General features: G+C 39.3%; 2 protein-coding genes and 1 non-coding gene across 4 annotated transcripts; 1 reads left to right on the top strand and 2 right to left on the bottom strand.

Annotated features, from left to right (window-relative positions):
* Positions 1-6,841: 6,841 nt before the first annotated feature.
* Positions 6,842-27,119, bottom strand: LOC144367985 (uncharacterized). Its single transcript, XM_078025819.1, has 2 exons — positions 26,980-27,119; positions 6,842-9,981 (listed from the first exon to the last, which is right to left on the bottom strand). Exons 1-2 carry the CDS (start codon positions 27,005-27,007, stop codon positions 9,431-9,433), a joined length of 579 nt encoding a protein of 192 aa, XP_077881945.1. The 5' UTR covers positions 27,008-27,119; the 3' UTR covers positions 6,842-9,430.
* On the top strand, positions 9,848-40,547 carry Ptp4a2 (protein tyrosine phosphatase 4A2). Of its 2 annotated transcripts, none has more exons than XM_078025820.1 (5): positions 9,848-9,981; positions 31,121-31,213; positions 35,317-35,447; positions 36,630-36,704; positions 38,122-40,547. In XM_078025820.1, the coding sequence occupies exons 1-5, from the start codon at positions 9,958-9,960 to the stop codon at positions 38,228-38,230; spliced, it is 432 nt and encodes a 143-aa protein (XP_077881946.1). In that variant the 5' UTR covers positions 9,848-9,957; the 3' UTR covers positions 38,231-40,547. The 2 variants fall into 2 exon arrangements, with proteins under 2 accessions (XP_077881946.1, XP_005317790.1); XM_005317733.4 differs by lacking the exon at positions 9,848-9,981 and adding an exon at positions 27,546-27,679.
* Positions 18,455-18,527, bottom strand: Trnag-ccc (transfer RNA glycine (anticodon CCC)). The gene has a single exon. It is a non-coding gene; the product is annotated as a tRNA-Gly (tRNA).
* Positions 40,548-66,193: the final 25,646 nt, after the last annotated feature.

Raw genomic sequence — 66,193 nt, 5'->3', positions numbered from 1 at the left:
AAGAGGATTTTAGAAAGTACCAAATTCTTGTCTTTCTTTTACTTACTCATGCACTTATGTATTTATTTTTACCCTGGGTCTGTTGAAAAGGATTTGGCTCACAGATTCTAAACTCAATTTAGCTTCAGGCCTTAATCACTGCAGAGCAGAGAATCTTATAATCACAGGGATGGAAAGAATCTTAGAAGTCATCTGGTCCAGAGACCCTCCAACTTTCAGATATTATCAATAGTTAAAAGTTTAAAAAATAAGAAGGGAGACAAAGATACAGTTGCCAGCTTTTAGTCTAGCCAAACAAGAACATCAAAAGCTGCAACTATCTTGTTTCACATTTTATTTATTTATTTATTTTGGTACTGGAGATTGAACCTGAGGACCCTTAACCACTAAGCCACATCCTTAGCCCCCCACTTTTTAATTTTTATATAATTTTTTTAGTTGTACGTGGACACAATGTCTTTATTGCTTCAACCCCAGCCCCCCAGCCTTTTTTATTTTTTATTTGAGACAGGATCTCCCTAAGTGGCTTAGGGCCTCACTAAGTTGCTGAGGCTGGCCTCAAACTTGCCATCCTCCTTCTTCAACCTTTCAAGTCCCTGGGATTAGAGGCGTGGGCCGCACACCTAGCTTGTTTCACATTTTAATATCAAAAGGTAGGAAGGGTACATACTTTCAAAATACAATACTGGGCTGGGGATGTGGCTCAAGTGGTAGTGTGCTTGCCTGGCATGCGTGTGGCCGGGGTTCGATCCTTAGCACCACATACAAACAAAGATGTTGTGTCCGCCGAAACTAAAAAATAAATAAATATTAAAAAAAAAATACAATACTGTTCCTTAAACCATATAAATTTAGCACACATAAATTCACCTCTTAATCATTTATTTAGCATACTTTTCCATGCACTAGCATCAGTCTGAAGGTGGACATTTGAGAACTAGTAAACTCTGGTTTACTGTTCTTACCAGTATTTCTTGGGGATGATGTCTTGGTCTCTGCTTGGATACTTCTGATAACTGGGGTGCTTGTCACTCTTCCTCTTAGGTTGATTCAAGCTGTTATTTATTCTTTTACTTTTTTTAGCACCAGGGATTAAACCCGGGGACACTTAACCACTGGGCCACATCCCTAGCCCTTTTTAGTATTTTCTTTAGAGACAGGGTCTTGCTATGTTGCTAAGTACCTCATTAAGTCGATGAGGCTGGCTTTGAACTCAAGATCCTCCTGCCTCAGTCTCCTGAGTGGTTAGGATTACAAGTGCGGGCCACACCCACTTTTATTTAGTGTGTGTGTGTGTGTGTGTGTGTGTGTTGCCAGGGATGAACCCAGGGCCTTGCACATGCTTGGCAAGCACTCTATCTCTGAGCCACATCCCCAGCTGTTACAACTCTGAGCCCTTCCCTTGTCTACCCTTCTTCAAGTAGTGGGATGTCTCTCCTACACATTTCCTCACCTCTCCACTTTTATGTATTAATCTCAGGTGTTGTAATTCCCAGCTGACACATCATCAATATCAACTTCTTGAGGGGAAGGTCTATGGCTATTTACTGTTGAATCCTGGGACCCATCACATGGCAGAAACTCATCAATAATTGTTGACCAAAGGAATGAATATTCATGCACTGGGCTAATAATATCATGACCATGAAAATAGCGAGCATTTGTTTCATGTGTACTGTATGCTAAGCATTTTATGTGATTTTGATCAGGAATAGGATTTTATGTCAGGGCATTTGGAATAAGATTAAAATTATAATTGATGAGGCATGTTTTAAAAGGAAGTTTCCCTGGGAATTTATCCTATAGAATTCCCTTCAAAATGCTCTAAGATGTATGTGCAAAAATGTCTACTGCAGGGCTGGGGTTGTGGGTCAGTGGTGGAGTGCTTGCCTAGCACATGTGGGGCCCAGGGTTTGATCCTCAGCACACATATAAATAAATAAAATAAAGGTATTGTATTCACCTACAATTTAAAAAAAAATATTTAAAAAAATGTCTATTGCAGTATTGCTTCTAATAGGAAAAGACTGGAAATAACCCAAATAATTTTCAATAGGGAACCTGTTAAGTAAATTATAGTTTGGCCATACCATGTAGGCAGCATTTAAAAAGAACAAGTTATATCTAAACGTACTGATATGAAAAGCTGCCCAAGAAATATCATTAAGGAAAACAACCCTACTTCTGTTAAACATATACATTCACCCCAATATACAGAAAAAAACACGAACATACAGAAGAAAAAAAAATCTGGAGAGACAATATAATCCAAATCATTAATAGTAGTTCTTTCTCTGTATAGATCTGCAAGGGACTTTTACTTTATTAAGTATCCATTTCTAATTAAAAAATAAACTGGATGTGGAGTCGGGTGCAGTGGTGCACGCCTGTAATCCCAGCGCCAACCTCAGCAACCGCAAGGAGCTAAGCAACTCAGTGAGACCCTGTCTCTAAATAAAATACAAAATAGGGCTGGGAATGTGGCTCAGTGGTTGAGTGCCCCTGAGTTCAATTCCTAGTACCCCTCCCCCCTGGGTACTAGGGATGTGGTGGGTAGGGCAAGCTTGTAATCCCAGTGATTTCAGAGGCTGAGGCAGGAGGATAGCAAGTGCAAAGCCAACCCCCACAATTTAGTGAGACCCTGTCTCAAAATAAGTAAATAAAAAGGATGTTGCTCAGTGGTTAAGTGCCCCTGGGTTCAATCCCTGGTACCAATAAACAAACAAATAAATATAAAACCATTCTTCTTATACTTTTTTAAAAATAGTTTTATTAAAGTATAATTTACACACCATTAAATGCATATATCATTTTTCAGTGGTGGTGTGGGGAAGATTTTAAAAATCACGAATAGAAGCTTTCTGACATTGAAGTTAACCTAGTCTCTTGTCTCTCTGTCCACCCCTCTGTTTCCCTCCTCACACTGGTCCCTTCCCAGGACCAGTATCTATAGTGATGTAGAAGACTCTTCTTCCTTACCTGGGCCTTTAAAAGGAGATTTTACCTAGATGACTCCTGAGGTTCTTGCAGATATGAATTCAGGTGAGTTAGTAGTCCTAGTTTTTATCCTATGGAAACTTGTTTTTAGGGAAGAAGGATCTGGTAATCTTATTCTCATTACATGAAAATGGCTTATGAGGCCCAGTTTATTTTTTTCTCTTGTGATGTTTGAATTTTAATAAAAGATGAACTGCCAGTTTGGCTTTAAACCAAGAAGGAAAATGTCCAAGTGTGCATTTTCTACACATATAAACTTGAGGACAGGATAGGGAATATGTTTGGGGGAGGGTAAGGCAATCTTTTCAGCATCCTTGAAAACATAGCAGTAGTCAAATTAGGATCACTGATATGATTGGTAATGGGGTCCAAGAAGTTATCACTAAAGGAACTGGGACCCACTGTTGGGGAGAAAGTCAAGCTTCTGACCATAGCACCGGACAGAATTAAGAAAGCTCTGCACCATGGGGGAAGGAGTCTTCTCAAATTTACAATGTGACCTTGATTGCCCCACTTAACCTGGTGCTTTGAGGTCTCAGTGTGTAGAAACATTATCTGGTCAGAGAGCATATATTAAACATTTATACAGGCCCAGATAATCTAAGTCACTCTGCAAGAGTGTCTATAATGAAGAGTTTACACTCTTAAACCAACATCCAGAACACAAGTAGATTGTAACCACATTCTCATTAGAAGCCAACCCATAGTGGTTGAGGGTGTGGGGCCTGGAAAAATACTCTTGAGGTCTGAGTTCCCCTGGAAAAATATCTGTTGAGTTCAAATCCTCCAGGCTTTATCCTATACTAGTGAGGTGACTTTGGTCATTCGGATTGCTGTTACTGTTTCCCTACAGAATAGGGATAATAGAGTAAGAATAGGGATAATAATATAAAACAGGGATAGTATTACCTCCTGGAATTGAAAATTAGTTAACATAAAGTGATCAGAACATCTCCTGGTACATAGTAAATGCTTAATAAATGTTAGCTGTGAGCATTATTACTTCTTAATCCCTTGTTGTAGGGAGATTTGCTGCCTCAGTTCCAACAGGGCTAGCTTCAGTTATTAATAAATTCTTTGATATTTTCCTCCTGCCAAACAGAGAAATTGAGTTGCAAGGTATCAGGATATGCTGTGAACTAAACCTAAGAAGCTCCACTGTTAGTTCTCGGGACTGCCTTGGGCAGATCCCCGCCCCCTAGGGCCTCAGTTGCCCCATCTGTAAGATGAAACCAGGAGGCTGAGCCGAGTTCCTCAACTTTTCCCTCTTCCAATCCTTGTCAGTTCCTGTAGTCGTTTTTTTCTTCCTTTGGTCAAAATCCAGTTTCACCTTATGGTGGTGGAGATGGGTATCCTTATTGATTGCCAATGGCCCCTGGGAAGTATCTGGAAGGAGGCCACAGCCTTCTAGTCCTCTGGGGCCCACACCCTGCTTCAGCCAAAGTTTTCCAGCTCCAACTGGCAACAGGAGAGGGAACTCTGGCTGGCCGGAGACCCCTACCCTACCCGCAGCGAGCCTAGAGGTCTCCTGGAATTCACAGCTTCTGGGCTCCTGCAAAGTGCGTCCCGCAGGGGAGTCTTGGGGGTCTAGGAGGCAGCTGAGAGCAGGCTGCCGGCGGTCGGCGTGGGACTCCTAGAGGCTTCCTGCGCAAGCTGATTGGCAAGGCAAGAGTAGTGGGTGACGAGAGCTCTCAGCCAGCTGGAACCGTCGCCCTGTCCCCTAAGCCCTGGTCCCTGTAAAAGAGGGCTGTAAAATTCCGGAAGAGAGATTAGAGTCAGGGGATGGGTGGGGCGGTGAATCAGTACATTCCTCCTCCTGCCCCCGCCCCTTCTCCTCCTTGGTTATCACTCTTGAGAGGGTTGGGCCCTCTCACGGCCTTCTCCTGACCGATCCATTGGCAGGGGCCAGGCGAGCTCAATAGTGGTAGGCGGGAACCTCCCATGCTCATCTGAACTTTGTAAAGCCCGGATCATTTATTTTGCAGTTTATGACCCCACTTGGTTTTAGTTGTTACTTCCAACTGAGATGTTTTTTTTTTTTTTGTTTTGTTTTTTTTGCACTGGGGATTAAACCCAGGGAACTTCACCACTGAGCTCCAGCCCCTTTGTCAAAATTTTACTTTGAGGCTGGGCACCATGGTGCATGCCTGTAATCCCAGCGATTTGAGAGGCTGAGGCAGGAGGATTGCAATTCGAAGCCAGCCTTAGCAATGTAGTGAGGCCTTAAACAACTTAGCAACATCCTGTTTCAAAATTAAAAATAAAAAGGGCTGGGGACTTAGCTCAGTGGTAAAGCTCCCTGGATCAATCCCCAGTACAAAATTTTTTGAGACAAGGTTTTGCCAAGTTGCTGAGGCTGGCCTCAAATTTGCTAAATTCCTGCCTCAACCTTCTGAGTCCCTGAAATTACAGACCTGCACCAGCCTCTGGGCCCAACTGAGTCCTTTTCATAAGAGTACTTCATAAGTGTCAGTATATTCCTTAGTAGCTCTGGCTTATTGAGCAGTCCCTTACTATGAGACAGGGTACCCTCTATTGCTTTTCTCTTCCTAATTTTTTTTTTTTTTTTTAGTATTAGAGGCAAGGAATCAGAAGGCCCAATGAGGATAGGTAAATTCCTCAAGGTCACCAAGTGGCAAAGCCAGAAATAACCCCAGCTCTGTTGGTTGCATACATTTCCCACCACACCCTGTCATTTCCTTTACTTAGGTCATTGAAAGGCAAGACTTGTTTGTTAGGGGGTAGGAAAGTAACTTTTATGGACCACCTTCCCCTGTGCCAGCTACTCTAAATATACTTTTTTTGGGGGGGGAGGATACTGGGATTGAACTCAGAGGCACATTACTACTGAATTACCTCCCCATTTGGTTTCTCTAAGTTGTTGAATCTGGTCTCAAACTTGAGATGAGGCTAACCTCCAACTTTTGATTCCCCTGGCTCACCCTCCAGAGTTGCTAGGATTACAGGCTGTACAAATGCCTGGACCACACCCATATTTCTTTTCATTCTCCTCAACACCACCCCCCTGTATTGGGGATTGAACCCTGGGTCTTCTACCATTGAGCCACATTCCCAGCTCCCCTTTTAAGATCAGTCTGTCTATATATCTAGTTATGATTTTATTTATTTATTTTGCAGTGCTGAGGATCAAATTCAGGGCCTCATGCATGCCAGGAAAATGCTCTACTACTGAGTCACATCCCCAGCCCCTATTTCTTTGGACAGGGTCTCACTAATTTGTGAGGCTGGCTTGAACTTGCAATCTTCCTGCTTCAGCTGCTGGAGTATCTGGGATTATGGGCATGTACCAGCATGCCTGGCAATCTCTAATGTCTTTACAGTGTTTGTCAGTTTACAAAGAACTTTCAAGCTCATCATTTCAGAGCTATCATCCCATATGATAGAGGAGGACAGAGTTTTTTTCATGAAGACATCTGTCCACTGTCACAAACCTAATAGTAAGTAGCAGAGTCTACAGCTTTATATTTATTTATTTTTATATATGAGGTCTTGAAGTCCTGGGTTCAAGTGATCCTCCCGCCTCAGCTTCATGAATAGCTGGAAATATAAGTACATGCCACTGAGTGTAGGTTAGAGCCTGTTTTATTTTATTATTATTATTTTATTTTTTGGGTACCGGAGATTGAATTCAGGGTACTTGGCCACTGAGCCACATCCCCAGCCCTATTTTGTATTTTATTTATAGACAGGGTCTCACTGAGTTGCTTAGGGCCTTGCTAAGTTGCTGAGGCTGGCTTTGAACTTGCAATCCTCCTGTCTCAGCCTCCCAAGCTGCTGGGATTACAGGCCTGTAATTTTAAAATGAACTCAACAGAACCAGTGATATCAAAGCTAATTCCATTTATTCATTCTACAGTACTGAGTACCATTCTAATAGTATTAATATTTAGCTAATATTTATTAAACACTTAACACGTGTCCATCACAGTGTTCCATGAATATGTACACTAACTCCTTCAGTTTCCAAAAACACATTTTATGAGATGGTGTTACCTTTTCCATTTTATAAATGGGGAAATTGAGACTCAGAGATATGAAGTACCTTTCCAAGGTTACATAGCAACTACATGGCAATGCAAGAATGCCAGATAAAACAGCATGGAGGCCCATTGTGGGAACTAGGCACCTGGGTTGTGTTTGAACATCAGGGCTTGCATTTCTTTGCCATATCATCATTACTCTTTCTCCAACCCATGTGTGTGGCAGGCCCACACAGCTCCTGCTCTCAAGGAGCTAACACTCTATAAAATCAGCCAAGAATGCTGCCAGTTTTGCCTCACAGGGACACTGGGAGGATTAATAAGCAAATGGCACTTGGAATGCTTCCGCAAAAGTCCTGGATAAACTCAGGGCACTTATGTATGAAATTCACTGCCAAGGGTGGATCATGATTTAATAAGGTGCCTGCAGCCCAGTTCCTGATTTGTTTGAGGTGTAGAGGAAGTAAAGCCAATTACAGCCTTCTTTGGGAAACCATTTGTAGGTCAGAAGCTAGGGCATCTCTCTGCTGGCCTGGGGATAAGGGAAAGTGGTAGTGTCACTGTGGTCAAAGGCCTTTCATTCTTAGAGATGTCTTTCCAACATCCCAGAAAGGTTTCCAGCTTACTCTGAGGAACACTGATAATTGACACAAGTCATGAATTAACATCATGATTATTTAGGCTCCACAGGAAGACAAACCTGGGCTGAATCTTGCTTCTGTTATTTCGTCTCTCTGAGCTTCCATTCCCTTTTAAAATGGCATAATAATATCTTACTCATAGGGTTATTTTGAAGCATAAACTTGATAATATATTTAAAAACACCTTGCTCAGGGCTTGGAATAGAGTGAATGCTTAATAAATGGCCATTATCATAGCCATTATTGTTATCCTTATGTTGTTATAGTATTTACTGATATTTTAGGGCTGGGCTAAGAGCCAGATGGAGGGAAGATTCATTCATTTGTTCTACAATCTAGTAGGTTGCCCTAAGTAGATGAGTCTAAGCAGGGGAAAATCATGAAAATAGGCATTCACAATATAGTATTATAAGTGGTATGGCCAGGATTGCATAAGGTGTTTTGAGACTTTAAGAATCACTAAGAAGGAGATGCAGCAAGTTTTGGAGAGAAGGTTGTTCTCCATTTGCAATTTGATTCTAGGAAGTGGAAAAGACTACCTGCTGGAGGCAGGTAGAATGCACGCACTAGCTGAGCCTGTGCTTCTTCACCAGAGATCCTTGTTTCTGATCTGTAGTCCCTCTTGCTCCTCAAGGCCTTTCAACTCCCACACAACCCTACCGGCCAGCCTTGCCCTAGAATACCCCCTCCTGGGCCACCTGCTGGTGGTAAACATTCCAAGTTCTGATGCCGCTGAGTCATAAGGCCCTTCTTTTTAGCGCTAAGCTTTAATGGAAGCCTTCTGGTCAGGAGCAATGCCATAGGTCCACCTCGTGAAGAACTAATGATGACTGACCACTGCTTTTCCCCTTAGGGCAGGATGAACATGTGTGTGGTAGTAAGGTGGGAGAGAAGACAGCCCAAGGGACAACTTCATTTCCTTCTAGAAAGGTGCTAGTTCTGGGCAACTGGGATTTCCAGGGTGGACAGAACTCCCCGGCTCCCAACTCTCCTGGCGGAGCCTCCCCTCTTCCTCCCAAGCCACCCTCCAAGGCCTTTCCTAGCTGCCATCTGGCAGTGGCCCGAACCAGTCTCTCAACTCAATGGTGACCACATTTTCCAAACCAAAACTCAGGACGCATGATTTGGCAAAGAATTTCTGGCCAGCTTCCAAGGCAAAAGGATAAAACCTTTCCACTGGAGAATCTCTAGAATAATCTACGTCATTAAATGGGACATTAGTTAGGTTGGAAACCTTGAAATGCAGGGTCTTTCTTCAATCAGGCACTTTTTCTATATATTATTGTTACGTGAAGAGCCCAATGAAGTGGTTTATTTCCATTTAGTAGTGGAGAATACTTAGGAAATCACTTGGCCAAGCTCTTTCATCCTACAATCTGAGTTTTGGTCAAGGAGAGTTCTTACTTCTGTGCTTATGATCTTGCTGGAGAAGGTGGGGGGTGGGAAGCAGCGCAGAACTATCCTGCGAGAAGATGCGCAAGCCTTTTGAGGCCTCCAGGAAGGGCAGCCAAGAACTCAGCTGCCCCGTTCTCACTTCTGAGTTGGAAATCCCCGAGCACAAGACTCGGTTGCCGCCCCGTCCCATCAACATCTGGCTCCGGGATGAGCGGCCCGGGAGCGGGAATCAGCACTACGACCTTGGGGTCACCCGGCAGTCCTGGGTCCTTGACCCAGCCCAGGTGCGGATGGGCGGGCCGCAGCCTGGGCTGGTGACTCTCTGGGTCACGCTTGCACCCCCTCCCCGGTCACATGGACGCGCCTTCCGTCGCCAGGAGTGCGGAGCGGAACGAATCACGAAGAGGAGGAGCGGGGGAGGCGCTGAGGGCAGTGGGTCAGCGCCCCGTGGGGCAGGTGGGCGGGCCCAACTGCCTGCGAGCCAGCCGCCAGCCAGTCAGTGGCTCGGAGGGCGGGCCGGCGGCCGCGCGCGCCGCGCCCCGCAGCGCCCCCTGAGGGGCGGCGGCGGGAGCTGGTTCCGGCTGCGCGCGCAGCGGTGGTGGCGGCGGCGCGATCGGCCAGGCTGTAACCGTCGTCCGTCCGGGAGCGGCTAGAGCGGCAGCGGCGGTCGGGCACGGCGCGAGGCAACACCACAGGACAGCGGCGGCAGCGGCGGCAGCAGGAGACGCAGCGGCGGCCGCAGCAGCAGCAGCAAGACGGACTCGTGGACACGCTCCGCCGCCGCCGCCGGGCCGGGCCGGGTGTCGCGCGCCGAGGCTGGGGGGGAGTCGTCGCCGCCGCCGCCACCGCTACCGCCGCCGCCGCCGCCGCCGAGGTGACTGAGGAGAGAGGCGCCTCCTCGCTCCCGCCGCCGCCGGACTTCAATGCCCAGTCCCCAGCTCGCCAGCGTGAGTGCGCCCCTCCCGGGCGGCCCCGCGTCGGGGCCTCGGGGAAGGGGAGGGCGGGAGGCGCCGCTGCCATTAGTGCAGGCCCGAGACACGTCCCCGGAAGGAGGGCCGGCCCGGGGGCGGGGAGCGCGGCCGGCAGCGTGGAGCGCCAGGGTGGGTGAGCGAGCGGGATCGTGTGTGTGGAAGAATGTGGGGCGTGTGTGCGCGCGGGGGGGAGCGCGTGTGTTGGGCGAGAGTGTGAGTGTCCTTGTGGGAGCGCCGGGAGGGGAGAGTGGGTGGGGGGAGAAAGTACGGGGTGAGTGAGCGTGGGGGAGAGCGTAGGGAGGCAGTGACGGAGCGAGGGGAGCGTGGGGAGACTGGGGGCAGAGGCGGTGTAGGGGAGAAGGTGAGTAGCAGATGGGGGAGTGTGTAAGGGTGTGCCTGCATTTGTCCACCGTGTGAGCAGGCATCCCGGACGCCCTTCCCCTTGGTCTTTGTGTGAGGTGGTAGTGAACCCTGGTGTCTTGGGTAAGCGAGTTCCCTCCAGGAGCTTCTTGTCCCTGGGTCTTTGCGTTCAAGTAAAGAGGACAAGGTTGGAGGCTTCTCCCAGTGACACTGTTTTTTTTTTTTTCTTCTTAGAAAGAATGTGGCCTTTTATTTCTATAATTTTTTTTTGTCCATGTTTAGTGATATTGACACACATTTCTGGATTTTCAAGGATGTGGTTGCCATCCGGTCTTAGTCTGGGGGCTCAGACGTAACCAACATACTTGACACTTGCCCTAAAGCCTGCACTCTTGCCTGTATTCAGAAGCATAAACTTTTTTTTTTTTGTAAAGTTTGCTAATTTTTTCAGGTGAAAGGAATTTTATTGGTAGGTAAATTGAAACAGTATCTTTCGTGTTGTAACTCCTGTTCTTCTGGAGAAAAGTTCCTAAGAAATGACAATAGTATAACATTGATGAAGAAGAAACATAGGTTAATTTATTGTTTCCTGGAAGTTGTCAAGATACTTAAAGTGACTAGTTCTAGAATTCCTGTAAACATTCAGCAAAATGCTTGTCAATTTGGAGTCACCAGCTCTCAACCGCTACTGGATTAGTACTTGGCACTTACTTGTTGCCATGTTATATGTATTACAGAGTAATTTCCGGCAGGAAGTGAATGAAGTTATGCCTTGTAAAGTGTGCACAAGGAAAGGAAGGACACAGAAGGACATTATCAGGTTTCAGAATCACTTGCTGACATACCACTGGATTGGTGAAGATGCTAAGTTGTTTGCCAAGATTCTGATCTTGACTTTATTTATTTTTTGGGGTTGTGGGTACCTGGCATTGAACTCAGGGGCACTCGACCACTTAGCCACATCCCCAGTCCTATTTTGTATTTTTTTAGAGATAGGGTCTTACTGAGTTGCTTAGGGCCTCGCTTTTTCTGGTGCTGGCTTTGAGCTTCTGTCTCAGCATCCTGAGCTGCTAGGATTACAGGTGGCGAGTGTGCCTGTCTTGATTTTTGAAGTTGCATATTGAATAAACTGATGATTGTGGTGGACTTCCTCCCAATCTGGTGTTGTAGAAATAGGGACCCCCCCCCTTTGCTGGGGATTGAATCCATGGGTGCTTTACCCCGTCCTTTCAAATTTTTTTTTTTTTTTTTTAATTTTGATTTATGGTCTTGCTAAGTTGCTGAGGCTGACTTTGAACTTGAGATCTTCCTGCCTCAGGACTGGGTTTTCAGGATGTACTTCTACCACAACAGGCAAATTTAGAGATTCCTTTTTAAAATATATATTTATTTTTTACTTGTAGTTAGACACAGTACCCCCATTTCATTTATTTATATGTGGTGCTGAGGATTGAACCCAGGCCTCTGCACGTGCCAGGCAAGTACTCCACTGCTGAGCCACAATGCCAGCCCCAAATATAAGGATTCCTAATGAAGAGTTCCTTGATAGGGATTTCATATCTTAATACAATCTTAGAAGATAATATTATTTTTTGAATTTGGGAGTCTTTCAGTATGACAAGCAAAGAGTAAAGTTGTTCTTTTGACAATAGACAGAATTAGAATTAAAACCACTGGTATATAATTAGGTATAAATTTCATTATTGTGTTTTTTTTCTCAGTCACTAGTATTCTCTGCTTTCAGAAATAGTATTGTCACTGTTCAGGGATTAATTAATATTAAGTGCCTACTATGCTACAGGTGTTTTTTTATGTGCTCTGATTTAATTCTCACAACCACAATAAAGGAGTTAGTTAACCTTCATTTGCATTGATTTGACATATTTTGAGTTGCTTCTGTTTGCCAAGCACTAGGAATTTGGTGATGAGGTCCCATGGTGATGAGATAAAGAGAAACAGAATCAAAAGGTTGAGTAATTTGTCCCAGGTCACACAGATAATACATATGGAAGCTGGATTAAAAATTGAGGTATTTTTGATTCAAAAGTCCTGATATTTCTCTGTACCATACTTCCCTCTCAATAGATGGTCTCACTTTGAGATCTCTTATCCACATAGTGACCTAGCAGCTTGTACAGATGAGATCTATAGAAGTTAATGGAGAAGGCTGAATAGCTGGAGGCACAGCAGTGGTTTTGGGAGATGCTGACTTCAGGCTCTTAGAGGCCTAAACTAGGCTTTTATGTGGGAGGCAGATTTGCCTTGAAACTCTTGGGGCCCCAGGTTGTGTGCTTTGAGACAGTTTTTATGAGGCACCTGGGATATGTCTGGGAGAGAGAAGTGTGATTAAAGAAATGCAGCAGCCTTTTATGTTTTTTTTTTTTAATTTTTTATTTTTTTGTGGGGGAGGGGTAGGGGAGGAGTGTATTGGGGCTAACAGTCAACTGGAAGTTGCCACTTTGTTTCTCTGTTGAGATGTGTGTAGTACTTAAATTAGGAGATTGTAAAGATCTTGTGAGAAAATTCATGTGAAAGCACTTTGTTAGTTATAAATTAAATTACAGATGTTAAATATTACCACGAAGACTTTATGAAGGCAAAAATTTAACTGTCACATTTAGAGCTAGAAAAAGCTGGCGTTTTAGAACACCTTTACAAATGAAAAATAGTTTAGAACTGCTGAACCTGGTATTTTCTGACTCAGAACAGGGAGTCAGACCACTCCTTCTGTGATTCAGGCAAGTAATATTTAATATGAATGAACCAAGTTTATAGGCAGAAACGGTTTACAAAATCACTGAACTTTGATGGCAGTAGGGAAGAGTATGTTTGAATGCTTTTGCTTATAACATTTTTAGAAAGTCAGAAAGTCCTCTGTAGTGTATGTATGTACACACACACACACACACACACACACACACACACACAATTTACTTGAAAAAAAGTTGTGAACAAGATGGTCATGTTCTACCACTGAACAATATCCCTGAGCTCCTTTCTTGAACTTTTTCTTCATTTTTCCTTTAAAGGTAGTATTTCCTTATGTTGTAATTATAATTTTGAGACAGAAAGTTGAAATTCAGTAGGGATTTAGTTCGCAGAGTTTGTACTTGTTCCTTTTTGTTGGAATGTGAGTTGGTAATCAATGAATACTCTAGAAAAAGCATTCACAAATAAGATTTAGAGGAACAGTACATAAGTTTTCAGCTGTTGCTCTTGGAAGAGTGAAACTTGTTAAAGTAAAACCTAAGGGTTTTTCTTTTTATTTGTTTGTTTTCCTTTCAGGTTATAGAACTTGTTGAGAAGGATTGGGATATTTAAAAATTTTGAATAACTGGAAATCAGAGTCCATAGTTTTAAAATGGTGTAGTTTAAGTTATGTTTAATGAACAGGGTAGTGGTGGAGATCTAGTGGCCTTGGGATATTTGTAAAGTCCAACATTAAAGTTTAGGGCTTTAGGTTTCAACATTCTCTTTGTGAGAATCTTTTTTTTATAGCAGATCGCATCTTATTTAAAACTCAGTAATTTTGTGAGTAAGGGGTATTCTTTCAGCTTCACATAATTAAGGAAATTGGTTTATAGATTGCTGAATCCTAAGTTTTAAAATCTAGGTTAAAAGGTATTTGTAAGTAGATGATAGTGGGTAAAAATATTTTTTTTTTCCTCTTGAAGCTTAAAGTATTTAAATTGCTGTAGAGAACCATGGATGCCACCTATTACAATTGCTTTGAGGAAATGGTGACTTGAATATGTTAATCTGGAATACTAGAGTCTTTTCTTCATTTTCAGCCTCAGAAATATTATGTATAGAAGTGTTTGGTAGCTTCCTCCAATTATTTGTTTTATTCATTGAAACACATTCTCTAGTTCATTTGACTTCCTAGTTACTCTCTTGGGACTTGATGCCTTATAGGATTGCTTGGTGTAGAGCTGAAGTGGATGTTATATGTAAATCTTTTGTTTCTTGGAGTTATAGAACTCTAGGCTGAACCAGAAAATGTCATCACCCTAACACTTTCATGAAAGAAACTGTATACAATACTCTAGGCTGTCTACTTTCCACAGGTCCCCATGGTGAAGTTATCAGGATGCAGGTGAGAAAATAAGCCTTGGGTATGTCCTAAGTTAGTTTTCCCTGCACTGAAATTGACAGATAATACACATACATAGCACACATGCACTGTGTGTGTGTGCGTGTGCACACGCACACACACTCTTATGCATAATGAGGAGGGATAGGGATTGAACCTAGAGGCTTACCTCTGAGCTATATCCCCAGTCCTTTTTTCTTTTGGTACCAGGGATTGAACCCAGAGACGCTTAACCACTGAGTCCTTTTTTGTATTTTTATTTAGAGACACAGGGGGGTCTCACTGAGTTGTTTAGAGCCTTGCTAAGTTGCTGAGGCTGGCTTTGAACTTGTGATTCTCCTGCCTCAGCTTCTCGAGCCACTGGGATAACAGGTGTGTGCGGACTACCTGGCCCCAGTTCTTTTTGTAATTTTTATTTTGAGATAGAGTCTCACTAAATTGCAGAGGCTGACCTAGAACCTGGAATCCTCCTGCCTCATCCTCTTGAGTCACTGGGATTATAGATGTGCACCACTGTGTCTAGTTGCCTATATTTTTATTCAACTTGAATACATGTATTTTTTGTTTATTTGTACCAGTTTTCTCATTGATAGGTTCTGTTAACAGCATCAACTCCTATTTAAGTGGCCTGAGAACTAAATTTCATTATTTGAATATAAATTTATATTGTATTGTGTTGGCTTTTTAAACTATAGAGAATTTCAAGATGAGGATTTTCTGTGATTCTTTGCTAGTTGAGCCTGGTTTGAAAAAATATTTTGAGCATTAGAACACTCTTTACCTTTAGAGAAGTGGTGTATTTAATTCCTTTCATAGTATTTTTGGGTTGAAATTTCATTCTTCTCAGAAAATGTTAATTCTTTTGGCATAAAATGCACACATGATATATTTGTTTTACCAGATCACAAAAATTACTTTATATTTTTATTTCTGCAGTGGTCAGAAATGTTGGCTCTTAGTTAATGTATCATTTGACATGAATTCAAACTCACTATCAAGTCTGCTTTCTTCCATTGTTTTCGAAAAGTAAGATTTGAGCATCTTCTTTTCCCATTGTTTACTAGAAACATTTGCCAGGTTGAACTACCACTGTATTTGTAAATTTGGTGGGTATACATATTTGATATTTGTTGTTAGTAGCAAAGAAAATTGATAACCTTTTTTGTGTTCCATTACTTGTGAAAAGCCTATGGTGAGGGAAAAGAGTGCCTGGTTTGTACAGAAGGATATGAGTCATCAGTAGGATTTGTCAGCAAATTGAGAAGGATGTGATAGAGAAACAATATAGTGACATTCTTCATTCCAGATGTGTGGTCACAAACAAGCTTCCTTTTGGTTATTAGTTGAAATTTTGCAGATTTGGATCTTTCTGGGTGAAAAGCATGGAAAATATAAGTTCACCTTTGTTTTTCTAACGAGAGTTCCTCAACCAGTAAGATTTAGTTAAACTTATTTATATGTTCTCTAGAAAAAATAATTCAACTATCAGGATTTATTAAGTTGAGAATGTTTTGTTATGCTTTTTGGTAATTATGGGCCTTCTAAAATCAGAAGAATCAATACCATTACAGCAATATTTCCTCTTTTTTTCTTGACTGCTATTCTGCTTTAAAATTTTTAAGAGCTTTTAGTGCATTTGAATTGAGATGAAATTCTTTGCATGGTTAAGGACTCTCCAGAATTATCTAGCCAAATGCCTTACTCCTTTCTCAAGTCATACTATATCATGGTCTTTCACTGTTCCTACCAGTTCTGTAAGAAAAGTTTTGCCTTTTTCTCAGAAGACTTAATCCTATTTCATTCTTTCTATGCTTGCTTTTTCTTTTCAAAGTATGTAGCATTAATATGAGAACTTAAATCCCATCAAATATTTTTCACCCACATTGACTCTTCTAGGAGTTTAATCCTGGGTAGTGTTTGTATGGTATGTACATAGAATTGCAAATGCCTTTTCAAAGGTTGGATCTGCTCCTGGGTTTGGTGGCACAGCGTTTAATTCCAGCTACTGTTCCCAAGGCTGAAGCAGAAGGATTCCAAGTTCAAGGCCAGCCTGGACAGCTTAGTGAGAGCCTGTCTCAAAATAAATGAAAAGGGTTGGCTCAGTAGTAGAGTGTGCCCCTGGGTTCAGTCTCTAGTACCCAAAATAAAAATTTTAAAAAGTATTTTTTTTCTGCATTTTTGTATCGTTCCAAGGTAGTGGTTAATAGTATTTGGAGAAAAGAGGACAAGACAGATTGAATTTTGCATTATTTAATTGGAAAGAAAAGCAAGTTCAGCATGAATCCATGTTGAACTAAGCTAGTGAGAGAATAATAGTAGCCTCTTGACCTGACATGATGGAAATATTTCACCATTTTTACTTTACTGAAATTTATATATAATTGCAACATTTACTTTCTTTGTGTGGTTTTTAGAGGTGGTGAATGTTAGTTAACTGTGTTATGTGAAAATAAAATTTGTGTCATTATCTACAGTCAGTGAATGGAAAACATATTTAAAAGACCACCAACAGCATACACAGAGAGATAGCTGTGAAGTATAATGTGAATCAAGCAAGCTTAGGAGAGGAAGTGAAGTGCAATTTACCCGGTTTTAGGGGAAATTTAGACCAAAATGCTCTAATAAGCAGAAAAACTGGGGCTCAAACAAAAGAATTTATGCTGACAAGATGTATGTTGGAATGTTCTATGCTATATCCTGTACATGAGAGTTTCTGTCTCCCCTGGACAAAATGTATTGTGTCAGTACATCGGACAAAATGGGAAATGAGAGTGTTAAGCTAATCCATAAACTGCTAAATTCTGGAGCATGGTATATTTAAAATAATGCTAACAATGTTATGGAAGTTGTTGCTTTGCATGCTGCTTCTGTGCTCTAGGTTATTTTGAAAGGTAATTTAAATAACCTTTCCCAAGTATCTATTTTGCAATCTCAGGGAACTTGCAGCTGTTACAGTCATTCTAACTGTCCTGATATAGCCCAGAAAACATTTCACAGTGGTGTTGACAGGCTGAATCCAGGTGTCCTTTTGGATTTTTATAACTGAATTTGCTTTATTACAATTGAGGTTACGGGCTGGGGATGTGGCTCAAGTGGTAGCGCGCTCGCCTGGCATGCGTGCGGCCCGGGTTCGATCCTCAGCACCACATACCAACAAAGATGTTGTGTCTGCCGAGAACTAAAAAAAATAAATAAATATTAAAAATTCTCTCTCTCTCTCTCTCTCTCTCTCTCTCTCTCTCTCTCTCTCTCACTCTCTCTTTAAAAAAAAAACAATTGTAGTTACAAATTTTAAATATATTTATTTAGTAATGAAATCAGTTCAGTGAGTAGTTCTTAGTTTAATGTATGTAGAGAGATGTGGAAACATGAAAATGATTAAGACTTAAAATGTTCTCCAGGAGAATTGCTAAGCCTTTTGCGATTAAACATAGAAGGATGGAAGGAAGAGGGAAAACAAATGTTGGAGTTTAGTTTTATGGAAAAGCAACTTTTTTTTTTTTTAATTGGTGGTTCAAAACATTACAAAGCTCATTACATATCATCTTCCTGGAAAAGCAACTTAATTGGAGGTAGTTCTTATTGGTACAAGAAGGTTACTGCATTTGTTTAGAAAAAGAATGTCCTTATCTTTATAATAAAAAGGCTTGGGAGCCTTAAAATGCTCATTAAAGTTGTTTTAAACATAAAGCCCATAGAAAAGAGAGCCTTGATATCTTTGCCTAGAAATGAAAGTATGGATGAATAGAATCTATTTAATGCAATATTAAGACAGTAATTGAAAAGTTAGATTAATGCCCAATATTAGGATTATGAAGTTAGGGTTTTTTAAAAAATATTTTTAGTTGTAGATGGACATAATACCTTTATTTTATTTGCATGTGTGCACCCAGTGCCTCACATGTGCTAGGCAAGTGCTCTGCCACTGAGGTACAACCCCAGCCCCAGATGTTAGGGTTTTTAGTTTTTTTTTTGTTTGTTTGTTTGTTGTTTTGGTAGTAGTACTGGGGATTGAACCCAGGGCCTTGTGCATGGGAGGCAAGCACTCTACCAACTGAGCTATATTCCCAGCCATTTTTAATATTTTTAACCAGTATAATTTTATTTATTTTTTTAAAATTTTTTTTTAGTAGTTGATAGACTTTTATTTATATGTGGTGCTGAGAATTGAACCCAGTGCCTCACACATGCCAGGCAAGTGCGCTACTGCTGAGCCCCAGCCCCAAACAGTATAATTAAAAAAAAAAAAAAAAGTTTTAGAAAACCTGAAAATTGACAATAGTGCCACTTAGCTATTTAAATTTTATTTATGGAAGTAAAAATGACATTTTTGGACAAGAGATTCATCTGGAGAATTGCTAATCTTAGAGGAAAAATGAGGTACAATATTGAAAAGTAAATATTTTCAAGTCATTTAATATAATTTTTATAGTTATTTGTTGAGGTAGAAATAACTTGAAAAGGACAACTGCTAATCATCTGGGTACATACAAATTTGAAAACCACTCCCTTTTCATTTGGGTGGGAACAGGGCCCCACAGGACTTCAGTAAATAACTGTCACTGTTTTCTGAAGCAGGTGTGATTGTTGGTTAATTGCTTTTCTTTCCTTTCTGAGTGGCAGGACATGTATCTTCTGCTGATACTGAATGTTAAAAGATGTTTTCCTGTCATCAAGGTCAAATTTCTTTTTATGGAACTGATTATTGATTTCTGTACTGGAACTTGAGAATCAAGTTCAGTGAGGAAGTAGAAAAGTGGGAATAACCAAGGGAGTAACTATGAAACTTTTTTTTTTAAGCAATAAAAAAGCATTATGCTATTTTTAGCTTATTTACAGATACTTTCAATCCTAAATTTATGTGTATGTATATATATATATATATATATATTATTTAGTTTTTTAGTTTTAGGTGGATACAATATCTTTACATTTATGTGGTGCTGAGGATCAAGCCCAGTGCCTCATGCATGGTAGGCGAGCACTCTACCACTGAGCCACAATCCCAGCCCCTCAATCCTAAATTGTATAAAATTTGATGGATACCTCTTTATCAACTTCCTAGGACTGAAATTGGTGGGGATAGGGAAACAAATATTAATTTGAATCTTCTAAGTTTTCAGAAGCCAGATATATTCATTTTCTTTTGATAAATGGAACAGTAAAGGTGATGTACAGGGTAGTTGTTTTTGTAGGGCACCCATGAGTTAGGAGTAAGTCATGAAAGATGAGAACATTTTCATGTTGAGACTAATTAATCTGAAGATAAGTGCTTAATTAGTAAATGTGAGTTCTCCTTGGTTTCCAAGTCTTAATATACTTTCTCAAATGGTCAAAATGCAGTAGATAGAGTAGTACTTTACTAAAAAAAATTCCTTACTTTTTTTTTTTTTTTTTTTAGTAGTACCAGGGATGCTTATTCTCCCAGCTCTTTTGTTTATTTTTTAAATTTTGAGATGGGAGTCTCACTAAGTTGCTTGAAGCTAGCTTTGATCTGAAGATCCTCCTGCCTCAGCCTCCCAAATTGCTGGGATTATAGACATGAGCTTGAGTTTAGCAAGAATTTCCTTCTTTGGTTGAGATTTTATGGTCTAATGTTTGACAAGTCTCTGAGTATTAGGATAAACTTCTCTGAACTTTTATAATTACTGAGTTACTTGACATTTTCTCACAAACTCCATGTCTAATTTGTGGACAAATCCTTTTGGATTTACCTCAAGAGTGTATCTTGAAATACATCCTCTTATTGCTACTACTTTAGTCCAAGCTACCTTTATCTCTCTCCTGGATTGTAGCAACAGGCTCCATCTCTCTGTTTCCATCCTTATAATGTGTCTTTACATAGCAGTTAGATATTTTTAAAGTGTGTGTGTGTATATATATATTTTTTTTAATTTTCTTTTTCTTTTTTTTTTTGTACTGTGGATTGAACCCAGGGATGCTTTGCCACTAAGCTCTCTCTCTCTCTCTCTCTCTCTCTCTCTCTCTCTCTCTCTCTCTTTTTTTTTTGAGACAGGATCTCACTAAGTTTCTGAGACTCACCTTGAATTTTTAATCTTCCTGCTTCAGCCTACCTAGTCACTGGGATTACAGGCGTGTTCTGCCACACCTGGCAAATTGTCATTCTTGAATGAAATCCTTTACTGAGTTCTGAATAAAAGTCATTCTTATAGTGCCTGTAAGGCTCATTTACTTCTCTGATTCTGTTTATTCCTTTGTCCTCTTTGTTGTTGTAGCACTGGCCCCCTTGTTTCTAGAACAAGCCAAGCATGAAGCATGTCGCTACCTCATAATCTTTGCTATAGCTAATCTCTTTGCTTGAAATGCTCTTCTAGTATCTGTTTGGTTTACACCCCCAGGTCTTTGATGATAAAATGTTACTCTTTTCAGCAAGACCTTATTTGATAGGCTTATTTATAATTGGAATCCTTCATTCCTTTTGCTCTGGCAGTTCCCCTACTTTGCATTTTTCTCCATAACAGTGATACCCACCCTCCCGATAAGAAGATGCATCCTTGTAGGACTTTTTTTTTTTTTTTTTTTTTAATATTTATTTTTTAGTTCTCGGCGGACACAACATCTTTGTTGGTATGTGGTGCTGAGGATTGAACCCGGGCCGCACGCATGCCAGGCGAGCGCGCTACCACTTGAGCCACATCCCCAGCCCCCTTGTAGGACTTTTTGCTTGTTTATTCTTCTTGCTTGCTTCCCCTGTAAGAGTATGTGGTATATAGTATCTGTTCAATAAATATTTGAATTAATTTATAAATTATGAATTAACCCATTATTTTGGTACTGGGAATTGAACTCAGGGGCACTTAACAACTGAGCCACATCTCCAGCCCTTTTTTTCTTTTATTTAGAGATAGGGTCTCAGTGAGTTGCTTAGGGCCTTGCTAAATTGCTGAGCTTGGCTTTGAACTCGGCAGTCCTCCTGCCTCAGCCTCCTGAGCTGCTGGGATTATAGGTGTGCACCACTGTGCCAGTTAATAAATTCTTAAGTAGATGTTTGTAAAGAAATACTAGTTTTTCATTTGGGGATTTTTTTTTGTGGGGGGGGTGTTCTGGGTATCGAACCCAGGGCCTCACACCTGGTAGGCCAGCCCTCTAGCTTTTCATTGGGATAAATTCTTTACTATTGAAAGAGTAGATTATTTGTACTTATTTTAATGGGAAGTGCAGGTTTTTTTTTAATTAATAATTTTAGTTGTAGATGGATACAGTACCTTTATTTTGTTTATATAGTTTTATGTGGTGCTGGAGATCAAACCCAGGGCCTCATACATACTAGGCAAGTGCTCTACCACTGAGCTATAACCCCAATCTCGGGTTTATTATTATTATTACTATTACTATTATTATTGACATAAAATGAATTTGTTTTAGAAAAACATTATTGCAGCTATTTAAGTCTTTTTTTTTTTTTTTTTTTTTTGGTACAAGGAATTGAACTCAGGTGCACTTTACCACTGAACTATATATCCCTAGTCCTTTTTTGGGACAGGGTCTCTCTCCCTAAGTTTCTGAGGGGACCCTTTAAGTTGCTAAAACTGGCCTTGAACTTGTAGTCCTCCTGTCTGAGCCTCCCTGGTTGCTGGGATTACAGGTGTTGGCCATGGTGCCCAGGTTGAATTATGCTTTTACATTGCTTGATTATAGAAACTAAGCCAACTCAAATTTGCATGACTTCCTGTAGAATTTCTGGTAAGAAAAGTAACATAGTAAACATGCTTACTTGCTCTTTGCTTTTAGATTTTATTTCCTCTTATCTAGAACTTTTTTTTTTTGCACATTATGTTATAATGTGCTGTTTTAATTTAGTGAATACTGGCATAGACCATCAAATTAGAGGATTTATTGTATCATTTAATTTGGAGCTAAAAGTTTTTTTTTGTGTGTGTGTGTATGTGTGTGGAAAGCCTGGGTGGGAGAGGCTTGATAGAATTTTTAAAAGAATGTACAGTGAAATTTGGTTAAATCAAATGGGGCTGCTTTTATAAAATCCCTTTCTTGAATTTGTTGTATTTGTATTTGAACTTAGAATTGTAGTCGGTAGGCAGGACATGAATTTTGCTTATTTATTGTTTTTAACAGAAGAAAATACTTGCCTGGAGTTGTGTAGTTACAGACCTGCCTGGGCCAGAGGGATTAGCCCTTTAGAGGCTTTCTAATCCTATGATCATAGCACTGTTAAAAACATAGTTAAATTGTAAATTGTTATAGGATTCTTTATCCTAGAACTCTAAGAAAATATATATATACACGGAAAAAATGAAAACAGTTCAAATAGTATATGCTAAGATAAATTATGCTCTTGACCTCCAACCTCTAGTCCTGCCTTCCCCACCCTTTCTCCACCCCCAGGAAACCACTGTTACCCTCTTATCTTTGTAACCTTCCAAATAGTCCTTGGGTATGAAAGCATATACAGTACTCAAAAGAAAATTACTAAACATACTATTCATTCTGTCATGTACCTTGGTCTTTTCACTTTGTCTTTTAACACTTTCCTTAACAGTTCATTATAGACCTGTTTTATTTTTAACTTCTGTGTAGTTTTCTATTTTACTAATGTGCTATTAAATGGTGGATATTGTATTGTTTCCTGCAATTTGGTTTTAGATTTTCATCTAGGTAAATATTAACAGTATACTATTGACCCTAGGTAATTAAGCTCTAACATACTCTTTAAAGTTGTAAGTTATCTCTTATCTCAGCTTGTTGTGACTCTGCTTGTTCTTATACCAGCTCCCTTTCCTCATTCTTTTCTTTATCCTTTCCTTCACTCCTTCTTCCTAATTTGAAAGGATTTCTGTCAGACCAACCTTTTGTTATGCTCATTTGTTGAAGATTGAAATATTGCCTATGAAATGGAAATGTCTCATGCATATTTTGAAAGTTAGGCTCTAGGGCTGGGGTTGTAGCTCAGTGGTAGAGTGAGGCACATGTGAGGCACTGGGTTCCATCCTCATAAAAATCAATAAAGTTGAATGTATTATGTCCATCTACAACTAAAAAAAATTAAAAAGGCTCTATAAAAGATAAAAGGTGGAGACAATATTTGGGCACATATTTGAATTTGACTGCTTTATATGTCAAGTATAACATGTAACATCATCTGGCAAATTAAAAGTTTTTTTTAGGGGGATGGGGGGGTGGTGCTGGGGATCTAACCCATTGCCTTGGGTGTGCTAAGCACATACTATACCACTGTGCTACATTCCCAGTCCAGTAATCAATTTTTACTTAGGTAGAGCAGAATTAATGCCAGAGACAGAACTTTATAAGAAAGTTTCCCTGCATTGTGTGCAGGTGCAGAATTGATGGTAAAATTCAGGGGTCTGCAACTTCTTCTGAGTACTTTACAGCTGTGACAGGTTGTTTATTTTTAAAGGCTGTTTGCTTTGCATTGTTATGTGTGTCACTAGAGTTAACATTAGTTTAGCTGAATTAACAGGTGCAAAATTTTTTACTTTTGATGTATAGTTAGTTGAATTCTTGGATTTGGAGGGAACAGAAACTTGCTTTTATTTTGTATTTCTTTCTTGTTCACTTTTTATTTCTATTTTATTTTTGTACTGGAAATTGAACCCAGAGGTGCTTAACCATGAGCCACATCCCAACCCCCCCCCCTTTTTTTTTCAGGAACTCACTATGTTGTTGAAGCTGATCTCAAACTTTAATTCTCCTGCTTTAGCCTCTTAAATTACTGGAATTATAGGCATGAGCCACCACTCCCAGCTTTATCGTGTATTAACATTGATAGGGGCTGGGGATGAGGCTCAAGCAGTATTGCGCTCGCCTGGCATGCGTGTGGCCTGGGTTCGATCCTCAGCACCAAATATAAACAAAGATGTTGTGTCCGCTGAAAACTAAAAAATAAATATTAAAAAATTCTCTCTCTCTCAAAAAAAATATATATTTAAAAAATATTTTAACATTAATAGAACGCACTGTTACTTTTGGCAGAAATTCTTTTTTTTAAAAGATGTTTATTTATTTATTTTTCGGTTTTTCGGTGGACACAACATCTTTCTTTGTATGTGGTGCTGAGGATCGAACCCGGGCAGCACGCATGCCAGGCGAGCGCGCTACTGCTTGAGCCATATCCCTAGCCCTGGCAGAAATTCTTGTCTTGGGACTTTCTACGTATTTTATTTTATTATTTTTACAGTGTCTGAGATTGAACCCAGAGCCTGGTGTGAGGTAGGCAGGCTCTACCACTGAACTGTGTCCTCATAGGAGCTCTTAGTATTAAGAATTGAAAATCTAAGGTTGGGGTTGTGGCTCAGTAGTAGAGTGCTTGCCTAGCAAGTGTGAGGCACTGTGTTCGATCCGAAGCACCACATAAAAATAAATAAAGGTATTGTGTCCATCTATGACTAAAAAAATATTTTTTAAAAAATTGAAAATCTAGGGCCGGGTTGTGGCTCAGTGGCTGAGCGCTTGTCTCGCATATGTGAGGCACTGAGTTTAATCCTCAGCACCATATAAAAAATAAATACTCAAAATAAAGATATTGTGTCCATGTATAACTAAAATTTTTTTTATTGAAAAATCTAATGATGAATTATCATTATCCTTGGAAGTAGTCTTCTAAACTGAGTTTGGAGGAATAAAATGGGATAAAGCTTGTTCTGTTTGCTAAGCAAATTCTGGAGTCTAGGTAGAAAACTTAATGCTAGAGCTGTAACCTTTTAAGCCTAGCTGCCACTACAATGCTGGTCTTTCAGTGCCTTTGCTCAGCTGACACACATTAGCTGTGATAACATCGTTGAATCAAAGGGATTTAAACAGGTTAGAATTTCATGTGTTTTGCTCTGTACTGCATGCAAACCATTGTTCTTTGAGTAGTTGCTTTAATAATCTTCCCTTTTTATAAGGTCACAATTGCAGATGATCATTCAGAGAGATATTTGAAGAAAAGTTACACTTGCTTGAAAAAGATTGTGACTTGAAAAATATGTGGGCAACTTCAAAATTGAAGGAAAAAATAATTAGGGAGTTAGGAGACCTGAGTTCTTGTCATTGATTTGGTACTAATTATCATTGTGGTTTTAGTTGTCATTTTAATCTCTTTGAACTTTAAACATCTTTAATTTTCAGAATGGGGCTTCACAATCTTGTTAGACAATTTTCTGTCACTGAGCTTCACCTCCAGTACAAATAATATTATTTTAAAAATTTCAGTTTTTGTGGTGCTAGGGATTGAACTCTATCATCGAGCTATATCCTCGATTGGAGACTTTTTAAATAAGCGTTTATTGGTGGTTTGGGGAAGAGGCAAGTGAAAGAAGTTAGACCTTGTCTCTGTTTCCATAGGAGTTTGATTATGCCACATTCTCTGACTGAGCCAGCTATAAAGACTACTGTGTCTTAAAGCAGTAGGCCTAAACTAATATTAAAAATCTGCCACTTTTCTTTCTTGCCTTATATTTTGGTAGGAAATAATATTTAGGGTGGACAATGCTGTGTGAAGCATTGACCTTTAGATGACTTTGAGGCAGTGATGTGAAAAATCGAAAAAAGGTACACTAGACTAGAAATGAGAAGATGGGATTTATACATTATTTGAGTCATTAGGCATGGGTGATAAATTGGAAAAAATACATAGCCAATAGAAGACTTTGGTCTGGATTTGGACTCAATTTATTGTGTGATCGTAAGACAAGTCATTTTATTTCTTTGATTCTCTTTCCTCATTCCTCAAATGGAGTACAGCTACTCAGTTGTGAGGAAAAGGAAGTAATTTTTGAAAGTGCTTTATGAGCTTGTATTATAATTAGGGATCAGGGCATACATTTTTGATAGAAAGAAGTGAAAATTTGGTAAATATCCTCCACTTATTTGTAGATGTACTTTACACTAACCAGTGAATACATACTAAAGATCTAACCATCAAAGCAGAAAAATAAGGGTGTCTTTGTGAGGTTTTATAAAAAAAGAGTCCATGGAGAAAAGTTTTAAGTACCTCTAATCATTTAAAAATGATTTTAATGAATTAAAAAATATAGTTATTTTAAAATGAGTTGAAGCCTGGTGTGGTGGTATACTTCTGTTATCCTAGTGACTTGGGAGGCTTAGACAAGGAGGATGGAAAATTGGAGTCCAGCTGCAAGAATTTGGTGAGGCTCTAAATTGTCTTGAGGCAACTTAGATCCTATGTCAAAATAAATAAAAAAATTAAGGGGTGGGAATGTAAATCAGGGTATAGCACCCCTGGGTTAAAATCCTACTACATGCCCCCCCCCCAAAAAAAAAAAAAACTAAAAATAATTTATTGGCATAGAAGCTTCATGAAATAATAAAAACCCAATTTAAAAAAATAATAAAAGTATACTTTTAAGTCTCTTGATTTTTAAAACTCTTGGCATACCCTTAATCTTGTTCTTCAAGGTGGCAATAATTTAGAATTGGTGGTATTTTATGTGTCTTTGGCTGTTAAAGAATGTATTTTTGACTTAAGGCATATTTACTATGCTGTCAACCTTATTTCATTTACTTATGTTTTTCTCCCCTAGGTTTTTCGTTGGAATATACGTTGCACATTTATGGCGATTCTGAGCGTGAGGGCAGACTTCTGCCAGGCTCAGCACAGCGTTTTCGCTGACAAGTGAGCTTGGGGGTTCTATGTGCCATAATTAACATTGCCTTGAAGACTCTGGACACCGAGACTGGCCTCAGAAATAGTTGACTTTTTTTTTTTTATTGCAAGTATATTTCTTTTAATGACTCCAGTAAATTAAGCATCAAGTAAACAAAAGTGGAAAAACGACCTACACTTTTAATGTGTCTCACTAGTGCCTAAATGTAGTAAAGGCTGCTTATGTTTTGTATGTAGTTGGATTTTTTTGGACTCCGAAGGAATCCATCTGCAGACATTGAGGCCCAAGTTGAATTTGGATTGGTGTGGATTCTAAATACTTCTGCTTATCTTGAAGAGAAAAGCTTCATAAAGAATAAACAAGTTGAATAGAGAATACTGATTGTTAATAGGCATTTTAGTGGTCTTTTTTAATGTTTTCTGCTGTGAAACATTTCAAGATTTATTGATTTTTTTTTTCCCCAATTTTCCCCATCATACTCACACACACACACGCACGCTCACACTTTTTATTTGCCATAATGAACCGTCCAGCCCCTGTGGAGATCTCCTATGAGAACATGCGTTTTCTGATAACTCACAACCCTACCAATGCAACTCTCAACAAGTTCACAGAGGTAAGATTGTAGCATAGTCTACTTTTTGGATTGATATGTAGGTAAAAATCTCATTAAAGATTGACCTTGTTTTTTCAAAAAATCCTTGTAATTTTTGGAAGATTAACCTACCAGAACTGACCTGAATTAGGTTGAATTAGTTATAATAGGTTTTTGAAAGAATGCTAATAGAATTTGGGAATACATAGAGATTATCTAGTACAGTTTTTTCTTGTGTCTTTTTTTATATATATATACAGCTTTTTTGGTCATCCTTTCAATAATAAAAATAACATTTATTGAGCACAGCATGTAGTCAACATTAACAGTAAGCTATTTTATTATGCAGTAATCCATATTTGTGCTTAAGGTGACGTATACAAAAGTCCTCTGAGGTATACGTACCATTATTTCTTTCTAACAAATAACAAAATTGAGGTTCAGAGCCATTTAGTAACTTGCCTAATAATGACACATTATTTGTAGCAAAACTGGCACTTAACCAGGTCTGTCATACTAAAACCCACATTATACCTCAAATGTTCTAACCACCCTTGATGAAAAGTCACTCCAGAACTACTTAATAATAGCAGCCATCATACAAAGTACAGAAACTTGGAGGAAGATTATATCAGATCCTTGATCCCTCTGCCATTGGTAGTGGAGAAATGCTTTACTTCATTTGGTAAACATTTACATTATAAATTTTTCAATCATATCTAGGTTATTCAGTCTAAATGTGATTTCTGTTGATGTATGTATGGAATAGACTTAGCTTGTTGATTTCCTAGGGATTCTCATTTCATGGGTGGCATAGGAGAGGCCAAAAGAGGTGGGTTTTTTTTTTTTTAATTTTTAATATTTATTTTTGGTTCTTGGCAGACACAACATCTTTGTTGGTTTGTGGTGCTGAGGATCGAACCCGGGCCGCACGCGTGGCAGACGAGCGCACTACCGCTTGAGCCACATCCCCAGCCCCATCAAAAGAGGTTTTTTGACTTGTTCACAAAATCATGTCATAAACTTTTTTTTTCTCAGAACCAGGGGTTGAAACCAGAGGTGCTCAACCAGTGAGGCACGTCCCCAGCCCCTTTTAATTTTTTTATATTTTTATTTAGAGACATGGTTTCACTAAGTTGCTTAGGGCCTCTCTAAATTGCTGAGGTTGGTTTTGAACTTGTGATCTTCCTGTCTCTGCGTCCCAGGCCTCTGGGATTTCAAGTGTTTGAAAACCATTCAATGAATAACAGCGATTGAAGGTATCAACAGGTTGTCCACCCCCCATCCTCAGTTTTTTGCTTTTTGTGATATTGTGAATGGAACCCAGGGGTGCAATCTTACCACAGAGCAAAACATCTCCCTAGCTCTTTTTATTTTTATTTTGAGAAAGGGTCTTGCTAAATTGTGAGACTGGCCTCAATTTGGGATCTTCCTGCCTTAGTCTCCTGAGTAACTGGGATTATAGGCTCGGCCACTGCATCTAGCTAGAGTTTATTTTAGTGGGATTTTATTTGTATTTCAAAACTGATTTTTAAAACTCATTAATATAATATTTATAACTTTCCTAAGTCAGACTTTGAACAATTAAAAATAACTTTACACTTGAGATAATTCAACAATGGGTACTTTTATAGGATATTACTGTTATTTTTTTTCTTTTCTTTTTTTTGGGTAATTGTAGATGGACAGCATGCCTTTTTTGTTGTTGTTGTTGTTGTTTTATTTTTTGTGGTGCTAAAAGATTGAACCCAGTGCCTCACACATGCTAGGCATGCGCTCTGCCACTGAGCTACAGCCCCAGTCTTGAATATTTTTGTTGATGCTTATTTTATACTTATAATTCTTTGAGGTTCTTAGCTTCATGTACACAGTATACAAGTTGATTCCAAGGTCTTTGTGTCCTCAGGTTGTTCAGTCACTTTTAAGTCTGGCAGAGTTATGTTATACTATTTTTAGCCTGTGGATTCCTTGGGTGTAAACTCCAAAAGTGGAAGTGGCCACTATCCTGCAACTATAAAAAGATGGTGGTCCCTTGAAGATAGGTAGTCATTGGTTCAGGCATTCACCCCACAGAGGTTTTTATAGGAAAGAAGTAGGCTTCTGGCTATATTTGTATTGGCTGTTTTTTTTTTTTTAAATACCATTTTTCCCTCTTAATTTCAAAAAGTTACTTTTATTTATTCTTTAAAAAAAAACAATAAATGCTTATTACAAAAAAACAAAAAAACCAACCAGAAGGTACAAAGAAAATAAGTCTATTTTAGGGGGATTGAACTCAGGGGTGCTTTACCACTGAGGTATATCCCCAGCCCTCTTTATTTTTTTAAGACAAGGTCTGTCAAAGTTGCCAAGACTAGCTCTGAACTTGGAATCTTCCTGCCTCAACCTTCTAAGTAGCTGGAAAAATATGTGTGCATCTGGCTTTATTTTTAAATTGGAGTCTTGCTAAGTTGACCAGGCTGGCTTTGAACTTGAAATCTCCCTCTTCTGAAGGAACTGGGATTATTAGTGTGTGCCTCCATACTCCAAAAGTTAATTATTAATACCTGACTTCTAGGGGCTGGGGATGTGGCTCAAGCGGTAGCGTGCTCGCCTGGCATGCGTGCGGCCCGGGTTTGATCCTCAGCACCACATACCAACAAAGATGTTGTGTCCGCTGAGAACTAAAAAATAAATATTAAAAATTCTCTCTCTCTCTGTCCCCCTCTCTCTCACACTCTTTAAAAAAAAAAAAAATACCTGACTTCTAGATTTTTTTTCTGCATATGCATATTTGTAGATAAACATATTGATAGGATCATGATATATATTTATTTGGATTCTGGGGAATTAAAGTGTCCTTTACCACTGAGCTACATCCCATCCCTTTTTCTGTTTTTAATTTGAGAGAAGGTCTTTCTCAATTGCTTTGGGCCTTGCTAAGTTGCTGAGACTGGCCTTGAACTTGCAATTCTCCTTCCTCAGCCTCCTGAGCTGCTGGGGTTATAGGTGTGCCACCTTGTCTGGCTATTTTAAAATATTGTCCCTGCCCCCTTAGTATTATTTTCAGTAGCTGTCATAGCATTCACTGCATTAATATGCCTCGTCCCCTTTAACCAATTTTCTTGTTTTGGTACCATTAATATTATTTCCAGTTTTTCACTGTTCCAAATAGTCTGTGATGAACTTATTGCTGCCTGTATCTTTGTGTATGTTCTTACTTATTTCCTTGTATACATTCCCAGAAGTAAAATCTCTAGGACTAAGTGCATGTGAACTTTTAAGGGTTTTGTGTTATGCTAACAAATAACCCTTAGATATGTCTTATTTACCTTCCACTGAGTGTCCCTTATATGTTATTACAATGAGAATGATTTTTTCTTTTTTTTAATAAGATGTCTTACTGTTTTATAATACTACATTTCTAAGCTTTGGATGCTAGTTCTAAAAGCAAATTCCCTTATAATTGTTTCTTTTTTAAAGGAACTTAAGAAGTATGGAGTGACAACTTTGGTTCGAGTTTGTGATGCTACATATGATAAAGCTCCAGTTGAAAAAGAAGGAATCTACGTTCTAGTGAGTGTGTAGTGTTTTAGTTTTATTTTGTGACAAATAAGTTGTACCTTTCAAATACAGATATTTATAAAACTTGGTGTTCAGTAATTTTGCTTTTTAAGCTTATAATAGTAAATATTGATAACAATATTTAAAATTCCTTTGGATCACCTGGGTGTGGTGGTGCATGCCTGTCATCCCAGCGATTTGGAAGGCTGAGGCTGAAAGATGGCAAGTTTAAGGCCAATTTAAGCAATTTAGGGAGATCCCAAGAAACTTAGTGAGACCCTGTCTCAAAAGTAAAAAGGGCTGGGGACATTGCTCAGTGGTTAAGTGACCCTGTTCGATACCCTGTTCGATCTCTAAAAATAAAATAAAATTTCTTTGCGTTAATTGGCAGTTTTATTCAGTGTGTTCTTAAAGCCTACAAATGCAGAGTATTTTCAACAAATAAAAAAGCAAAATTGGGTATACATTATTTCAAGAAAATGGAAAATTTCATTTTGTATCTTTAAGAAATTAATATAGTACTTAGCTTTCATTTCTATGTTACCTATTTGAATGTAACTGGAAATAATTTGTATCAGGTATTCTTACCTAACATAGGGAAATATCATCTGCCACTTTGCAAGTACCAGATTATTTACTTAATATTTTGTGGAAAATTTGTAGGGGATAAAAAGTGGGAGAAGAGGTTAAGGAGGAGTGGGAGAAGTCATCTTGTTCCAGAATGATCAGCATAGTTTCTGACACTTTGGTTGATTGATTGATTGATTGATTTCTTTTTTAAAAAAATATTTGTGGGATTAAATTTCTTATAATAGTACAAAGTGGTTGAAATTATTTTAAATTAAATTCCTCTGTAATATTTATGCTATTTCCTTAAGAAGATGGAAGACTCAGATTAGTTAATTTTTTTTTTTTACCTTCTTCCCTAAATAATAGTCTGAAATCCCAGGAGTGGCTTTTAGGGGCATATTAGGAAATAAAGTCTATAGTTAGGTGTGATAGAGCTATTTGATTCGATTGTGGGAAGGCAAGGTCATAAGAGAAATGGAAATTTTGTAAATAATTAGGAAGAAAGTAATTAGGAAGATATTCGTTCAAGGTTATATTTATACCTTTTACTGAGAGGTAGTTCCATAATTTTTATTTATTATATTGGTCAGTGGTTGGAAAGGCAGTTAATTAGAAGAATAAGTTTTCTCTTAGTAAGGAAGTTGTCCTGTCTGATCCATAAAGCTTCCTCACTTCCAGTTTTGTAAAAACAAAAATGAAATAGCCAGACATCATCATCATCATCATCATCATCATCATCATCATCATCATCATTATTTGTACTGGGGATTGAACCCAGGGGTGCTTTACCCATTGAGCTACATCCCCAACCCCCCATCTTTTAGTCATTTATTTATTTATTTTAAATTTTTAAATATTTATTTTTTAGTTGTAGTTGGACACAATACCTTTATTTTGTTTATTTTTTATGTGGTGCTGAGGGTCTAACCCAGGGCCTCGAATGTGCTAGGCGAGCGCTCTTGTCACTGAGCCACAACCCCAGCCCAGCCATTTATTTATTTATTTTTCAGTTGTAGTTAGACATGATACTTTTATTTTATTTATTTATTTTTATGTGGTGCTGAGGATTGAACCTAGGTGAGTGCTCTACTGCGGAGCCACAACCCCAGAACCAGTCATTTATTTTTATACAGGGTCTTGCTAATGTTGCTTGGGACCTTGCTAGATTGCTGAGGCTGGCCTTGAACTTGTGATTCTCCTGCCTCAGCCTCCTGAGTCACTGAGATTACAGGTGTGCCTCATCCCCTCAGCTGCTGCTGCTGCTTTTTTCTAGTAGTATGGCATGATCATATGCTTGCATTTCCATTTCTAATTTATAGTCCATGGATCGGAAATCACTGAGGGTAAATGGAAACATATAAAATGCAGCTCTGTGGGGTTTTTGGTTTTTGTTAAATAAAACAAATATTTAAATTCTGAAATTAAGTCAAATGCAAGTTCATTTCCCTGTTTTTTGAGTATGTTCTCCAGTGGATAGATGAGAAAACTTGTTTTGATGTGTGGCAGGGTGAGAAAGTGACCTTGGATTGAATCAGTAAGGTTAGTAAACATTTTCATGAAATAAAAATGAACTAAAGAACCCAAACTAGTTTGTAGAAGATAATGGTGGGTCTGGGACTTATTTCAGGCCTTTAAATTTAGCTTTTTGTTTTGTTTTAAATAGCTATTATCAGATAAAATTAAAGGTTTAATTTAAGCTTGAAAAAACAAGGATATTTAGTGTTAAACTTGAAATTTCCTTTTCTTACACAGAGTTTTAAAATGGAGTTAATTTACATTTGCCAGGTGAAGAGAGTTTGGAATGTTTCACTGTAAGAGGACCTTCCCCCACATATAAGACCTTTTAATCCTTTGAATGCTCTTTCAAATAAAAGGTCACTGAAGGGACTAACTAATGTTAGTTTTAGCTGTATTAAGGTTCAGATATTTCTAAATGAAGAATGCTTTTTCTTTTTTACTTTTTAAACCCATGCCTCCAATATGCTAGGCATGAACTCTTATCTCTGAGTTACACCCCTAGCTCAGCAATTCTTTTGGGGGGTGTGTATGTGTGTGTTTTAAAGGAACATGAGTAAGGGAAACTTTATTTTCCTTAAGTAGGTGCATTTTAAGGGCGTTTACAGGAAGTAAGCTCTTGACTAAGGTGCTTATGATTTTACTGCTGTTTACAGTTAAATTCTGTAGTGACATTTATAATAACACTGACAGCCTTTTAATTGTGGGGTGTAGTTGACAATTCAAACATAATGTGCTGTTGTGGCTAATGGACTACGTGAAGTGTTCTAGTGGTGCCAATAATGAGTACAGAATCAATTTAGTGCTCTGTTGCTTTTTTATTTCTCTAGTATCTTAAAGTGTTCTTAGTCAGTCTCATTAGAATAGCCTTGTTTAAAAAAAAAAAATCCCCAATGGTGTTTTTCCATTTCAGTCTTTGAGAGGAGAGAGGGTGTGTAAAATATGATTTCTGCCCATTTGTGTAGGTTTCTCAAGACCTCTTGCTAGGTAGTAAGGAAGAAAAAACTCCTGCATACAACCCAAATTAATGAGTTCAAGAAGAGAAATGGATATTTGAGAACATGGTCTCCATTTGCTCAGGAGCTTATTATGTGATATTGTCTTTGTTAAACGACAAAGATTTAAAATTTAGTCAGAGATTTAAAATTTTGCTACTTGCCTTTTTTTTTTTTTTTTTTTAAACCAGTGAGTGAACTTGGAGGTACTCAACCACGGAGCCACATCCCCAGCCCTATTTTGTATTTTTATTTGGAGATAGGATTTTTATTGAGTTGCTTTTAGCACCTCACCGTTGCTGAGGCTGGATTTGAACTCTGGATCCTCCTGCCTCTGCCTCCTGAGCTGCTGGGATTATAGGCATCCTTTTTTTTTTTTTTTTAAGTTGTTGATGGACTTCTTTATTTTATTCATTTATTTATATGTTGTGAGGAGAATCAAATCCATTGCCTCACACATGTTAGGCAAGTGCTGTACCACTGAGCCCCAGCCCCAGCCTCATTTTTTTTTTTTTAATAAGATAAAGATGGTAGTGTGTTTTTATTCACTAAATGTTGAATTTAGTCTTTCTCTAAGAAAAGATATAGTCATCTGGAAGATAATTCTCAAAAATGCTTGTAGAGATTAATGAGACTCCAGTTTGGTATACTTTGCCGGAGTGGACTTTTAAATCATGTTGATATGTGTTTATTCTTTTATACTCTCTTGGATTTAATTGTATTTTTTTCCCAGTATGTCTACTGCTCAGATAAAATATTTGGGAAAACATTAGCTCTTATGACTGATAAAGAGATTTCTGTACGATAAATTTAGATGGTTGTGACACTTTGCATTTCATTGAGCAGACTAATTTATTTGGCAAATTAAATTTCAGTCTTAGGTAATTTTTAAGCAATGATCAGAATTGTTGTAAGAACAGGTACATATGGCATAGTTCAATTAGGCCTGCCCTATCTATTCTGTGCAGCTCTTCTTCATTAGGATGTTAGACTTGGAGAAAATATAATTTGATGTAAGAGATAATTTCTTTTTAGGATTGGCCATTTGATGATGGAGCTCCACCCCCTAATCAGATAGTAGATGATTGGCTGAACTTGTTAAAAACCAAATTCCGTGAAGAGCCAGGTTGCTGTGTTGCAGTGCATTGTGTTGCAGGATTGGGAAGGTAAACTTCTACTTTTTTCTCTTATTAATCTGAATTCATTATCATGCCTGAGTAAGCCATTGAATATTTCACTCTGGTAGAAATTTGCATGTATTATTCTAAATAACATTAAATTATTGGAAAAGAAATGAGAGCAAAAATTAGTATAATGATTTTTTGTTTGTCTGATTCTGATAGCATATTGCACTTATAAAGAGTTTTTATTTTTCCCCATTTCAAGTAATTGAAGATTTAGATAATTGGAATGGGCAACAGAATTAAAATCATTTTAGAGATTGAGGACTCTAACTTGGTTAATTTTGGATTGAGATGAGTGGAAAGTTTACAGGTGGAAAGCACATGACTGAATTAAACTCTTAAAAGGAGATGTATAGACACTAGGAATTATTCCTGGGATGAAGTTGCAACACCCTCATCAACAGCAGATTAAATGCAAATTTATGATGTGCATTTGACTCAAAACATTAGTGTAAGCTGCCATTGCCTCAAGGTGGTGGTGACTAAGGCTGTTAACCCTTTTTTTAGTTTGGACTTTTTTTTCTCAGAAGGTCCAGTTTCTTGAAGGCTGATGATGATAGTATTATAACTTTTCTTAGAGCAATCTTGTTTTTTATTTTACTTTCTTTTGGGTACTGGGGATTGAACCCAGGGGTGCTTTACCACTCAGCCACACCCTCAGCCCTTTTTATTTTGAGACAGGGTCTCACTAAGTTGCTTAGGCCCTCACCAAGTTGCTGAGGCTGGCTTTGAACTTTTCGATCCTCAGCCTCCCAAATTGCTGGCATTATAAGCATGTGCCATTGTTCCTGGCTAGGGCAATTACTAGTAGTTGTACTAGTTAGGTAGTATACAGTTGATGCTTTGTAATGGACTTTTTTAAAACATTGTTTTCTCAGATTTTAAAAAATAGAGATAATAGATAATGAGAAAATCTGGAGTTATAATGTGATATTTTAAAAAGTAAAGATATCTTACTATAGGTTTAGAATATAGTGCTTTACTAAAAACAGGTAATAGTATAATGGTAGAGATTTTTACTGTATTGGAAAATATCAGATATGTTAGTAGATGGAAGAAGTTAAAGCTCAAACTTTGTTTTGTTTTGGTAATATGCAATCCTGGGTTTTACAAAATCTTTAATTTCCAAATACTTTTGGATATTTACTAGGCTTCTTTTTACAGGGCACCTGTGCTGGTTGCACTTGCTTTGATTGAATGTGGAATGAAGTATGAAGATGCAGTTCAGTTTATAAGACAGTGAGTATGAAGTTTTTATGTTTAGAAACATATAAAGCAAGATCGTGCTTGATAAAGAATTATGAAAAGTATTTGTAGTATGGAATAAGTTGCTGGCTTTGGCTTAAAGTAATTCTTTGAAGGTATACAAAATTTCAAACAAGTGATAAAGGGACTCAGTTCTACAACTCCTAAGTTTAAAGGTTTTCAGATTTGGGCGTCAAATTTGGACATTGTAGAATATGTTCACTATGTAGTTTGAACATGTAGGAATCTTGAAAATGAATAATTAGTGTCTCATTGATCTAGTGCCCTTTTAATAGATTCCAAAATACCTTCCATATGCAACTTTGCTTTACCAAGAGGCAAGAAGAATGTATAGAGAAGTAGATTAATCACCCTATACTCTTGTTCAGGCACAAAATTAGGATGGTAGTACTCAGACAGAACCTTAGCATTGATCTGAAATAATAGGCCATGGCATTTTATTGTCCATAATTCTTTTGTCAATTATTGTCTTGCATTTTCAATCCTTTCTTCTTATTTTGGTACCAGGGATTGAACTCAGGTGCTATTAACCACTGAGCCATATCCCCAGCCCTTTTTTTTATTTTGAGACAGGATCTCACCAAGTTGCTTAGGGCCTTGTTAAGTTGCTGAGGTTGGGTTTGAATTTGCAATCCTCCTGCCTCAGCCTCCCAAATTGCTGGGATTACAGATGTGTGCCACGGTCCCCAGCTCAACTCTAAAGAGAAAAGACTGTGTCAGAGGGCATGAATTATATGGTAGTAGCTCCAAGACAGTGACCTATTTCAGTGAATGCCATTTGCCATCTGTGTATGTCTTGAACCTGCTGCTTCATCTGAATGTATGTGTGTGTTTTTTTTTTAAAGCATCATAAATACTTGGTATTCTAGTCTGAAGAATATATTAATCTAATTGGGAAGAATACAGTTAGATGTCTAGATAAACCATTCTGATAGTGGTGTGGGTTGTGGGGTTGGGGGCGTGTCCTGAGAATTGAGCCCAGGGCCTTGCATATACTAGACAAGCGCTCTACCACTGAGCTGCATCCCAGACTTTTTTAAGTTTTGAGACCAAGGTCTTTATTAGTTAATGGGCCTCAAACTTTCAATCCTCTGCCTTGGCCTCTTTAGTAGCTGGGATTACAGACATATGTCACTATATGGAGCCCATTCTGATCTTTATTTAAATATATTGTAATGAGAGTTAATCAAAGAAGAAAAAAATTTGTTCTAGGAAAGCTCAGAAAGTTCATGTTGGCAACTTAGAAATCTTTAAAAAGGGATGTGGTGTGGGATATGTTGGTTTTCAGTAGGGTGGAGTTAGAAAGACATTAGGCCATAAATAATGCATCTTAAGTAAGTCAGAAAGCTCTTTTATTACTTGGTAAAAATTTGCCATTCTTTATTTTCAGAAAAAGAAGGGGAGCATTCAATTCCAAACAGCTGCTTTACTTGGAGAAATATCGACCTAAGATGCGATTACGCTTCAGAGATACCAATGGGCATTGCTGTATTCAGTAGAAAGAAATACAAACGAAGGCTTATGTGATTGTGGCATTTAGAGGGAACTCTTGGTACCTGGAAATGTGAATCTGGAATTTACCTGTGTCATCGAAATAGTGTTGGATTCAGTACTCCTCAACCACTCTTCTTAACAATTAGGAAAAAGTAAACAAATAAGAAATCCCTCTATAACGTGAATAAAATGTTTAAGAAAAGAAAAAAGAAAAAAAAAGAAAGAAAAAAGGGATTAATTCAGTGAAGGATGATTTTCTCCTGGTTTTGGAGTTTTAATTTCTGCCAGGATCGAATTATTTTAATATCTCCTGTCTTTTTTAACTTTTTCAGAATAGGTCTCTTAAGGAAAACCAGCAGAATATTAGCCTGTGCAGAACCACCTGTTTGGGGAGCACATCTTTCATTATGCTTGGCACATAGATTTCCCTGTGGTGGGATATTTGGGAGGAGGAAAGAGGTGCATTTTCCCCCTCTTCTTTGTTTTCTCTTGTCCCCTCCTTTCCCCTGATACACATTGTAGATGGACTAGGAGAAGCCCTTATTGCTGTAGATTTGCGTGCAGTCTGGCAGCCTTAAGCCCATCTGGGCACTTTTAGAGGAAAAACAAACAAACAAAAAAAGTTAAAAAACACCAAAAAAAAAAAAAAAAAAAAAAGGCATGCAGGTGGTTTTAGTCTTTACTGATGATGGAGTGTTCATCTTAGTTTCTTTTCCTCAAAGCCTTGATCTAACATTAGGCAAAGTAGCCAAGAAACTTTTGTTTTGGTAAATTAGTGGGCAAATAGCATTTGAAGAGGAATGTTTATTCTCAAAGAACTTAGCTGAGAGTAGAATTCTTCTCTTTACCAACCAATGATGCTAAGTGAGTATCCCAGAAATTTGTTTTCTGAAGAGGACGGCTCTAGTTCATTACTAAAAATATGTTAAGGCCGAGAATTAGCACACTCTACAAAGAGTAGAATTGTGGACCATAGCACTACTCTGATTTTCTGTCTAATGATGTCAGGGAATACTGGTAGCTTAAAACTTTTACTTCAGGACTTAATTGTACTCTGAATTTTCGGAAATGGTCAGAGGAGCAACAGCAAATTCACAATATTTAGGTCTTGAGAAATGCCTGTGGTGATCATTTTTCAAACTATTCCCTATATGTATAGTTCAGTTGAACCACTGATTGCCTTGTTATTTTCTTTCTAGGTTCTTTTTGAGATAAAAAAAAAAAAAAAAAAGTCACTGGTTCAGAACCAGCAATGCTATAAACAGGGTAGAAGATACCAGGCAACCCAATGAGAAGCAAAGGGACTGTTTTGCTTATGAAGTGGTATAGTAGCATTTTTGCAAATCTCTGCTGGGTTCAATGTGCTGATTTAGAAAGAAAAGCTGTTTTTCTCCTCATTTGCAGAAGGCAGTTATGACCAGGCTGTATTGACAAAGCAAGTAGAAGGGCACCATCAGGGGTTCTTGCACTCTTTTCACCTAAATATTAAATAATAGTGCCCTGCTTCTAAGGCTCTGAATACAGGCTTAGAGTCATCTTGTCTTGCTGGAGTTTGCTGTGCAGAGCCATAAGCTTTCCATTGTGTTAGTGTCAGCTAGGCCAGTAGGAATGGCACAGGACCTCGTCTCTCACTGATGATACCTCAGACGTTGGCCGGCTATGTGAACTGCCTATTTCCTATTGCCGGAGTTGTTTTCGATTTTTAACTAAATACAAATCTGTAGATTCTCCTTTCCCTCATCCCAGCAAACAAAGCAAAATAGTGCTTTTTGACATTGTTTCTAGAATTTTCAAGTAAAAAAATGATGGTACTATCCAAAATTCTTTTTTATTTCTGAACATGACAATAGATTCCTTTAACACAGACTCGAGATCAAATCAAAATATAGCCTCTAAGTTCAGATATGCTTTCAACTCTTTGGATCAATGCCATCAGAAACCTTTTCCATTTGACATCCTCTGAATGTTGTTTGGGGCGGGGGGGAGTATAGGTGTGTGCATTCACATGCATGCAGCCTCCATCAGTACCAGTGCCTGCCCGAGTTAGGAGAACTACATTCCTGGTTCTAAGCGAGAAGAAGGGTATATAAAACAAAGTGAAACATTAGCCCTCATTTTATTTTAAATTACAGACTAATGTTAATTGTTCTCAGAACTGGATTTTTTCCCATCAAAACATTTTTTTCCTTTGGATTTAATAAAGTATTGCTAGCTGAAGCCAGTTTGACATGGTGAGAGAGATGTCAGACTGATGAAGGGTATGCAGCCTGATTTAAAACCAAACCCTGAACCCTTTTAAAGAACAATAAAACATATTTTACACGTTCTTTGTGCATTTTTTTCCCCTCTACCTCCAAATGGAGTTTCATTTGCGCCCCTTTTCTCTTGCTATTCTGAAGATCTGTTTTGTGCCTGTTAATTTACTACAAGGAGGTGAAATTTGAGGTTGGGAAGTACAAAGATTTTGTACCATCCAGGTGTTCAATAAGGGAAAACTTAACCATAGTTGAGATAGAACTGGTACTTTTCTGGTTTAGTTCACCACAGTGGGAATTCAGCATCTTGTCTCATTTGAAAGGATTTTTTTTAACACCTAAACAAATTTTAATGAAGCATTAATAAACTTTGATGAAGCAATGCAAGTTTTTATTTAAACCCTTGAAGAGCAATTGAGAATAGCAAGTTTACATATCGTAGGGTTTGGGGGTAGGAAATTTCCCTTTAATTATGAGTTTGCATTTATACATCTGGATAGCTTGTGTGTTCAAAGTATTTAAGAGTTAAAAGGTAAGACGGATCCTACTTTGGAGTATCTCAGTCTAGAGAGGGGAATTGGATATGTAGACATAAACATAATGGGTGGTTGAACCACTGTGTTACCTATAATTCATTGATCTTTTTGCCTGTCCAATTTTCATCTTATTTTAACCTTATTACCTAGCTTAGATTCTGTGGTCCACTGTGATAATCACTGTTGGCTACATAAAATTGCCTTGCTTTGTCTCCTTATACTGTTAGACTCCACTTTAGGTTAAGTTCAGTGTCCTACCTTATTTAAATTTTGTGCAACTGAATGCATTGATTTGGTCTTTGTCATGACTTGTAGATCTCATAGTCCTACTACATTATTTCCATTTTCTATTCTCCTTGAAGACTAGAATACATCATCACTCAGTTTCCAACCCCATAAGCTTAGAAAATAGAAACAAAACTTCCACAGGTTCCTACCCACCCACCTGCATCTGTGCTACACTTTAGTTACAGATTTTTCTTCTTTTTTTTTTTTTTTTCCCCTTCTAATGGTGGGGATTGAATCTGGGCCTGACACATTGCTAGGCAAGCACTCTGCCTCCATCTTTTTTAGTTAAAGCTCTTCCTCTTGTGACTAGGTTCCATTTCTTATTCAAAGGGCCCGAATTTAGGCATTCCTTCTCCTGTTCATTATCTTTTCTTTCTGCTAAATCATTCTCATCAGCTTTCAAACATGTTCTTATTTCTTGCATTCTAAAAATCTTGTTTAAACCCACATCTACACCTTCCACTACTATTCTTTTCTGCCTTTCATAGCAAAACTCCGAAGTTCTTTCTGTTTTTCTCTTTTGAGTGCACTTAAAATGAGGGTATTAATTCCATGGGAACTTCCCATATATACACCATCAGAACCTCTGTGGCACTTGAATCCAATAGTCAATTCTCATTAGTTTTTTTTTTTTTAAATCTCCAGTACTGGGAATTGAACCCAGGGTTGCGCTACCATCGAATAACATCCCCAGCTCTTTTTGTTTTGGGTTGCATCTTGCTAAGTTGCTGAGGCTGTCATTGAACATGGAATCCTCCTGCCTTAGCCTCCTGAGTTGCTGGGATTACGGACAAGTGCCACTGTGCCTTGCTTCTCAATATTTTTGACCTGTTAACAGGACACGGTTGATTATTCCCTCTTTGAAAGTTCTTTTGCAGAAAAGTGCACACCCATTGCCCACCCACCCCCATGATGTCCATGTCCTAAGTCCTTGGAACCTGTGAATATTACTTTACATGGCAAAAGGAATTAAGTAAATGGGGTTAAGAGTTTTGAGATGGGAAGTGTCTCCTGAGTGATCTGGGAGAACCTGATCCAATAGCATGGCTTCTAAAAGCAGAGAACCTTTCCTGGCTGAAATTAGAGCTACAATGTTGCTGGCTTTGAAGATGGAGGAAGGACCCATTTGCCAGGGATTAAGGGCAGTTTCTGGAACATAGAAGAGGCAAGGAAACAAGGAATCCAGCCTGCCAACACCTTCACTTTAGTCCTATGTGGGCCTTCTATAGAACTGTTAAGATAATAAATTTAGGGCTGGGGTTGTGGCTCAGTGGTAGAGCACTTGCCTAGTATGTATGAGGCACTGGGTTTGATTCTCAGCACCGTATAAAAATAAGTCAATAAAATAAATGTCTATCAACAACTAAAAAATTTAAAAAAAATAAATCTATTGTGGTAATTTATTAAAGCAACAATAGAAAATGAGTATAGATGATTTGTAGTTGGACACAATATTTTTATGTGGTGCTGAGGGTTGAATTCAGGGCCTTGCTTGTGCTAGGCCAGCACTCTACCACTGAGCCACAATCCTAACCCATTCTTTCATTTCTCTATCTATGTGAACTTTATTCTCTGGACTCTTAGGCCCATGTTCTTTGCCTCCTTAAGATCTCATAATTGTTTTGCATTAAAACTTCAATTTCTACTCAAATTTCAGTTAGGCTTTTGTGAGCACCCAGTTGCCTCCACCACATCACAGGCATGCAGCACTGTCTCAAACTTTTGATTTGCCTCTCCGCCAGAACATAAGCTGTGAAGGGGGTGGATGGTTTTTGTTGCATCTGTTTTGTTCATATTTTCAGCATGTAGATTGGTGCTTGGCACATAGCAGATGCTCAATAGACATTGAGTGAAAGGGCGCTCATAGAGGCATAAATGAACTATGGTACTAGGGTTTAATACAGCTGCACTGGAGCACATGAGGTTCCATATTGTCATGTTTAAGCTGGGTTTTTTCATTTTTTATGATACTGAGAACCAAGGGCACACTGTCACTGAGGGTTTTTTTTGGGGGGGGGGCGGGAGGTACTGTGGGTATTGAGGATTGAACTCGGGGGCATTCAACCACTGAGCCACACCCCCAGCCCTATATTTTTGTATTTAGAGGATTTCACTGAGTTGTTTAGCATCTCACCTTTGCTGAGGCTGGCTTTGAACTTGCAATCTTTCTGTTGCAGCCTCCCAAACCCTGGGGATTACAGGCGTGTTCCACCTGTGCCTGGCACCACTGAGCTTTTTCACTTTTACTTTTTACCCCCAGCCCTTCTTTATTTTTGAGACAGGGTCTTGATGAGTTGCTGAAGCTGGCCTTGAACTTTAGATCCTCTTGCCTCAGCCTCCTGAGTCACTGGGATTACAAGTGTCCATGCCTGGCTTGAGCTGGGTTTCAAAGTATGAGAGAGTTTGATGCACAGTGAGATAGCTCTTTATATCCTCTCGGGTGGGTATAATAAAAAAGATGGACAGTCACTTGGCGTGAGTGGAGAAATTGGAATTGCTGCTGTACATTGCTGGTCATAATGTAAAATGGTAGTGCAGCCAGTTTTGAAAATGATTTGGCTTTTTTTTTTTATCAGAAAGTTAAGAGTTGCCATATATATGACCCAGCAATTCCTATATAGTCAGTATCCATTTCTAGATATATTCCCAAGAAAATTGGAAGCATTACTAGTCGCCTGGGGTGGGGATGGAAAAGACTGTTAATGGATAAGAGTTTCTTTTGGGGATTATGAAAGCTTTCTGGAATTAGTAGAAACAGTTGTACAGCGGTGTGACTGTACAAAAAGCCACTGAATTGTACACTTAAAGATTGAGCTGAGAGCCAGGCATTGTGGCATTGTGTAATCCCAGCCACTTGGGAGGCTGAGGTAGGACGATTGCAAGTTCAAAGCCAGTTTCAGCAACTTAGCAAGGCTTTAAGCAACTTAGAGAGACCTTTCATCAAAAAATAAAAAAGGGCTGAGGCTTAGTGTTAGAATATGTACTCATCATGTGTGAGGCTCTGCTGAGTTCAATCCCCAGTAAGTGTGTGTGACTCTATACACACATGTATTTGTGCATCTATAACACATGATACACTGTTCTAGGCACTAAGGATATAGTAGAAAACAAGTCAAATTCTGCCCTGATAGGGTTTAACTTAGTAGAGAAGATAGAGAATAAACAGCTAATACATTTTTGGGTAGTAACCAATGCTCTGAGGACAGGGAGAAAATAAAGCATGGAAGGGATAGGGACAAGGGCTATAGTTGGTCAGGGAGCATCAGTGAAGAAGGGGAAAGAGGCTACTTTGTGCACATGCTATGTGAAGATGTGCCAGTGTTTCCTGAGCACCGTAACTATGTGTTTAAGCTTCAAAAAGTAGGCTTGGTGTGTCAGAAATAGCAGTGCAGGTAGTACGGTTAGAATACAGTTCAGAAGGAAGGAAGGCAAAATTTAGAGACTACCTCATGATTTAGTGAGGCTGGGTAGATGGTTGGAATCATATTGCGGAGAGTATTATGTATCAGAAATTAGAAAGTTAATCATTTCTGAATCTGGAGGAGACATCAGACTAAACTCTGGTTTATTCAAAATGTCCATGACCAGGTACCACTCGGATCATTCTGAATCAGAATTTCTCACTGTGAATCAACTTCGGTCACTGGGGAACCACTGAAGTTTGCTAAGCCCAGCAGTTATATAGTCAGATCTATGTTCAAAAAGGTTATTCAAGAATCTCCTTAGGGGCCATACTTGTAAACTCTGTGCCTGATTTGTACTACGGATGAAATAATGTCAGTTGAATGAATTAGAGAGGGTAGAAACTGAGAGATCCTTTTGAGTGGTGGTTGATGATGGGCCCAAGTGGTTCAAACAGAGGTGTTGGGGCCTTAAGTAAGGAAGCACCAGAAGAACAGGGTAGAAGGCTTCTCTTAACCATCAGAAACTAGATCTACGTGAAAAGCTGACCTGTATATCTACATTCACATTTCAAGGGATTAAAGACATCCAACTGGGATATCTGGCCGTGGAAAAGACTTGTAACCCCTCACTCTCCATCTGCCTCTAATTTTCTCCACAGATCACACATGCAAATGAAAACAATTCAAACACTTCACTGCTTGCAACCTTGCTAACCACTTGGGAAAGGTCTTTGACAAATGTGACAATGTGGTATTAGCCATACCATTTATATCTCCTTTGCTGTTTTAGTGTTAGGGAGTTGAAAAGATAGGGGAATGAGGGAATAATACTAGTCAACAACTGTCTAGTATTATTATGTTCAGAATTTCATATCCCTGATTAGATTTAAAATTCATAAGTTTCCACATAGCCTCATTGCTAATCCCACTTTATAGATGTGGAAACTAAGTGAAGTAATAGCAAGCAGGGTGGCAGGGCCAGTACTGTAGTCTGGGACTGCCTTGATTCTAAAAATGTACTTTACTCCTCAGCTGTACTGTCACAGTAGAGTAGCAGTACAGTAGAGTTGCTCAGGGTGTTGCTGTGAGGTTTTGTCTTCAATAAGAATTCCTTTTAGGGGCTGGGGTTGTGGCTCAGTGGTAGAGCTCTCAGCACGTCCAAGGCCCTGGGTTCGATCCTCAGCACCACATAAAAACTAAATAAAATAAAGGTTGTAGTTTGTCCAACTACAAATAAAAAATATATTTTTAAAAGAATCCCTTTTAATTGAGTTGCACCTTGATATTAAATGCAGGGACAGGTAGGGGTTGGCATACTCCTGTGCATGCATGTGTATAGCAATTCTGACTTGTCAGTGGATTTAATTTGTGCAAATGGTGTGTAATGGTCCCTGCCAGTAGCAAACCAAGATGTTTGAGCAGAGTGGTTTATAGTTTATAATTGGCTTCCTATTACTGTTGGCTGCTGCTCTTGCACATAGAGTATTAGTCCAGGATTGGTATTTGATTTAAAAAATTTTCAAATTGATTTTATCTTCAGTGCATTAATGCATGGCCTAAATTCCTGCAGAGGCATTAGGAATCGTAACTGGATCTCAGTTGCCAGTGGTACAGCTTTTATTCAGCAGAGATAAGTCACTTTTCTGAAAACACTTTCTGCCTAAGCTCTGTGACTTATATTTTAGGGCGTTTCAAGTTTAGGTCCCTTGAAATTGGAATGCATTCCACAAATCATGATGAAACTTACATATGGGAATTTGTCAACATGAGTAGATTTGATCACTATCTTCCTTTTGGATTCAAACACACAAATATTTAAAGAATGGTATAAAAATCAGTCTCATTTTCAAGAGGGCACAATTGTAATGCCTTTTAAAATCAGGAAATATGAAATATAACCCCAGTAATTAAAATATTATAAATATTACTGAGTACATGGAAAACTGGAGGATATTCTGCAATTTTATGAGGATTAGCAGAGGTAAATGTTTCTAGTTAATTTTTTTTCAACTCTAGAAGTGCAGAATAAATCACAGCTGCATGAAAATACCAATTAATCATCATCTAATGCTTTTATGCAAATGATTATATTTGACTTTCATTTAGAGTTGCCATTAACACCTGGAACCCTAAGATTGATAACAGGTAAAAATCTAATGAATGCATAAATTAAGGATTTGAATCATTTTAGATTAATTTATAGCCCCTTTATTCATAAGTCCCCTTGAAATCTAAAAATCATGGATGAGACAGAAGATGGAGAAGAGGAGAGACAGCCTTTGAACTTACACACTTTTTAATGGTGAAAAGGATGACTTGGAAGAGCTAAACTCTTCAAGTATTTTTTCTACCTGTCACAATAATTTGTTCATGTGTCAGGCCTGTGTGTATTACAGAAGACTAATTGTTTCATGTTCTTATTTGATACTGGCCTTTTTTTAAAAAAAAAAAAATGAAAATTTCCCTTCCTATATATTTTCTTTGTTTTGAAAGATTTTTTTTTCAGAATGAAAATTTAAGTTGGTTTCTTATAGAAGTTTTAAAAAATGAAACGAAGAAAAAAAAACCCCTCATTGTCCAGCCATCCGGAGACAACCATTATTAATCTTTTGATGTATACTTTTCACCTCCCACTAGGTATAGTTGTAATTATTTAACTATGTATCTTGTATTTTCACATATATATTCCAAATAATACTTACAATTTTATTGGAAGTATATCATTTGCCAGGCACTATGCTCAGTGTTTTAAGTATATTATCCTTTGAGTGGTAGGTGGCATTTTTTTGTTTTACATGCTAGGCTATGAAAGCTCAGAGAGGATGAGTAGCTTGCCTAGTACCACACTTCTAGTAAATGGCAGAGCCAGACATGCTAACCTGAAATGTCTAACTTAGAAACCTGATCATATTATTACAATGTGCTCCCCTTACATTCAATATGTGGAAGCTATGATTATTAACTGAAACCAGATTGATCCCAGAAGATACTTCTTTCTCTGTGATCTCAAAAATGAAAGCTATTCATTCAGTAATGACCTATGTACTACAGTCCCGTGGGAACTGAGGGGTTACCTCTCTATGGTCAAGTCCAGATCATTGCTTTTTTCTCCTTGGGCAATCCTATCTTGAGATGGTGATTGTCAGGCTGTTATAGCCACTATCCCCATTATTTCTGACTGCCACCCTCCCCATCACTCAATGCATGGAGTTCCTTGGGCCTCGAAGATCTACCCTAGGTCATTCTTTTATCCTCTGAATTCAGTGCCTCTTCTAGCCATCTCAGCTCTGAAGCCTTTAACCTTAATCTGAATGACCTATTCCCATGGAGTGGAACTGCTCTGCCTCTCATTAGTCAGGAGATTTGCCATTGTCTAAGGAGAGAACAGCTATGTGTATGTGTGTGTATTTATGCATGTGTTTATATGGACACACTCAAACATACATAAATTAGTTTGCTATAGATTTTACTGATGTAAAAAAGATGTAACAATTAAAAATAATAATTGCTTTGGTTAATTTCTGCCAAACTTTTATGTTCTGGCCAATCTATGGTTGAAATTGACCAACCCAATGTAAATATTATTTTCCTTTATGTTTAAGACTCAGAAGTAAAACAATGAAGTGATGTCAGAATTTCACTTACTCATCAGAGATGTGAGAAACTTCTCTGTGGAATTGGATAATAGTTTTTGAATGCTGGAAGACTATTTCCTTAATTTTGGGTGCAAATTTTTGTGCCATTATGATGTAATGGTTATAGACATGATGTACTTTCAAGTTCAATCTGCATCTAACATTTTCTCCACTACTTTCTTAAGTCTAGACAATCAACAAAACAATTCAAGCACTGATTTGTAACTCTTGCTAATTTTCATGGTATAAAGTCTTGCTGTGGTCAATTTCAAGCTACTGGTTGATGTCACTAAACATAGAGTTGAGGAGGAGTGCAATAGCTCAGCATTATAGTATTTCCATCATACAGATACAGAAAATACAAAAGCATAGGTATAGTAAAATAATTAGGAAGTTATGATTTTTAAGAAGTTTTTAATTTTTTGTTAATTTCTCTACATTATAATATTTAATGTTGACTGTATTTAACTAACTTGCAAAATTTCTGAAATTTAATGCTAAACTCACTTGATGTGAGCTGCCTCCAGCATACCCTGTGTCTAGTTATCTCTGCACCTACTCTGACCACAGCCCATCGATCCACCCTCTCACTTTTTCACCTGTAGCAACACACTTACTCTTTGATGAACTTTCTATTCACTCCTCAACTCACCATTACATGACTTTTGTCCTTTCCATGGTGGACTCTGCAAGAAAATACTCTTTTTCTTCCACCTACCTCCTACGTTCTGGTGTTCCTCAGGATTCTTTTTGGATGGTTTCCTTTTCTCTTCCTATACACTCTCTTTAGTGATCTCATCTAAACCCCTGCCACTAAGTGTACTAATGGCTTCCAAATCTGTAATTCTAACCCACACCTCTCTAATGCTTCAGACCCATTTATCCAACATCTCACTCACTGGTCTTATGGCGTTCAGACTCAACATTTCAGGAACATATTTGTGGCTAAGTCATCTGAACCAGACACCAGAGAGTCATCCTTGGTTCCTCTTTGCTTCACTGCCCTCATTTTTTAAACCTGACTCTGAACCAGATCAACACAGTCATTTATTAAGCCATCGAACTTTCCAGTAAATATTTATTAGAACAACTGCATAAAATATTGTATTGGGTAAGAGCACTAAGGCTTAATTCCTAGCTCTGTTTAACTAGCTTTGTAATCTTGAGAAATTTGCTTGGCCACTCTATGTTTCAGTTTTCTTAAATATTAAGTGGGAGTAATTATAGAATCATTCTTATGGGAAATTGCTAGGAAGAATAGGTTGTTCTGAAGCCGGATGCAGAGTAAGTATTCAAGAAATGTTAGCTGTTGGTATTTTTGGAGCTAAATATTTATGTCAGGATAGTATCATAAGTTAAGTGGCCGTACATTATTTTCCTAAGGCTACCATAACAAGGTACCATAAACTAGGTGGCATAAAAAACAACAACAAAAATTTATTGTTTTACAATGCTGGGGGCTAGAGGTCAGAAAGCAAGGTTTCAGTAAGGCCATGCTCTCACTAAATCCTCCCTGGCCTCTTCCTAGCTTCTGGTGTTTTGCTGGCAATCTTGGGCATTACTTGGTTACTTGGACATAATTCCAGTCTCTGCCTTTGTAGTAACATGGTGTTTCCCTGTGTGTCTCTGTCTTCACATGACTGACTTTTTAAAAGGACAACAGTAATATTATATTGGATTAAGGTCCACTCTACTCCAGCATGATCTCATCTCAGTTAATTTATCTGTCACAATCTTATTTCCAAGTAAGGTCACATTCTGAGGTCCAGGGGTTTAGAATTTCAGGACATTTGTTTTGTGGGGGACACGATCTGCTATAGTTTGAATGTTTGTGTGTTCCCAAAATGCATATGTGAAATCTTAACCCACGAGGTAATGGTATTAGGAGGTGGGCCTTTGGGAGGTGGTTAAGAATGGGATTAGTGCCCTTATAAAAGAGGCTCCCGACCACTAGCTCAGCTCTTTTACTAGGACACTGTGAGAAGGTGCCACCTGGAAAACAGGAAGAGGCCCTCACCTGACACATTCTGTCATCATATTGATCTTGGACTTCCCGGACTCAGAACTATGTGCAATAAATTAATGTTGTTTATAAGCTGCCTAGTTTATGATATGCCCTATGACACAATCCATCCCATAAAAGACTTCAACTATATAATACAGGGATCATATGTGATCGCTGACCTGGTATGGTTTACAGTCCAGCAATGCTACAAGTCTTAATATCTTACCTCCTATCTCCCTACAGTACTGTCTTACTTCATTCTGTCTCATAACAGCCTCTTGACTAGACCTCATCTGGGCCCACCATAGCCCATCCTCTGTGTGGCTGTTAGAGTAATCTTTCCAAAATATAAAGTCAATCATGTCACATCCATTTGAAACTCCCTGGGCTTTCAGGTAAAGGTTTAGCAAAATAGGTCCTACTTGCTCTGTGTACTACCTTTCTCTCTACATTGAACCTTTTACCACAGCCCAAAAAACTGTCATTCCCCATAGTATTCTTTTTTACCACTCTTGACGGGTGCCTTTCTGCCTGCACACACCAATTCTCATGTTTCTTCACCGGTTTGGGGAAGCCCCTGACTTCCTCCCCTCTTCTGAGCTGCTTTGGTACTCTGTGCATATTGGGAACATGGAACTTCCTGAATTTATTTTTGTTGTGCCTTCTCAACAAGACAGAGTGCCCTTTGAGGCTGGAACTATCTGTATGTTCCCTAGTGTCAGACATTAATGTGATTTTCAGCCTTTTCACTAATGTAAATAATATGTGATGAATTTAAAAATTTAAAATTATTCCCTTAGGCACAATTCAATAACAAAAAGACAAGCAATCCAGTTGAAAATTGGGCAGAAGACTTGAACAGACATTTCTCCAAAGAAGATTTATAAATGACCAACAAGCACATGAAAAGATGATCAGTGTTATTAGTCACTAGGGAAACGCAAATAAAACCACAATAAGATACCACTTCATAGCCACTAGGATAGTTATAATAAAAAAATAATTAGTACTGGTGAGGATGTGGAGATGAAGAAATTGGAACTTTTCTGGGGGAAATGTACAATGGTGCAGCTGTAGTGGAAAATAGTTTGGACTTTCCTCAATTAGTTATACACAGACTTGCCCCGGCAATTCTACTCCTAGGTATATATTAAAACAGAAGATGTAGAATCAAAAAAATTTGTGCATGAATGTCCATAGCAGCACTATTCAGCACTATGACCAAAAGGTAGAAATTATTGTTAATAGGTGAATGGATAAAAAAAAATGTGGTACATTAACCATACAATGAAATATTAGTCTTAAAAAGATGCAATATTGATAACATACTATACCATGGATGAACCTCAGAACCTCGTGTTAAGTGAAAGAAGCCAGATATACAAAGTCACATTGTGTTTTCCATTTATAGGAAATATTCAGAATCCATAGAGACAGAAAGTGGGTTGGTGCTTGCCAAGGACTGAGGGGAGAGAAAGACGGGAACTAACTGCTCAATGGGTACAGGATTTTACTTTGGGGCGATGAAAATGTTTTGGAAATAGAGTGGTAGCTATACAACATTGTGAATGTATTAAATCATACTGAATTGTACATTTTAAAATGTTTGATTTCATGTTACACGAATTTTACCTCAATAAAAAACTAAAACAAACAAAAAGAATGAAGTACTAATGCATGCTACGACATGGATGAGCCTTGAAAACATTATGCCAAGTTGAAAGAAGCCAGCCACTGGTTACAGATTGTATGATCCCATTTATATGGAAATGTCCAGAATAGGCAAACTCAGAGACAGAAAGCAGATTAGCAGTTGTCCAGGCTGGTGCACAGTGGTGGGCAATAGGAATAAGCATTTAATGGATGCAGAGTTTCCTTCTGGGCTGATGAATAATCTGAAACTAGACAGTGGTAATGATTTCACAGTGCCGTGAATGTGCTACGTGCACTGAGCTGCACACATTTATGTGGTTACACTGGTAAAACTTGTGTTATGTGTATTTTGTCACACATTATTTCCTTATGAAAAATCTTCCAAAATAAAGTCAGAGCCAAAGCATGTAGACATCTTCAAGTTCTTGGGCTATGTTGCTGAACATATGTTGTGAAAGGATCAGTTCTTGCCCTCCCACCAGCAGTCACAGAGAGCCTGAATTGCATCTCACCATACTTGGGTATTACAGCTAAAGACAAAACAAAACCTATTTGATATAACATTGTTCCTCTCCAGGGAAAGTTTTGTGCTTCCAAGTTGATTAGAGGGCCCTGGGTTCAATCCTCAGTACCATACCTACACCCCCCTACACACACACACACACACACACACACACACACACACACACACACACACACACAAGTTGATTTGAAAGTTGTTTAGAAAAACAGCTCTAGTAAGCGAATTTTAGAGCTAGGAGAGACCAAGAGAGCACCTGGACCATGGAATCTCATCCTTATAAGACTGATGAACCACCTTATTACCCTGAGATAAGAGTCAAAACATAATCAAGTGTAAGTTGATATAAGTAGTTAGTGCTTTAGACAATGTGAATGTTGGAGCTAACTCCTGGGTTCAAATTCCTGCTCAGCTACTTACTAGCCATGTGATCTTGGACACTACTCTGTGCCTCAGTTTCATCTATAAGATGGGGTCCATGACAATGTCTACCTCATGGGATTGTTTTGAGGATTAGATAAATATGCCTATGTGTAATATGTTTAGGATTACAGTTTTCTGTTAGAAAAAGGAGAAATAAAAGGAAAATAATTGTAAAAAGTGAATTTTAAATATATAAAGATATAGGCAAGGTTACCCTAGAAGAGATGGAGTTAATATTTGCACCTATGTGTAGAATCACCCTGTTGCCACCCCCGTAAATGCAAAGTGATTCAGGTGTGTTACAACTCAAACATCAGGAGCATTGTGTTGGTGACATGCGCTTCCAAAATCAATTCTTTTTCTTTTTTTCTTTTCCAGTTCTGAGAATTGAATCCAGGCCCTCTTGTATGCTACATAAGCATTTTACCACCAAGCTCCATAACCCAAATCAATTAATTTTTTTTTTTTTTTGTACCAGGAAGATTGAACCCAGGGGCACTTAACCACTGAGCCACATCCCAGCCCTTTTTTTTTTTTTTTTTTACATTTTATTTATAAGAGGGTCTCACTGAGTTGCTGAGGCTGGCTTTGAATTTGTGATCCTCCTGCCTCAGTCTCCTGAGCTACTAGGATTACAGGTGTGTGCCACTGTGCCTGGCCTCAAATCAATTCTTGAATAAATTTCTAAATAGATTAAATCCCTTGATTTTCACTGGAGTTACATTTCCAGGAAGTATTTTTAACAACCACACTTGAACGTAAAGTGGAGTTGAATTCTAGGCTCAGATAATTTTATAGGATTTTCATCTTTGTAAATGTCCAACGGTACATTTGGCACACGGGACATTGTTCCTTGTGTGGGCCATCTTACATATTCCCAGCCCTGGGCCTCTAAATATCAGTGCACTGTAGTGAGTGGTCCCACCCCCGCTGAGAATTCCTGAAGCTTTTCCAACCCTCTCCTTTTTCAGACTAGGTTTCCAGGCTCAGCCTTTTAAAATAGGTGCCTGTTGCTTTTACTGTTTTTTGTTTTGCTTTGTTTTAGGTATTGGAAATTAAACCCAGGGTGCTCTACCACTGAGATATATCCCCTGTCCTTTTAATTTTTTTGAGACAGGGCCTCCTTGCTTAGTTGCTGAGGCTGGCCTTGAACTTGTGATCCTCTTGCCTCAGCTTCCTGCGTAGCTAGATGTGCACCACTGCACCAGGCTGGTGCCTGTTGCTGTGACTGCTCATCCCATGCCCACCTTCAGCCTAGTGATAGCGGCTGGATGTACCTGGTTATAAAGGGACTTGGCCCCAGCCAAATTTATCCCATTCATTCTGATCTCTGATGGTCTTCTTCCCTATTTCTTGTCCTCCTTCCTCCCCGTTCTATTGACTGATCCTTCCACATATGTGACAATAATAGCCTACTGGCTTTGCTTTCACTCTTGTCCCATTACCATTTATTCTTAACATCGGGAGGAATCTTGAATAAATAAATCACAACCAGTCAGTCCTCAGCCTAACTGCTCCAAGAGCCTTCCAAAGACTTTGGGAATAAAATGCAAATTCTTTTCTCTGCTCTGGAAGGCCACATGGCCTGGCCTCATGTTGTTCTCTGTTCTTTTCGCTGCGTTCCAGCCACACTGGCTTATACCACCCACGTTCCAGCCTCAGGGTCTTCAACCTGCTCTAACTTCTTCTGGTTCTAACTTCTTAAGTAGCTCATTGGAGAGCTATTCCCTTATCCTTAAGTCTGATTCAAAGTGACCACCTTAGAGTCCATCCCCGACTACTGCATTAAATAGTACCATGTCCCCAATTGTTCTATATTCCCTTACCATTTTTTTTTTTCTTTTAAAGCATTCTTCACAATTTGAAATGGGAGTGTTACTTGCTTGGGTGTTTGTTGTCTCATTAGACTATAAGCCATGCTGGGGCAGAGACTTCATTGGTCTCATTCTCTGAGGTGTCTCTGGGCTAGCATGAGGCTTGAAAATGCTGCTCAATATCTCTTGAATAAATAAATAAAGGTCTAACACATAACCCAAAATGGACCCATCAGAGTCCTTCATCATGAAGTTGCAACTTGACAAAAAAGGCTGTTCCTTTCTTCTTTGGGTACCTGGGTCTTAAGACATATGGCTCAGAAAGTCTCAGCAGCCAAACATTCTGCCTTTTAAATCAGAGAGCTGGAAAGGAATCAATCACTGGGGAGGGTTAGAGACAGAGAATGACGTAGTCATTTAGAGAACAGAGAAGAAGACAGATGAGAGCTGGAAGGGCATCTGCGCAGCATGGCAGGTGGGCACCACACAATGCTCTGGGTCCTGGGCTGCCTAACCTGCTCTCCACATATGTGTCCTGCTTCTTTTTTTTTTGGTGGGGAGGGGTACTAGGATTGAAATCCGGGGCACTCAACCACTGAGCCACATCCCCAGCCCTATTTTGTATTTTATCTAGAGACAGGGTCTCACCGAGTTGCTTAGCACCTCACCTTTGCTGAGGCTGGCTTTGAACTCTCTTTCCTCTTGCCTCAGCCTCCCGAACTGCTGGGATTGCAGCCTGTGCCTCCATGCCCGGCATGTCCTGCTTCTAAATGACCAGTTTCATAGAGGCATAGCTTATATTCAATCAAAATCACTGTTTTTGAACTTACAACTCTAAGAGCTTTAACAAATGCATACAGTCATGTAACTATTGCCACAATTAAGATATAAAACATTTCCTTCAATCCAAAAAGCATAACTTGTCTCTTCAGTTTCACATGAGACTTCAAGATTCTTAAAAAAATCAAAAGTCTTGTTGAGGGATAAGTGACATCTAAGATAATAAATATCATCCTCACCACCTCCCAGAGTCTCCTCCCGCCCTGGGCGATCCCTCCCTCCTTGCTCTTCATCCCCTGAGCAACCACTAACCTGTTTTCTGTCGCTATAGATTAGCTGACATTTTCTAAAGTTCTATATAAATGGAATCAGATGGTGTGTATTCTTTTTTCACTCTGCATAATTGTTTTTAGAATCATCCACGGCATTGAGTGTGTCAGTAAGTTTTTCCATTGCATGGATAATTGATAATTTGTCTATTCATTCATTTATTGATGGATATTGCAATTCTTTTAGTTTAGGGTTATTACTAATAAAACTGTTATGGACTTACATACACAAGTCTTTATGTGAACATATCATATATTTTCTTTTGCATGGAAACCTATGAGTGGGAGAGCTGGACCATGTATTACCCTTAATACTTTTTTTGGTACTGGGGATTGAACCCAGGGGTGCTTTATCACTCCACAGTCGTTTTTACTTTTTTATTTTGAGGCAGGATCTCACTAAGTTGCTGAGGCTTGCTTTGAACTTGCAATCCTCTTGCCTCAGCCTCCCAAGTCTCTGGGATTATAGGTGTGCACCACTGCATTTGGCCCTTATGTAAGCCTTAAAAACAGGTCTCTCTTTTTTGTCTAAGTCCATTAGTTTAGGATTGGTCAAAGTCTCCAATAGGACTAGGCCTCAGTTCCCTCTCTGCTGACCTCCTCCAAGCTGCCTCTGATCCCTTGCAAGTCATGCTGCTGCAGACTGAGCGCTAGGCTGTGCCTGTACCTTACCTTCCTGAGCACGTAGCCTTTGAGAAGCGATGTTGACTTACATAAGCACACTGACCTCTTGCTTCTCACCAAAGTCTAAAATCATGAAATCTTTTGCAAGTGTGTGCTTGCTGCTTCTGGACCAGAATGTTAAGTACAGGAGGAGTTGTCTGGCTTAACAGTCCGATCAAAATATGCCTGTGGCTAGACAAGGTCAGTGATTGACTCATGGAAGGAGAGCTTTAGAAGAAAAGACAGTCCGTAGAGCCACAAGGATGCCAGAGAACCAGGCCCACGCATTCAGAGCAGCTCCAGTACAGCCCATGTGGGCAGCATTTTACATCTAACTTATTTTTGAAAAAGAAATGCACTCAGATGTTTCAAAATTCAAAAGCTGGAGCGGTTTACAGCATTGCGAAAAGTCTTTCTCCTACCCATATCCCCACTCACCCCATGTTCCCAGGGGTAACCACAACTCCTGCCCGCCCTCCCCCGCCCCCCCCGCCCCCCCCGTTCTTTGCATAGTCTTCCAGAGATTTGCATATATAAATATAAATGTGTATATTTTGTATGTGTGTGTGTGTGGGGGGGGTGTTCTTTTTTATACAAGCCTGAGCAGACTAAACACATTGTTGAATGCTTTTTTTCCCCTTACTTATTTTAAGAACTTAGTCCATAGCACAATGGGAAAAACTTCCTCATTCTTTTTTCATATATATATATATTTTTTTTAATATTTATTATTATTTTTTTTTAGTTTTCGGTGGACACAACATCTTTGTTTGTATGTGGTGCTGAGGATCGAACCCCGGACTGCACGCATGCCAGGCGAGCGCGCTACCGCTTGAGCCACATCCCCAGCCCCTTTTTCCATATATTTTTTTAATGGTCCTTTATTTTATTTTGCTTATTTATATGTGGTGCTGGGACTCGAATGCAGTGCCTCATGTGTACAAGGCAAGTGCTCTACCACTGAGCTCCAGCTCCAGCCCCTCTTTTTCCATATTTACATAGTATTCCATTATACGTAACCAGTTGAGGCAGCATTTGGCCATTGGTATTGGTAAGATGAAGGAATGAGTCATTTTGGCTGGCATAATAAATAATGACAAAGTCACAGGTGGATTCACTTAATCTACTGAAGTGTAATATAATCTCAGTGTCAGTAGACTGAAGGTAAGGTTTCTGAGCACTTGATATGCCACTGGATTCATAAAGTAGTGGCTCTTAAGCTTGGTGTCCTTAGGAATTACCTGGGGAGCTAATTAAAAGAGAGGCCAAGCAGGCTTCCCCCCAATTTCTCCATTGCCTCAGAAATTCTCATTCAGTGGAGATGGAGGTGGCGGAAGCACAGGATTCTAAGACAGATGGTCCTCAGACAGTTTTTGAGAAAAACTGTGCTCCATAGGAGAAAAGAGCTTTTCACCAAAGGAGTAACTGATTGGTTCGTTAATTCAAATTATTAAAACATTTTTATTTCTATATTTTTAAGGCTGAAAAGAAATGCACAAACAAGTAAATGTTTATTTTTTTTTTTTTAACTCTTAGGAAGGATATGTTGTCTCCCCTGCCTTCCAGTGCTCGCTGTCTTTGAAGAGACATGAGGTCGCTACCATATTGCATGGAGCACAATTGTGATTGAGGATTTGGCCTTGTCTCTAGCTGGAGGCAGAGCTGAGGTCAGGAAGGAGGATTTGGGAATCTTGCATCAAATGCTTTGTTAACTGTCTGTGACTGGTGCTGACCTCAGGATTTTACAGGCATTATCCCAGTTAGTCTACAAGGACCCACTTTACAGAGAGGAAAACTGAGGGTGAGAGGGCTTGTAATTTGTCTGGAGTGGGCAGTGGGTCACACAGCCAAATGATGGAACTTTTTTTTTTTTTTTTGGCAGAGGGGCGATGTTGGGTACCAGGGATTGAACTCAGGGGCACTAGACCATTGTGCCACACACATCCCAGCCCTATTTTGTATTTTATTAGAGACAGGGTCTCACTGAGTTGCTAGGTTCCTCACTAAATTGCTGAGGCTGGCTTTGAATCCTCCAGACTCAGCCTCCTAAACTGCTGGGATTACAGATGTACACCACTGTGCCCAGCCTATGGAACTAGGATTTTGAATTCTGGTCTAAAGCCATCACTCTTAAACATAATGTTTACAGTACAAACCACTTAATCATTGGAAATTTTGGGGAAAATCATTAAACCACTCTCAGGGCCTCAAATACTTTATGGAAATCACTTATTCACTATCCTTTGCTACCCTGTAAACCCTGTAGCGATGTGTCTGGGCCTTCTCTCCAACTCACAGCATCTGGCAAACAATGGGTGCTCCACGAATCGAATACCTGCAATGGGTTTGGGGGAGAAAATCCAAAAAAGGTTAATTCTGATGAGTATCACAACTGTTTTTTTTTTTTTTTGTGTGTGTGTGTGTGTGTGTGTTTTGAGGGGAGGGTACTGGGATTGAACCCAGGGGCACTCAACCACTGAGTTACATCCCCAATCCATTTTCATTTTTTATTTTGAGACAGGGTTTTACTAAGTTGCTTAGTGTCTTTCCATTGCTGAGGCTGGCTTTGAACTTTTACTCCTTTTGCCTCAGCCTCCCTAGCCTTTGGGATTACAGGTGTATGCCAATGTGCCTGGCTAGCCTACTGGTTTTTATTAGATTATTTTAATTTTTAATAAGTATTTCCTGATTTTAGACTGCTAGATGCTCAGTGCAGATCAGAAAATCATTTTTTTTTTTAAAGAGAGAGAGAGAAAACTTTTTAATATTTATTTATTTATTTTTTATTTTTGGTGGACACAACATCTTTGTTTGTATGTGGTGCTGAGGATCGAACGCACGCATGCCAGGCGAGCGCGCCACCGCTTGAGCCACATCCTCAGCTCAGAAAATCATTTTCTTAAAAAAATATTTATTCATTTTTAAAAAAATATTTATTTATTTATTTTTAAAAATATTTATTTATTTATTCTTTAGGTGTAGATGGACACAACACAGTGCCTATATTTTTATGTGGTGCTGAGGATCAAACCTGGGTCCCGCCTGTATTAGGGGAGCACTCTACCACTGAGCCACAATCCCAGCCCCAGAAAATCATTTTTTTAAAATCAAAATATCCTGGGGCTGGGATTGTGGCTCAGTGGCAGAGAGTGCTTGCCTGGCATGTGTGAGGTACTGCATTCAATTCTCAGCACTGCATATAAATAAATAAAATAAAGGTCCATTGAAAACTAAAATAAAATAAGATTTTTTTAAAAAATCAAAATATTCAGAGCAAAATATATTGTTCAGTGGTAGAGAATGTGCTTAGCATTTGTAAAGCCCTGGGTTCAATCTCCAGGACCAAACCAAGCAAACCAACCAACAAAAAAATCTAAATATTCATCTATAATTGCATCATCCAGGAAAACAAACAAACAAACAAACAAAAAACAACCTTGACCCTTCTCTAGTCATATCTGCCTGTATGTGGGTTGGAGTCCCTCTGCCTCCCATCCTTCCTCTGTTAAACTGTCCTAATGATCCCTACTCAATAGGGGCTCCAGGGAGGCTCCCGAGGGAAGGGTGCCTGCCCAGTGGAGGCTGTTTCTAGGTGAAGAGAGGAGGATGGTGGCATTTCAGGAAATTAGGAGGGGCCCAGGCCTGCCGTGTGCTCTCCCAAGCCCAGCCTCAAGACCTGACCCCTATTCTGCAGTCTGGACAGCAGAGATCAACAAGCTGCCTCCTGGTGAAAGCAGAGCACCTATGGACCTCTACTAGGAAGGTCACTGTGTTCTGAAAGGACCACCATGGTCTCTCTTTCTTTTAAAATAACTTTTACTTAATTTTAATTGGCTAATAATAATGGCATCTGTTTATGGGATAGAACGCAGTGTTGCGGCTCATGTCCTCATCCTGGATCGAACAAAGAAGGCTAATGAATATAAACTCATATACTGTTTCTATGTGGTGAGAACACTGAAAATCCATTCTTTCAGCTATTTCAAAATACACAGTGCATTATTAGTAGTCACAGTCATCATGCCATGTCACGATCTCCAGGACCTCGTCCTTCTGTCTGGCTGAAACTTTGTACCCTCTGACCAGACTCCCCCACCAGCATCTGATAACCACCACCACTCACTAATTCTAAGGGTTCCTATTTTTTTTTTTTTTTTGAGATTCCACACACATATAAGTGAGATCAAGCAGTATTTTTCTGTGCCTAGGCATTTCACCTTGTATTGTGTCCTCTAGGTCCATCTATGGTGTCGAAAATGACAGAATTTCCTGCTTTGTGAAGGCGGATAATATTCCACTCTGAGCATATGCCCCATTTTAACATCCAGTCCTCCACTCGCAAACACTCGGACTGTTTCCATGTCGAGGCTGTTGGGATTCATTCCGCAGGAGCACAGACATCTTCAACATCCCGATGTCAGTTCCCTTGGGCATGCACCCAGACATACACTGCTTGACCATATGGTAATTCTACTTTTAGTTTTTCCCACTTTATAATTCTATTGGCCTCCTCTTCTCCTTAGTCTCCTTTGAGTTGGGTTAATGTGGGTCAGTGCTCAGAGGAGGTCATGCTAAAGTAGAAAGCATAGCTTCCCTCATAGCTCAGCTGTCACCCTTCTTAGCTCCAGGAGGATCCTTAGCTGTGGACAGGGAGTAGACTACGCTTTTTTTTTTTTAATAGTAGATGGACACAGTACCTTTATGTGGTGCTGAGGTTTGAACCCAGGGCTTTGCAAATGCAAATGCCTCACACGTGCTAGCCAAGCACTCTACCAACTGAGCTAAGACCCCAGCCTGGTAGACTGCACTTCTGTTCCAACTGTTGACTGTCCCTACTGGGGCAGAATTCAGCATCCCTGCTCAGTTGACCTCTGGAGTGGCCATTTAACTCAACTTGACCAACAAAATGTGGATGTAAACAAATTGGGCTTCTGCTAAAGCAGACTTAAGAGCTACCTGTGCCCTGTCATCTTTTTCTTTTCTACCTTGAGTACAGCTGCGTCCCGGAAAGGAGCTGTCCTGCCAGCCTGGATTGGAGATAATATGGAATACAACCAGGCTTCTCTACGATGACAAGTGACATGAGTGAGAAATAAATATTTGTTGGGAGAAAAATGGTCCCCGAGGCTTGGGGGTCATTTGTTACCATGACATAACCTAGTCCTTCTGCCCATGTGGCACAGTGTCCTTGGACATGTGACTTCACCCCTCTGAGCCTGAGCATCGAAATCGGTAAAGCAGGGATTCTAGAGCTTATTTACTTTAGAGGGCTGCTTCCATATTTACACAATGTGGATGGACGTAACATCTTTTTTTTTTAAATTTTTTAATATTTATTTTTTAGTTCTTGGCGGACACAACATCTTTGTTTGTTTGTGGTGCTGAGGATCGAACCCGGGCCGCACGCATGCCAGGCGAGCGCGCTACCGCTTGAGCCACATCCCCAGCCCCCAGTTTTGGGGTTTGAATGGAGCTCTTCCTGATCCGAAGCCTTTTACCACCCATATAGGAGTTGATATGTATTCAAATCCTCTTTCCTCTGAATTGTGGCTGTTCCAACTACTTGAACTCAAGTTCCCTAAAATCCCTTCACTACAGTCACAGAAGGTAGAGAATTTGTGAGCAAGGAGACTAGAAAGTCCCCTATCTAGTTATTTTGGAAACAAAATGGCACCGCATGTCCTGGACCTATTTCACCTTAAGGAAGTCCATGGACTTGCCAACAAAGATATCAAGTCTTCCCTGGGACGGATCAGAAGGCCTCAGCTCTGGGTGCTCATTGCCCGGGAGCAGGCCCAGGACGGCACGTGCCTCCTGCCCTGGAGTCCTTGCTTTACTGGCTGCACTTGCTGTACTAAAAGAAGCACACTGGGTCCTCCAATTTCCTATTGCCAGCTGAGGGCTAGAGGCTGGCCAGCCCAACCCCGAATCTTGTGCTTCCCCCAAGGGCCCAGGTCCCTGGCCTCTGTAATGACACACCACTTGAGCAGCACTCACTCAGGAAGGCTCTCACGACCAGCAATCTCTTGGGCAACCGCCTCTTTTTGACAGAGGCCTGGCAATTGGCACAGGAGACATGTGAACAACAGTCTGCTTCCTCCAGAAACAGCCCCTGACACATGGATTTAAGGGCACAGTTACTGGGGAGGAGCAGGAAACACCAGCAGAGGATACACGTAAGACAAGGAAGAAAAGCCTGCCTAGTGTTACCACCCCAGTGACCACGAGCTCAGATCCACGGGGCAACCAGGGGGTGCCTCAGGCTCATCTCACCTGGGGACTGAGGGGGCTCCACCTGTCCATCCTGCTCCAGGCAGAGAGGTCTCCCTCAGGATGGGCTGGGGAACGGAGCTTACTGGTAGAGCACTTGCCTAGCATGCATGAGTCCTTGGGTTCAATCACTCACCCCATTAAAAAAAAAAAAAGGCGTCCAGGAAAAGAGAGGCAGAAACTGGAAGATATAAATTGACAAGAGCAGGCTGAAGTGAGGAGGTAGGAGGGATATGGCTGGCATCTCCACCCTCTCCCATCCCACTAGGAGCTAGATCTTCTTGTGCAGTCCCTACCTATAGCTAGAAGCAGCATTTTAAACATTCATAGGAAGCTGACATATATTCAAATCTTATATCTCCTTATTTACATTTTTGCTTTCTTCTTTCTACATCAGGGAGATTATCTATTTAATATTTATTTATTTAATTTCGGTCTTTTTTTTTTTTTGCTACCAGGGATTGAACCCAGGGGTGTTTATCCAGTGAGTCACATTCCTAGGCCCCTAGTTTTTTTTTTTTGTTGTTGTTGTTTTTAAATTTATTTCGAAACAGGGTCTCACTAAGTTCTTAGGACCTTGCTAAATTGCTGAGGCTGGCTTTGAATTTGCGATCCTCTTGCCTGAGCCTCCTGGGCTGCTGGGATTATAGGCATGTGCCACCGTGCCCAGCTAATCTTGTTCTTATTTCCTCTAGTTTCTGTTTCTATTCTTTTGGGGGTTACCCTAGTAATTTCAACTTGCTATCTGACTAATGAAATCTTAAAATTAATCAATGTCTCCCCCCACTCCTCCCTCAGACTATGTAACGATCTTAAACACTTAATCAGCCTTCAGTTTACATGCAATGGTCACTGAATATTTTAACTTTACCTTATTTTTTTTTAACTCTCAGAAGACATTATTATTAATTTTCTGTTGTCAATGAATAACATGTATCATTTACAAACATCTTCATTTCCAAATACATAGGGACTTTGTAGTTTTCTTTATTAATTTATAGCACCAATATGTTATGGTCAAAAACATATCTGCATCATTTTAATAACTTTGAAATCTGTTCCGATTTGCTTAGTGTCCCAGGGTATGTTTGATTTCTTTTAAATGCTCCATGACAGCTGAAACAGAACGGGCATTCTGCGGGGTTGGATACTGTGGTCTGTGGATGTCTGCCAGGCTGGGTGTGTTAATCGGTCCATCTTCTAGGACTGTTTTGGTCTGCTGCTGGTCCTTGCACTTACAAAGAGAGAGAGAGAAAGAGAGAGAGAGAGAGAGAGAGAGAGAGACACACACACACACACACACAGAGAGAGAGAGAGAGAGAGAGAGAGAGAGAGAGAGAGAGAGAGAGACTCTCCCACTAGGAATGTAGATTTGTGTTTCTCTTTGTCCTTCTACCTTTTTGTTTTTTTGGGCTTCATACTTTTTTTTTCTTTTTTTTTTAAACCATGTTATGAGGTACATGCAAATATAAAATTGCTATACCTTACTGGGAAACTGGTTTTTCAAAAATAATTTTGAATTTATCCTAGATTACAATTTTTTTTGTTTGTTTTTAAAACTTGGTTTTGGGGCTAAGGTTGTAACTCAGTGGTAAAGTGCTTGCCTCAGATGCGTGAGGCACTGGGTTCAGTCCTCAGCACCACATTAAAAAAAATAATAAATAAAGATACTACAACTAAATAAACATAACAATGACAACAACAAAAAACCTGATGCGGTGGTGCACGCCTATAATCCCAGCAACTTAATGGGGCTCTAAGCAACTTAGTGAGGTCCTGTCTCAAAATTTTATAAATGAAATAAAAAGGGCTGGGGATATGGCTCAATGGTTAAGTGCCCCTGGGCTCAATCCCTGGTACAAAACCAAACCAAGCCCAAAAAACCCAAAACAAACCCAAACAAACAAACTTACGTTTCCTCCTTTTTCCTCTTCTCCTCCTCCTCCTCCTCCTCTTCTTTTTTTTGTGTGTATATGTGTGGCAAAGAAAATCTTTATTGCTGTAAGAAGCAAGTGCACTCATTCTCCCTCACCAACAGCTTCAAGAGTCACAAAAATGCAGACTTTACACATTAAAGTATAACACAGACTTAGGGGGAAATAGTCCCTTGGACTATATTGACTGAAATATGAAGTATTGGTTTTTTTCTTCTATAAATAATCTAGCTCTATCATCTTTCTGTTGTTTAATATTTGCTATGATTCAAATGTTTATCCCTTCCAAAACTTATGTTGAAGTTTGTTTGGTGTTCAGAAGTAGGACCTTTAAGAGGTATTTTAAATTAAGATTGGGAGTAGGTTAGTCCCATCTCGCTCCTGCTCTCTCTTGTCTCTCTCTATCCCCGCCCTTCTGCCTTCCTTCATGTTATGATTCAGCATGAAGGCCCTCACCAGATGCCAGTATCTTGATCTTGAACTTCCCAGCCTCCAGAACCGTGAGCCAATAAATTTCCATTCATTATATTACCCATTCTCAAGTCTTCTGTTATACAGCACAAAATAGACAAAGACAGTATTTACATAACATGCTTTTTCCACTTCTCTTTTTTGTATATTTATGCTTTAGATGTACTTCTTATAGACAATACACATTTGAATTTTTATTATCCAGTCTGGCAATCTTTGCCTTTGACTGAAACATTTACTTTTTATACCTCACAAGATATTATTATTACATTCAATGTAAATTTAGACCTTCTACTTGGAATCGTTTTCTATCTGCCTGAAATAAAATATTTAAAATATCTTTTGTGTATTTAGATTTACTGGTGGCAAACCATTTCAGTTTATTTATTTTATTTTTTTTTGTTTGTTTGTTTCTTTATTCTGGGGATGGAACCCAGCACCTCTCATATGCTAGTCAAGTACTCTACCATTGAAGTCCTTGAGGACAAGAACTTTATCTTGTTCATTTTATTCATCCCTAGTGTCCAGGACAGTCCCTGGCACATAGGAGGTTCTCAAAAAATACTTGTTGAAGCCGGGTGCAGAGGTGCACACCTATAATCCCAGTAGCTCAGGAGGCTGAGGCAGGAGGATCACAAGTCAAAGCCAGCCTCAGCTATTAACTATGCCCTAAGCAGCTTAGTGAGACCCTATCTCAAAATAAAAAATAAAATAGGGCTGGAGATGTGGCTCAGTGGTTGAGCACTCCTGGGTTCAATTCCTGGTACCAAAATAAATAAATAAAAAATATGAATATTAATTGTTGAATGAATGAGTGGGCATTGTAATGTCTATTTTACAATGAGAATGTGTATGAAAGCACTTTGATACAAATACTGCCCAAGCCCCTGACTTTACCAACTTGTTACTACAAAGCTGGATTTAATTCCCCGGTTGCTTTAACAGCCCATTCGTGTGATGATAAACACTCGCCTCTCCTCAGAGGGCT

The sequence above is a fragment of the Ictidomys tridecemlineatus genome, chromosome 11 (genome assembly GCF_052094955.1).
Source record: "Ictidomys tridecemlineatus isolate mIctTri1 chromosome 11, mIctTri1.hap1, whole genome shotgun sequence".
In the NCBI taxonomy this organism is placed as follows: domain Eukaryota; kingdom Metazoa; phylum Chordata; class Mammalia; order Rodentia; family Sciuridae; genus Ictidomys; species Ictidomys tridecemlineatus.
This window is presented reverse-complemented; position numbering and strand designations above follow the sequence as displayed.

Excerpts from the sequence above, each read along its gene's own strand:
- LOC144367985 (XM_078025819.1), bottom strand. The coding sequence starts at position 27,007 with ATGTGCAACGTATATTCCAACGAAAAAC. Across the intron at positions 9,982-26,979 it reads CGTATATTCCAACGAAAAAC|GCTGGCGAGCTGGGGACTGG; the intron begins CTAGGGGAGAAA and ends GGGCGCACTCAC.
- Ptp4a2 (XM_005317733.4), top strand. The coding sequence starts at position 27,584 with ATGAACCGTCCAGCCCCTGTGGAGATCTCCTATGAGAACATGCGTTTT. Across the intron at positions 27,680-31,120 it reads CTCTCAACAAGTTCACAGAG|GAACTTAAGAAGTATGGAGT; the intron begins GTAAGATTGTAG and ends TCTTTTTTAAAG. Across the intron at positions 36,705-38,121 it reads GCAGTTCAGTTTATAAGACA|AAAAAGAAGGGGAGCATTCA; the intron begins GTGAGTATGAAG and ends CTTTATTTTCAG.